At 47.5% G+C, this 51,665-nt stretch overlaps 4 protein-coding genes and 1 long non-coding RNA gene across 10 annotated transcripts; 3 read left to right on the top strand and 2 right to left on the bottom strand.

The window, feature by feature from the left end:
* Nucleotides 1-3,769: 3,769 nt before the first annotated feature.
* LOC129676840 (uncharacterized) lies at nt 3,770-12,429 on the bottom strand. Of its 2 annotated transcripts, none has more exons than XR_008720133.1 (3): nt 11,896-12,429; nt 7,895-8,059; nt 3,770-4,184 (listed from the first exon to the last, which is right to left on the bottom strand). It is a non-coding gene; the product is annotated as an uncharacterized LOC129676840 (long non-coding RNA). The 2 variants fall into 2 exon arrangements; XR_008720134.1 differs by having other exon boundaries at nt 12,053-12,426.
* A 40-nt stretch (nt 12,430-12,469) lies between these two features.
* LOC129676826 (myeloid zinc finger 1-like) lies at nt 12,470-24,608 on the top strand. The gene is made up of 6 exons (XM_055607345.1): nt 12,470-12,758; nt 13,944-14,376; nt 14,760-14,943; nt 15,355-15,425; nt 15,536-15,656; nt 23,005-24,608. Exons 1-6 carry the CDS (start codon nt 12,574-12,576, stop codon nt 24,441-24,443), a joined length of 2,433 nt encoding a protein of 810 aa, XP_055463320.1. The 5' UTR covers nt 12,470-12,573; the 3' UTR covers nt 24,444-24,608.
* A 5,632-nt stretch (nt 24,609-30,240) lies between these two features.
* On the top strand, nt 30,241-32,980 carry Ube2m (ubiquitin conjugating enzyme E2 M). The gene is made up of 6 exons (XM_055607373.1): nt 30,241-30,428; nt 31,397-31,491; nt 31,577-31,615; nt 31,707-31,810; nt 32,317-32,380; nt 32,466-32,980. Exons 1-6 carry the CDS (start codon nt 30,320-30,322, stop codon nt 32,604-32,606), a joined length of 552 nt encoding a protein of 183 aa, XP_055463348.1. The 5' UTR covers nt 30,241-30,319; the 3' UTR covers nt 32,607-32,980.
* A 482-nt stretch (nt 32,981-33,462) lies between these two features.
* Chmp2a (charged multivesicular body protein 2A) lies at nt 33,463-36,068 on the top strand. Of its 5 annotated transcripts, none has more exons than XM_055607367.1 (6): nt 33,463-33,547; nt 34,093-34,306; nt 35,283-35,462; nt 35,537-35,667; nt 35,743-35,804; nt 35,880-36,068. In XM_055607367.1, exons 2-6 carry the CDS (start codon nt 34,139-34,141, stop codon nt 36,005-36,007), a joined length of 669 nt encoding a protein of 222 aa, XP_055463342.1. In that variant the 5' UTR covers nt 33,463-33,547; nt 34,093-34,138; the 3' UTR covers nt 36,008-36,068. The 5 variants fall into 5 exon arrangements, with proteins under 5 accessions (XP_055463342.1, XP_055463344.1, XP_055463345.1 ...); XM_055607369.1 differs by having other exon boundaries at nt 33,542-33,656; XM_055607370.1 differs by having other exon boundaries at nt 33,547-33,697.
* Nucleotides 36,069-36,682: 614 nt separating this feature from the next.
* Trim28 (tripartite motif containing 28) lies at nt 36,683-43,573 on the bottom strand. Its single transcript, XM_055607344.1, has 17 exons — nt 42,625-43,573; nt 42,231-42,343; nt 41,890-42,022; nt 39,798-39,933; nt 39,587-39,703; nt 39,401-39,515; nt 39,123-39,269; nt 38,909-39,023; nt 38,720-38,826; nt 38,588-38,624; nt 38,457-38,502; nt 38,116-38,368; nt 37,710-38,029; nt 37,506-37,629; nt 37,331-37,417; nt 37,113-37,250; nt 36,683-37,028 (listed from the first exon to the last, which is right to left on the bottom strand). Exons 1-17 carry the CDS (start codon nt 42,959-42,961, stop codon nt 36,855-36,857), a joined length of 2,499 nt encoding a protein of 832 aa, XP_055463319.1. The 5' UTR covers nt 42,962-43,573; the 3' UTR covers nt 36,683-36,854.
* Nucleotides 43,574-51,665: the final 8,092 nt, after the last annotated feature.

The following is a 51,665-nucleotide window of genomic DNA, read 5'->3' on the forward strand; positions in this document are numbered from 1 at the left end:
AGGAATGGGTTGTAGTTTACAGTAAAGAAGGAGGAGGATAAGTCTTCATTAGGGACAGTGTCTTTATCAGTGTTCTGTGTTTCTGAAGAGACACCATAACCAAATTAACTCATAAAAGAAAGCACTACCACAAAAGCTTACAGGAATGACACTGTCTCAGTAGCTAAGAACTTCACACCCTGATTCACAGCCAATGGGAGAGGGAGAGATACAGAGAGTATTCTGGGCCTGGCATGGGCTCTTGAAATCTCAAAGCCCACTCCCCGAGACACACAAGGCCACACATCTCTCTCTCTCTCTCTCTCTCTCTCTCTCTCTCTCTCTTTTTTTTAGACTACACCTCTTAATCCTTCCCAGCAGAGTCACAAACTGGGGACCAAGCATTCAAATACCTGAGCCTATGGAGACCATGCTCATCAAAACCATCACAGGCAGAATAAGGAGAGTAGGTTGTTTTCTCTAGATAAGCCATTTTTTGAGACTATAGGGGGATAGATAGGTCTATTCTCTGTATTTATAATTACCAGGTGTCTGGGGTTAGGGTCAGCTGCATTCCTTTTACAACTTTCAGAAACTGTACAAATAGCTGATTTTCTGAAACTTTGAGCCTAGTTTAGAGTCTCGTGGGTTTGTTGTTTTTGGAGGAAAGATAGAAGGGATTTCTTTTTGTATGTGACTGATCCAAAAAATACTTCAAAAAAAAATTAAACCCAGTAACTACAGCTCAGATAAAATTTCCTGATTGTGCTAGGTGTGGTGATACACACCTTTAACTCCAATACTTGAGGCAGAGGTAGTCAGATCTCTGTGAGTTTGAGGCCCACATGGTCTACAAAGCAAGCTCAAGGATAGCCAAGCTAGTATAGAGAAACCTTGTCTTGAAAACAAAACAAAAACAAAAACAGAATACATTTTCCTGGTTAACAATATGTCTTGTTTACTGTTATACACCACCGTGTCTCTGTCTGTCTTTGGCTGGCTGGCTCTCTCTCTCTCTCTCTCTCTCTCTCTCTCTCACACACACACACACACACACACACACACAATGTCTTGTGCTTGGGGTCAAGTCAGAGTCTGAGTGTTCTTTCCCTGGACATTTTACCCTACAACTGGTACTCCTGGACTCTGCCCTATTCCATTACTGGTGTTAGTATGTATGTTTCTGTGGTGCTGGTAATGGACTCATTGCTGATTTTAAGTTAGTTTGTTGTTGTTGGGGGAAGGTCTTTGTTTTGGAAGGTGTTTGTTTGTTTTCAAGGAGGCTCTCCTGTAGCCCAGACTGGCCTTGAACTCATTGTCTTCCTCACTCTCTTCTTCTGAGGACTGGAATTACAGGCTTGTGCCACAGTACACTTGACTATTGATTTTTATTGTTATCAGTATTAGTAGTCCATAGGTATGTTTGTGTGTGTGTGCATATGTGTGTGTACCTGTGTGTGTTCATGCATGTGTGTATGCATGTCAGTGAGTTCATACATACTCATGTATGTATCTGAGTGAAGGTGCACATGTGTACAGTACGGCAGATTAAAATCTTCCATTTTGGAGGGAAGCTCTTTAAGACACAGGATGTTAGAAAAGAGGCAAAACAACAGGATGTTCTAAAGAGAGTTGAAATAGTTCATCCTGTAGGAAAGCTTCTTAAGCTCAGGAAGTAAACAAAGGCTTCAGGAAGTCCCTAAAACTGACCAGATGCCTAGACCCCTTTTCCTCAAGCATACATAAGCTACAAGCATATATAAGCTATAAAAGCTACAGAGAGACTTTCAGACCAGCTGAGCATCCTGGAAGAAGCTGGAACCTGCTAAGCTACTTACAGAGGACACTCTCCAACCTGTTGAGATGCTTGCAGTCTGGGCTGGGAGCTCTAGGTTTCCAATTTTGTGTTGGGGTAAGCTTTGGTGATGCAGCTGTTTTTTAGTTCCTCACCCATATCCCTGTAAGTAACCCCGATAAAACTCATTGGTTCACCAAATTTGATTTTGGTTGTATCCTAATTTGGTCTGTCATTGGCTCCCTATCTGAGGTTAATAGTATTATGTTGCAGTAGTAGGTTAGTCCATGTTTTTCTAGGAATAATGTCACTTAACAACATGCCACAGCAGCCACATGGACATCTGAGGCTGAGTTTAAAGGAGAGGTGATGATTTGGTAGTGGAAATTTCAAAATAGCTGTGTTGCTAGTTCTGTTAATATAAGATAATCCTCTGAAAGGTGGAAACCTCAATGGAGAAAATGCCTCAAGACTGAGCTGTAAATTACATGATTTCCTTGTTTTTAATTGGCAAGTAGTATTCCAATGTGTAAATGTACCATAATTTCTGTATCCATTCCTCTTCTGAGGGACATCTGGATTGTTTCCAGATTCTGGCTATTACAAATAAAGCTGCTGCAAATATTTTGAGTAAATTTTTCCTTGTTGTATACTTGCACATATTTAGTATATATGCCTAGGAGTGGTATAGCTGGATCTTAAGGTAGCACTGTTCCTAATTTTCTAAGAAAGTGCCAGATTGATTTCCAAAGTGGTTGTACAAGGTTCCATTCCCACTAGCAATGGAGGAGAGTCCCTCTTTCTCCACATCCTCTCCAGCAAAGATCATCCTGAGTGAGGTGACCCAGAACCAGGAAGACACACATGGTATATACTCACTTATAAGTGGATATTAGTCATGTAATATAGAATAAACATGACTAAAATCTATACTCCTAAAAAAGCTAAACAAGGAGGACCCTAGGGTAGTTGTTCAATCCTCACTCAGAAAGCAAATGGGATAGACATCATAATCTAATCGGGAGAAAACCGGGGACCCTGAAAGACTCTACCCAGCAGGGTATGGAAGCAGATGCTGAGACTCATAGACAAACTTTGGGCAGAGTGCAGGGAATCTTATGAAAGAAAGAGGCGATAGAAAGACCTGGAGAGGGTAGGAGCTCCACAAGGAGACCAACAGAACCAAAAAATCTGGGCCCAGAGGTCTTTGGAAAGACCAATACTCCATCCAAGAGCCATGCATGGAGATAACCTAGACCCCTTGCTCAGATATAGCCCATGGCAGCTTAGTCTCCAAGTGGGTTCCCTAGTAAGAGCAGGGACTGCCTCTGACATGAACTCACTGGCAGGCTCTTTGATCACCTCCCCCTGGGGGGAGCATAGCTGTACCAGGCCACAGAGGAAGACAATGCAGCCAGTCCTGATGAGACCTGATAGGCTAGGGTCAGATGGAAGGGAAGGAGGACCTCCCCTACAGTGAGCTAGGGAAGGGGCATGGGAGAAGAGGGAGGGAAGATGGGATTGGGAGAGGATAAGGGAGGGGGCTACAGCTGGGATACAAAATGAATAAATTGTAATAATCAAAAACTAAATAAAAGAGAAAAAATTTATGAATGTTTTAAATTATCATTTATTACAATTTATACAGTTTAAGAAAAAAATTAAAAGCAAAAAAGATCTGTAGAAGGCAGGTGTGGTGGATGGCACACACCTGTGATCCCGGCACTTAGGGAGGCAGAGGCAGGTGGTTCTCTGAGTGTTTGAGGCTGGTCTGGTCTACAAAGCAAGTCCAGGACAGCCAAGGCTACTCAGAGAAACCTGTCTTGAGGAAGTCAAGTGGAGTAAGCTAGTAAGCAGGATTTCTCCTTGGCTCCTGCATCAGCTCTTGCCTATAATAACAGACAGTGATGAAACTTCCTGGGGAGATGCAGCATACACATCTACTCAACCCAGATGGGAAGCCCAAGATACAACAAAGTACAAAGTTCAGCTTGGTGAACCATGAGTTTTATTGGGGTTTACTTACAGGAATATGGGTGAGGAGTAACTTACAGGATCAGAAATTACTCAAAGACAGCTGTGTCACCAAAGCCCATTCCAGCATGGATGACTGCTCACAAAGCTGGGAACCTGGAACACACTGCACAGCCTGAAGGTAGTTCAACATGGTGGAGAGTGTACTTTCCTGTGTCTTGCTGGTCCAGACTTCTTCCAGCTGGTCCAGTCTCAGAGCCTTCTTTGAAACTCAGTTTGTCTGAGAGTTTTCTTTAAAGCCCAGCTTCCTTCTTCTGAGAGGAACTCTTAGCTTTTATTGTTTACTCTGATGGAGAAGGACCCAATTAATCTGGTCAGTTTAAGGGACTTCTTGAAGGTATTTTGAGTTGTTTACATTCTTGCTTCAAGAGTTTCCCTATAGGATAAAATGTTTCAAACCAGAGGAAAGTATTACACACAACACCAGGTTTGAACATACATACATACATACATACACACACACACACACACACACACACACACACACACACACACCATGGTTTGAATTCCTGAGCTGAGTTCCTTCAATGATAATCAGTGTTGTTGAAATGTAATCCAAATTAACCCTTTCCTCACCCATTTGCTTTTGATAATGGTGTTACATCACAGTAATAATCATGCTAAGACTATAGCATACCAGATTCTGGCTGCTTTGGGCTAGTTAAGAACTGGAAACAAAGCAGAGCAGAAATATTTTTAAAACAAACCAGTCTTGGGGTTGTATGGAGCTTAGTGGTTTGTTGGTATAATGTTCTTTTGAAATGTATACACCTTACCCTTGTTCATTCAAATGCTGATCCCCTCCTCCCCCCGTTTCAATCCGGATATTGCATTGTGATACTTATTCTAAGCATCCTGTCTCAACTGTGTGTAAACAGGCCAAAATAAAGCAACTAGCCACAATGTAGAGCAAGGGGAGGAGCCAGAGGACAGGAAATGAGTGGGAGGAGAGAGGGTGAGGCAGAGCTGAGAGAGAAGAGCTGGAGGAGAGATCTTGGAACGACATGGAGAGATGGACTGGACCTAATATATCACTAAAAGCAAGTATAATGTGGGAAATCTAAATGTTAGGAAACTATGAGGGCTTGGAGGTTTGGGATGGAGTAACTATTGCCCAGCATTGTGTTCTAGGTTAACTAAATAAACCCAGTCTCTGTGGTTTATTTAACCAAACCCAGTGGTGATTTGGTTATACAGCTGTTTAGGATTAACAGCAAACATTACTAAAAGATAATTATTAGTAAATATTAATCATCATTTACAACAGTGGTTAAAGAGCACTTGCTGCTCTTCCAGAAGACCTAGATAAAGTTCACACCCCCCATGTCAAGCTGCTCACTACCACCTACCGGTAGCTTCAGTTCCAAAGTGTAATGAGTACAATGTGAGACCCCAATTAAAACTGAAGTTCCATTTGAGACCCCACTACAGTGTGACATAGGATCTGAGCTTATGCCAAGACAGGCTTCAGTCTCTTGTTAAAAAATAAATAAATATGGAGTGTTATGCCCAGTCCATGAGACCCCACAAAGACCACCAGGAATCAACTCCAGGGCAAATACATGAGGGTTTATTTAATACTAGCTCAAGCCTGGGTTGCAGCAACCTCCTCAGTGAAGAGGAGGACTGCAGTGGCGCTGTCTAGGGGAACAAGGTTTTTAAAGGGAAAAATCACATGTGGTGGGTTACATGATTGGGTAAGGGAAATTGACTTTTGAAATAAATGGTTTACTTTAGGTGCCAAGACCATAAACAGTTCTAGCCTGGCCATCTGGGTCGATTTCTTAGCAACTGTATCTCTAGTGGGCAGGAAAAGAATGCAGTAAAGCTAGTTCCTCTCCCCAGGTGGCTGGACATGTATCTACCTGGCTGGTCTTTGTTCACACTTGTTCTTTAACCTTTAAAACAATACTCCAAAATATTATTTAATTATTTGGTCTCTCAGAAGAAGGCCTAAGTTCCCATTTCCCAGAATAGATCAGCATTTACTGGAAAAACCACAAAAAAATGGGCAGCTAATCAAAGGATGCCTGACCCTCTGCCGGACCATCTGGCAGGAAAATAAGGTTGCTTAACTGTCAGGTTAGAAATAGCCTGTTTTATGATAATGATTGCTGACCAGTCCAAAAGTTGCCCAAGTTTTGAATGCCCCAATTATACTAACGATTACCTAACCCACCCTGAAATTCCATCTGAGTACCTACAAAAGAAGAATTTGAGCTCAATTCATTCAACATTTTGCTTTGCATAGGCGAAGTCCCCAGTGCACTGGACTTCTGCAGAATGTTTGTATACTATTTGAGTCTGTGGTGTTTTCTTCTGTGAGTTCTGGACCCTAACAATAGTAAAAATGCTTTTTAGACATTTAAAAACAGCTTAGTCAGGAACCCCGCTACACCCACGGCTGCACCTGATAACCAGAACCCAGTGATATCACTCACTCAAGACAGCCAGACAGTCCTAGAACCCTATGACACCCACTTGACAGTATATAAGCAGCAAACAAAAGCAATGCTCTGCAAACCACCTTGATCTCCCCTGCAGCTGCAGAGTCTCCCCCAGTATCCTGCTGCTAGAATCAGAGACTTCGTTTAGAGACTGGACCTTACCTTCAACTAAGATACATCATTGCACAGGTGAACAGCCTTTAGAGTGTGAACTTTGTGTGATGACCTTCAGCATAATAAAATGTAACTTTTGTTATACTAACTACAAGGAATTCCATGCCTTTTTCTTGAAAGGATCTGTATGGGCTCAGGATCCCAAGACCAAATTCTCAGAACATAGGAAATTTATTTGCACCAGAGGGACAAAAGACAGGAAATAAGACACAAAAACAGGAGATAGAGGCCTAGGGAGAAGGGAAAAGGAATGAGACGGGAGCAGAAGTGTTTGTCCTGGAGGGGAGACAAAGAATTTCCTCTGGATAGAAAGTAGACAGCCATTACCCATAGGCAAATGGGGAAAGGCCATGTTAGGATAAGATGTTTACTTTTAAGTGGGTATGTTAATTAGGTGAGCCAAAGGGGGTGTTAATTGCTTGATTTCAATACTTTGATTGCTGAATATTGGTAGTAAGCCTCAAGAGGAGAAAGTGGCCAAATAAGGGAATAGACCTTAGTGGCTAACTTCAGGAATGTAATCTTTACAGCTTTTAGCAAGGCAAAGGAAACTGAGAAGAGCAAAGCCTGTCAGAGCCATGTTTGCCATGTTCAGGCTGGCTAGAGTCTCTTCACTTCTGACCTGTGTGGAAACATTCACATATGTGATGCTTATAAACAGAACAGGTACATACAGATCAGTCACATACACACACACAAAAAAAAAAAAATCTTATTTTTAAAAATGAAGTCTTGGGCTCTGCCCTGCAGACAATCAATGAAGATGCTGAGACTTATGGGCAACCTTTGGACAGAGTGCAGGGAAGCTTAGGAAAGAAGTGGGAAACAGTAATATCTGGAGAGGAAAGGAATTCCACAAGGAGAGCAACAGAACCAAAAAATCTGAGCACAGGGGTCTTTCCTGAGACTGATACTCCAACCAAGGACTATGCATGGAGATAACCTAAGACCCCTGCACAGATGTAGCCCATCGCAGTTTAGTATCCAAGTGGGTTTCATTGTAATAGGAACAGGGACTGCCTCTGACATGAACTGATTGGCCTGCTCTTTAATTACCTCCCCCTGGGGGGAAAGCAGCATTACCAGGCCACAGAAGAGGACAAGGCAGCCACTCTTGATGAGACCTAATTGACTAGGATCAGAAGGAAGGAAAAGAAGACCTCCCCTATCAGTGGACTTGGGGAGGGGCATGCATGCAGAGGGTGGAGGAAGGGAGGGATTGGGACAGGAGGAGGGAGGGAACCACAGGGGGGATACAAAGTGAATAAAGTGTAATTAATAAAGAATTTTTAAAAAAATGAAGTCTTGGCCAGGAATGGTGGCAAATGGCTTTAATTTGAGCACTGGGGTAGCAGAGGCAGATGGGTTGCTGTGAGTTTGAGACTAGATTGGATCACACAGAGAGTTCCAGGCCAAGCAGAGATGTATATTAAGATTCTGTTTCTGAGAGGGGGGAAAGTCTTACCAGAAAAGGAGTTGAAAGTTGTGGATAACTTAACCCCTTTAAAGAGAGGCCCAACAAGCCAGGTGTGGTAGTGCATGACAAATCCTAGAACTTTGGAGGCACATCCTTGTGAATTTGAAGCCAGCATGATCTACAAAGTGAGTTCCAGGGCTGCATAGTGAGACCCTGTCAGAGAGAGAAAAAGAGAGAGAGAGAACAATTTTCACTGGGACAATAAGAAAGAGAGCATCTCAGAAAACAGCCAGATACCACCCATCTCTGATCTCTGGCTCAAAGGTGGAAAGGGTGAACCTTTCTGTTGAGAAAGGAACTCCCTAGTTAAACAGAGCTACAACCTTGAAAAATGTTTCCCCAGTATTCAGACTACTCAGCTGCCCCAATGCTTAAAGGTTGCTACAATCATGATCTAAGAGGATCAAGGGACCTGCTCTAGATGGACCAGACACATAATACTGGTTTTGCAAACATGTAGACTGTAGGTAATGAAGCTCATCACCAGCTTTTGAAAGATAGCTTGGTAGTCCAGGCAATGGATAGGTAGGGTAAGAGTCCCTACATGCAGCCTTTGAGAGAATCACAGGGGTTTTTGTTTGTTAGATTTATTTATTATTTATGGAGTATTCTGCTTGCATGCCAGAAGAGGGCACCAGATCTCACTATAAATAGTTATGAGCCACCATATGGTTACTGGGAATTGAACTCGGGACCTTTGGAAGAACAGCCAGTGTTCTTTTTTTTTTTTTTTTTAAGATTTATTTATTATTTATACAACATTCTGCCTGCACGCCAGATCTTACTATAGATAGTTCTGAGCCACCATGTGGTTGACTGGGAATTGAACTCAGGACCTTCAGAAGAACAGCCAGTGTTCTTAAACTCTGAGCCATCCCTCCAGCACAATCACAGGGTTTCTAATTCAAGAAACAGGTCCCTGTGTCTGAAAAATATGGCTCAGTGGTTAAGAGTACTTGTTGCTCTTGCAGAAGACCTAGGTTTAATTCCTAGCACTCACATGGTGTTTCATAACTATCCATCATTGCAGTTCCAGGCAATAAAAAACCTTCTGATCTCTGATGTCCTCTTATTGTTAGCATATAGGCACCCTGCTACTGGGTTGCTTAGTAACCTATGATGTCATGATGTGTCGCCCACCAGATGTGTGGCAGGCACAGTTTTCAGCTGCACATGTACAAGCTATAAAAGAACCAACCTGCCACTTTGTCTCTTTCTTACTCTCCTCTCTTCCTCTCTCCACCTCAATTTCTTTCCTGGGGGACCCACACCAAGTCTCTTTCTCTCCTTTTCTTCTCTATATCTCCACCTCCATCCAATAAATCTCTTTCATATAATATCTGTTGTGTGTGTGTGGCATCATTTTTAAATAAATACTAACCCTTATCACCTCTTAAGGCCTCAGGCACTGAAGGTTGCATATATGTACATGCAGATAAAACTCTCATACACATTAAATAAAATAAATACATCCAAAAAAAAGGGACTATAAGTACTGTTAAAAAAGAAAGAAGCCAGAACTGAAGGCTACTATTATTGGGAAGTAGTTTGTTGTATTGGTCACCAGGCTTTAAAGCCAAAGTCTAGAGCCCCAAATGCTATAGAGTTGAGGCTTTCAGACATTTTGTCTCCCATACAGCTCTACATACGTTTTAATTGGATGTTTTTAACTACTAGGTAGTTAATGAGTGGCTAGAATGAGAAGAGAGGGAGAAGAGAGAACTTATAGGAGAGACATAGTTTGCATGTCCACAGGGAGGTGTGGGTGTTCTGAGTTATGCTGCTGGAAAATTGATCTAAGAAATGAGAGGGACTACAGGATGAATTTAGGCTTCTCAACATCAAGGGGATCAGTCTCTCAAGGACTGAACTCTGACAACTTCCTAGAAACTTTTTTTATTATTACACTAATGGCACTTTTAGCAAGTAAATTTCCTCATACCAAAACCTAGTATCTGAACTAGATGTTATCTTGAAAGACCCATTACCTAAGCAATTATCAGCCATATGAAACTTTCTCTGGTTTGCCAGACATATCTCTGGACTAAATTATGCAAAGGATCCGAGAAGCCTTCAAAAGAACAACCCCATAAAATCTCAGGTAACAATCACTGACAAAAGGCTACTTCAAAGCTTAGGTGCCATCATTCCATATTCATGAATATCCATATTCATATTTAGGTGCCATTCATCCATATTCATTCCATATCCATACAATGGTTCTGGCTGAAATTCTGCTACATGAGGGCACTGACCAATCTACATGTACATTCGTAAACACTGACTAAGCCACAATGCTCTTTTGCAATTTTCTTCCTCGTAGCCCTTGGGAGACTCCTCCTCCTACCACAAGAGGGCTGTGTGTTGTGCTCTAAGAATGAAGACCCCAAGATGTTGGAGATGGCAGGGACATAGTACGTGGTATGTCTGCTGAGAAAAGACACAGGCAGTAAAGGGAGACAGTGTGAGAAAGGGGTTATCTGGCTGCAAAGAGTAAGGCCTTAGGTGTAGGGGCTGCCCAGGATCACTGAAGCTCAATCAAACCACTGGAGTATGCTGGACATGATGCTACAAGATTTTTTTCTTGTCAGGTTCCAGCCTCACTCTGGTTCACTGCTCCAGTGCTTTCTCCTATTCCTCCTTTTGGAATGTTAATGTTTACTACCCAACAACTGGGAGGTAAAAGCAAAATGATCAAATGTTCAATTTAGAAAGAGCCATATGTAACAAATAGTACTATCAAGTCCTCTTACTTGAGGACTTGTTATTCATCATGAGGACAGAAAGCTGGAGGTCTACCTAGGCCATCCAAGACACTATCAAAAACAAGACTGCGCACAGTGGCCATGGCACAAGACTTTAATCCCATCATTCAGGAGGCAAGAACAGAGGGATCTTTAAATATGAGGTCACTCTGTTTACATAGAGAGGGCCAGGACAAGACAGTGAAACCCTGTCTAAAATAGTAGATAGATAGATAGATAGATAGATAGATAGATAGATAGATAGACAGACAGACAAGAACCACGACCCTAGAAGACATGTGTCAAAAATTTTTATGCTTCAAGGAAACCAGAAAGGTAGCAAAGGTGGTTCCACGAAGATTCAATGAATGAATCTGAAATAAAACAAAAGGTTGGATGTAAGGATACAGAACTAATTCATGTGATGTGCTGGGCAGAACTCATTTGCAACCCAACTGTTTCAAGTAAATCAATTTCTGCCAGAATAGTGTATGGCCTTCAACTGAGAGAACCGGGCCTGCCTGACCCCCTTCCCAAAAGTCACCAGTCCCAGGAACTAGGCCATAAGTCACCAATTCCAGGAAGAAGACAATAAAATTTTCTATCCAAGGAATAGCCTGGAGGTAACCACAAGAATGGGAAGGTATCTTATCTCAGGGTGGGGCATCTGTGCTGGGCAGTCCACCCACCTGGTAGTAGAACTTTCAAGGCACAGAAATTCCTAACCTTCCTGAGGTCTATAGATAGCTTGCTCAATGATAGTTAACCACAATCACTTTGCCCTTGCTGAATGTTACCCAATTGTGTAACTGTTAAGCTGTAATTTCCCAAACTCACTGTAACCCTTTAAAAACCCTCCTCCCCTTGAGCTCTACACTCTACACCGCTGCCTTAATGACAGTGTGGGCCCAAGTTCGAGCGTTTGTTTTGGAATCAGCTCCTTCGTGGTCTTTGGGGTCGTCGAGACATGAGCGTAACACAACCAAAGATAACGGGGGGAGGGGGGATTGCTATGTTTAAGTATTCAGGTGTCTCAAAATGAGTTTGGTAAATGACACTAGGAAACTAGAGGACTCCAGATCATCTTTCTGCTGTATCGTCAAATTTTCTGTTTGTTTTCTCTCAAAATGTCTCCCACACACATACATCCAACTGTCTCTTTTTGTTGCCATCTTTCTCTCAGTTTTTGAAATTTATCAGTCCATCTTAATTTATCTCTAATTTCCGTCTTTTCCTCCTGCTTACCTTTGTACTCGGATGGGTCCCAAGAGTCTCGATGTCTCACTTTCCTAACCCAATCCCTTTCTGCTTCCTCTCGCTATTTTTTTTTTTTTTTGACATGATCTCAGGTCCTAATTCTGACTTTAATGAATGAAACCCGCCCTTTCATTCAGAACTATACCTCTGTGTGCGTTCACTGATATTCGCTGTCTCTCTTCGCATCCAGTCTTCGCCCTCGCAATTTTCGGGCAGCTCTCCTCCTCTGTGTACTGGTATCTCTGCCTTCCTCCATAGCTATCTCTGGGTATTTGTGTCCCTGTTCCCTCCCCATGCTCTCACCACACAACCGAACTGCCTTTCCTAAATCAGGTAGTCCGGTCGTTACCTAGGATAGCACCAGTCTTGTCCCCTGATTACCATGGAACCACGCTGAAACCCACCCACCGCGCAAAAGTACAAAAGAAGTCTGATGGTGCGGCGCTTGCACACACGGAGTGCCCTCCCGACTACGACTCCCAAAAAGCATCTAGCTGAATCTTTTGCCCAACAGCTCAGGAGGTAGCGGAGGGGGCGACCCTCCGGACCGGGGTTGCCATGGAGACGGAGAGGCTGATGGCGTCCTAGTGAGAGCGGTGATTGGTGCAGAACCCTGCAAATCCCTGGGAAGGCCCGTAGTGAATTGACAAAAATGTGGTGGAGGGCATGCGCTGTCTTGCAAGGCGGTGCTGCCATCCGTTGCCCCCCGAGAGGATTGTGCACGTCGACAGTGTCCTGATGCCTGGATTCGAGACAGGCAGAGTGGGAAGAAACGGCCAGGAGTGCGACCTGATCCTTGCGACTACAGCAATCTCCTGGGGACGGGAAGAAGGGTACAAAGGAAGGCAAAGGTGGGGGAAGGGCAGGAGGGCTTGAAGCTGCGCGCGGAGCAGTCTGGGAAATGTAGTCTAGTATGAATGAAGCGAACGGGAATGTGCACGTTTAGGAGCGCGCAGCCTTCCTCGAACCACTGAAGAAAGGCTGGGAGTCCCTTCACTGGGAAGCCTTGGGATTTGACGGATAGAGGAGTGGGTTCTGGGAGGCAAACCCGTAGCGCTGGCAGGAGCCCGGAACTCCCTGCCGGCCAGCCCTATGCTGGCGTCATCGTTGCCATGGCGACCGGACATTACTTGCTTAGTGGTTGTTCCAAGTTACTCTCTAGGTTTATTGACTTGGCACTCTGAGGAAAGGAGGTGTAATCCATAGACATCAAGCTAACGCTTGATGTCACCCCAATACTAAATTCAGATTTTCACAAAGTCCCAGATGCAGAAAGTATCTGGGGAGAGGAAATCAGCCCTATTTGCAGGTCAGAAACTGCAGTTCACATAGGCACAGAGAAATCAGTCTCTTGGCCCTTCTTTGCAGCCTCTTGGTCCAGTGATTTGGAGGCCTTTGAGGGTCCTCAGAATTCCCCCGGTCACCTCCCAACCCCAACTAAATCAGAGAGCTGAAGAAATGGATCATTGCTAGATATAATAAATTAGCTTCTAGTGTTGGAGAGGAGTGGAAAGATATTTGCCTGAGAGAAGTTGAGATGGGGGATCAAGTGGAGTAGGGCTGTCCTTCTGGGGTGACTACACTGGGAGGGGAATGGTGGGGTGTGAGAGAAGGGCCAAGTCTGAGACTGGGTAGAAAACATTAAGGGACTGTTAATTGGGAGTCTGGGAGGAGCCAGCAGTGGTATACTGATGCCCAGATGCAAGTAGTGAGGCAGCTTCTGGGATGAGGCCGCTGCTAAAGGAATAGGATTTAGGGAAGAGAAATGTCTCTAAGCCTAAGGAGCAACATGTATTTAGAACACGGTAAGCTACCAGACACTTATAGGCCCAGCTGGAGAGGTCAGCAAAGCAAGTGGCTCAGAGTTCCCGCTGGTCTCTGGGTTGTGGCTGACCTGTCAGTGCCTGTTCCCTTACATGTCCTCTGCATGGAGAAGGTCCCAGGATCAAACAATACAGCATGCAGTAGGCGCTCAGTAAGCATTCATTGCCCCCATCTGTCACTATTCCAGATGCCTCATACTATTCTTTCCCTAGGGGCAGACATTGGCCTCAAAGACCTGATCTGGCACTCCTGATGAGACCCACTGTGCTGGGCTCCCCAGGTCGTGCACCCCCAGAAAATGAGCCCGTCCTGGTGAAGCTGGAGGATGCTGAGGAGGAGGGAGAGGACACTCTGTGGGACCCAGGCCCTGAGGCTGCGCGTCTACGCTTTCGGTGCTTCCGTTATGAGAAGGCAATAGGTCCTCAGGAAGCTCTGGCCCAGCTCCGAGAGCTGTGTTACCAGTGGCTACGCCCAGAGGTACACTCCAAGGAACAGATGCTAGAACTCTTGGTGTTGGAGCAGTTCCTAGGTGCACTGCCCCCTGAGATCCAGACTCGTGTGCGAGGGCAGTGGCCAGGCAGCCCTGAGGAGGCTGCTGCCTTGCTTGACAGGCTTCAATGGGAGCTGGACGGACCTCGGAAATGGGTGAGTCAGTAGCTGGGTGGAAAGTCAGGGCTAGAGCACTATCAAGGTTTGCCTCCCTCTGGGAATGCCATGCCCAGTCATGGCATTGGTCCTTGGTCATACAGCAGTGGCTACCTATAACAGGAATCCTTTGTGAAGCTGCTCAGGACAGGGGCCCATACCTGCATTACCTGTCATCCCCTAAGCTAGATGAGACAACCCCCTGTGCCAGCAAACAGTCCTTTTGTTTTCTGCTCAGGTTCAAGAAAGGGAAAAAGGGAAGCTTAGGACTTAGAAGGACCTAGTCAGTATGGGTTGACCAGGAGGTCCTACAGTGGAGTGGGTTCCCTAGACCATGGTTTGTTCCTAGTCCCATTCTCTCCTTGGTCTCTGCATCTCCCTAGGTCACAGTCCAGGTGCAGGGCAAAGAGGTCCTATCAGAAAAGATGGAACCCTCCAGCTTCCAGCCTCTACCTCACATTAAGCTTCAGGCTCCAGAGCCTCGGGCTGAGACTCCCCCTGGGGCCATGCAAGAATTGCTGCTGGACCTTCAAATGAAAGAGGAGACAGAAGTGATGGAGAATTCAGGTGAGAGCAGGCAAAGTGGACAGGGCCTGAAGCCTATTTGGGCAAGACTGATTACACTCCACTGAGCCAGAGCCTGCTAGATGAAATAGTTTCAGTGTGCCTCTGCCCTTCCTCTCCCCCGTATCCCTGACCACCACAGCTCCGTTTCCACAGATTTCCACAAGCATCATGGGACAGACTGCCTTGGGACCCACAGAGATACAGATTACAAACCAGTGTTTGTCTCATCTGTCTGCCTTTCAGAAAACCCTATTTGACGCTATTCCCACTGGGCCCTCAGCTGTCCTGTCTTGTCCTTTCCAGCCTTGAGATTGTGCCCCATATCTCCCTCAGGTCTGGAACCCAGCACCTAGCACCATTAAGAAGGGTGGGAAATTTCTTGTGGTGCCTAACCCCACTTTTTCTCCCCAGAGCTCCTGGAGTCTGGGCTTCTTCCTGCTGCCCAAGAGGCTGCAGCCACCCTCCTACCTAAGAAGGCCCAGGTGGGTCCTACACAGAATGTGAGTGACCTTCTGCCCTATAATGGGTGGGTGTTAGATAGGTCCTCTGAGCCCAGCCAGGCAAAGTCCAACAGTGACCACTGTGGTTTCAGGGCCATGAGACAGTACTGGACCAGACCTCTCCTCACAGCAACACTGAGCCTGATGTGTCCCCATGGAGCGAGGACCCTGTGGCCCTGTGGCATGAGGAAATAGGGGGCATCTTTTCACCAGGTTAGTAAATGGAATCAATGAGATTGAGCCCTCCTCATGTTCCACTACATTCATGAATTCTTATCCCTACTTAAGATAGTCCAGTCACGGCAATTGACTGCTTTAGCATTCTGTGCCACTCAGCCTTTGGCTCTTCCTGACTTTGCCCTATGTCATAATACCTTCCTGAAAACAGACCTTTCATTCTCCACAACCCCTCCCAGTCATGGCATTCTGCATGGAATCCAGACTCTGCTTGGATACTAGAGCAGAGATGTTGGGATCTGGCAAAGAGACCTTAATAGTAAACAAGGCATGAGTAGTTCTGACACAGCACAGGTAACTGCTGAGGACAGAGGTGGACCCCGCCCAGTCACATTGGCTCTGCTCTTTCTTGATTTACTTCCTAATTCAGGTGTATCACCCTGTGAGTTCTGGGATGGGAAGTAAAACTCTGAGTGGTTTATAGATCTGAAATACATTTTTCTAGCCCTTGTTAGTTTATTCTTCCATCCTGGGTTTGGAATTCAGGGATTGTGCATGCTAGGCAAGCATACTATCACTGAGCCACACCCATGCTTCCCACTGATTATGGACAAGAATTCTGTACTGAGCCATGCCTCCAGCCTCTCACTGGTGGATTCTAGGCATTAGTCCCACCACTGAGCCTTGCCTTAGCTCCTCCTTGGCAGTTTTTCCTCTGAGCTATACCCCAGTCCCAGACTGTTCTGTTGGACTCATCTGCAAGATTTTTTTTTCTTTTTAACTACTACTGTTGATGAATCCTCTCTATCTGAAATTCATATATTTTACTAGTAGGGAATTTTTTTATAGATGGTTGTGAGCAACCATGAGGTTGCTGGGAATTGAACACAGGACCTCTAGAAGAGCAGCCAGTGCTCCTACCCTCTGAGCACGGAAAGTTTCTTTCGAGCATGGTGTGATGGTGTAAACCAAGGCTCTTGGCCTCTGGGATGGTCCTTTAATGTCATCACTCTCATTTTCCACCCTCTTTGTTTGTGTGTGAGTCTGAGCAGGTGTATGTGTGTACGTATGTAGAGTTCAGATGACAGATGGCAGGAGTCACTTTTGTCTTTCCGTCATGTGGATACTCAGGATACAACTCAGGCCATCAGCCTTGGCAGCACACTGAGGCAGAAAAGAGCATCCAGCACAAGTGCCTACTGCCTCAGCATTCACCTGTCTTGACCACTGCCACCTCGGCCTTCACCTGTCTTGACCAGCCCTGCTCGTGTTGGGCAGGGGCCACTTTGCAGCGCTTAGGCCCGCTTCCCTTGTCCTCCACAGTGCCAGCCTCTCAGCTCTGTTGCAGGCACACTGGCAGTAGTGCTTCAGGCCCCTGGCTGCTTCCTCCTCCAGCTGTTCTTGCTGTAAGCACCATACCTCTTGCTTTCAAGCATCAATTCATCTTCACTCCATGACCCCTGTCATGCCTTAGCTGCTTGCCTCATCCTCCAACTGTGCCATTTGTGGTCGCCAGAGTTTTGGTTATTGGTTATTGGAGGTCGCCAGTTTTGGTTACTGTTTAGTGTTGAGACAGGGTCTACTATATCCTAGGCTGGCATGAAACTCAATATGTAGCTGAGCTTGATCTCAAACAACTAATCCTCATGCTTCTACTTCCCACATGCTGAAGATTATAGGAACAGAATACCTTTCCTGGTTTATGCAGTGTTGTGGATAGAACCAAGGGCTTCATGCATGCCACAAGCATCTTACCAGCTGACACACATCCCCAGCCCTCTTAGTTATTTGGTGGTTGTGGTGACAGTGGTGATAGTGTTTGAACCCCGGGCTTTTGCACATGCTAACTCTACTATTAGAACTCTACTCCCAGAGATCTTTTTAGTGATTCATTATGATACTATTTTAAATGTTAATGCCATGCCAGGGACAGCACTGGAAGGCTAGTGGCATGCAGATACAAATGAATCCAATAAAATCACAAGGCAGAAATAGTTTGATACACTGTAGTACATCAGCAAGCAAGACAGTAAAGAGAACCTGTCTCCATAGAGCCATTCTACAGGGCTGCTTTGGGTAGCAGTGAGTCTTCATGTGCAAGTCAAGCAACATCTCAGTGTCCTAGAGCTTTGGAATAACTGCATTTGGGATGGATCCTGGCTAACAACAGCCTAGCCTAGAGACAATCATGGTTTGTTTTATCCTGAGTAAGAAATGGCTCAACAGGACCACCCATCCTAAACCATTTTGCAGCTGGGGCTTGCCCTACATAGTTAGCAGGTAATAGTCCTGCTCATATGTAGAAGCTGCCTTGCCCTAAACCCAGCTGCCATGGGGCAAAAGCAAGCTTGTTTCACAAAGTTGAACCAGCTCAGAGCAGTACCCAGAATTAATGCATTCACATGGTAGAAACTCTGAACAGTGTACAAAGAGTACACAGTGCAGTGCCCCATCTGTGCCCAATAGCCAACATGACAAGATCTGTCCATGCCTTCAGAAAGAATCTGAGTACAAAGGAGCAGACAGAATATAATCATGCATAACAGTGTATTGGTCAGCCCAGACCACAAACAACAATTACTGCCAAAGCTGGATATGGGTCTATACACCTAACACTTGGGAGGCAGATGCAGATGGTAGGGAGAAACTGGAGGTTTGCCATGTTATCAGGGCCAGCTTGGACTACAGTGTAAGATCCTGTCTCAAAAGTTAGGGCTAGCAAGATGACGCAAGCAGTGCTACTAAGCCTGACAACCTGAGTTTACTCTCTGGGACCCACATGGTGGAATGAGAAAATCACTTCCCACAGGTTGTCTTCTGACCTCCATATATGCATCATGGCATGCATGTGGCCACATATACACATGCAACAAAAAAAAAAAAAAAAAAAAAAAAATTGGTTTTAATGTAAAAAGCCACTTGACAACACCTTTCTCAAGAGTTTTCCCTTTACTTAAGCGACACATACCTGGACAGCCAGGTCATGCTCAGTAGCCTTTTATAAACACAAGTAGACCCAGTCTAGGATACATAGTAAAACGCTGTTTCAAAAGCACACAGCAAGCAAGAAATGGTGGCCCTGGAGAGGCAAAGGCTACCAGACTTTTTGTAAATTTAAATCCAGCCTGATCTACATAGCAGGCTCTATGTAGCCAGGGCTACATAGTAAGATGTTTTTGTTTTAAGCCAAAAAACAAAAAGCAGAAAGATGTTTTTTATGGGACTGGAGAAATAGCTCAGTGATTAAAAGTAAAGGTTACTCTTCCAGAGGACTTAGGTTTGATTCCCAGCACTTACATGGTGGCTCAAAACCCAAAGGATCTGGCTGGCCATTACAGGCACTGTACACATGGTACAAAGACATATATACAGTCAAAACATCCATACATACATAAAATAAAATAATTTTAAATACAAGTTTTTTATTGTTGTTTGGATTTTTTAAGTTTTTTTGGTTTGGTTTCTTTGGGGTTTTTGTTGTTGTGGGGTTTTTTGTTTTGTTTGGTTGGTTGGGTTTTTTTTTTTTAATATTTTATTTATTATGTATACAGTGTTCTATCTGCATGTACACCTGAATGCCAGAAGAGGGCACCAGATCTCTTTATAGATGGTTGTGAGCCATGTGGTTGCTGGGAATTGAACTCAGAACCTCTGGAAGAGCAGCCAGTGCTCTTACCTCTGAGCCATCTCTCCAGCCCTGTTTGGTTGGTTTTTGGTTGAGTCATTGTTTTTCTCTATGTATCCAGGGAGTCTTGATTCCATTTATATTCAAAGCTGACATCAAATTTATCTCAGTCTTTCTGCCTCAAACACCACAAAGTACTGGGATTATAGGCATGTACCACCATGCACTGGTCAGAAAAGTTTAAAAAGAAGAAAATGTTTTAGGGGCTAGAGAAATCACTCCTCAGATAAGAGGGCACAGTCCTTCTGCAGAGAATCCAGATTGGGTTCCTAGCACCCAGGTCAGGCAACTCACAACCCCCTGTAACTCCAGTTCCAAGAGCCCTGATGCTTTCTTCTGAGCTCTGAGGTCACTGCACTCACAAGCATATAAACATATACATATGTACATAATTTAAAATAAAAATGCTGGGACACAGTGCTACACACCTTTAATCTCAGTTCAGGTGCATGGAAGCAGGAGGAGCATTGTAAATTCAAGGCTAGACTTGCTTACATAATGAGTTCCAGGCTAGCCAGAGCTATACAGACCCTGTCTCAAATAAAAAGTGTTTTAAAACTAACAGCCTTTGAGCTGGAAAGTGCGGGTGCCTCACAACCAACTCTAACTCCAATTCTGGTGGCCTAGCACCCTCCTTGGCCTCCTTTGGCCCCAAGCATGCATGTGGTACACAGTCATACATGTAAGCAAAACATATTTTTGAGACCAGGTTTCTCTGGGTAGCCTTGGCTATCCTAGACTCGTCTGTAGACCAAGCTGGCCAGGAACTCACAGAGATTCGCCTGCTTCTGCCTCACAGGATGCTGGGATTACAGGAGTGTGCCATCATGCCTGGCTTAAAATTTTTTTTCTTAAAAAGTTTTATTTATTTATTATGTATACAATGTTGTGCCTGCATGCCAGAAGAGGGTACCAGATCTCATTATAGATGGTTGAGAACCACCATGTAGTTGCTGAGAATTGAACTCAGGACCTCTGGAATTACAGCTGGTGCTCTTAACCTCTGAGCCATCTCTCTAGCCCCTTAAAAATTTTTCTTAATGAGCAATCCAGGCATAGTGACACATACTGTTAGTCCCAGCAATTGAAGGCAGAGGCAAACTCTGTGAGTTTGAGGACAGCTGGTCTGCAGAGTGAGTCTCAAAACAGCCAGGGATACATAGTGAGACTGTCTCAAAAAAAAAAAAAAAAAAACACAAGTAAATAAATAAATATGAACAATCCTTGCTTGGTGAGGTGACTCACCAGAAACCCCCATGATGAAAAGAAAAAACTCTGTAGGTTGTCCTCTGACCTACACAAGTGCACTACAGCATAAGCACACGCACAGCAATAAATAATAGTTTTTAACTATATCTTTTAAGAAAAAAATAAAAAGGGAGCTGGAGAGATGACTCAGTGGTTAAGAGCACTGGCTGCTCTTCCAGAGGTCCTGAGTTCAATTCCCAGCAACCACATGGTGGCTCACAACCATCTATAATGAGATCTGGTGCCCTCTTCTGGCATGCATTTATAGATAATAAATAAATTTTTAAAAGAAAAAAACAATAAACAATAGGTTTTAAACATATACTTTAAGAAAAAAAATTGGGGCTAGAAAGAGAGGGAGCTTAGTGGTTAAGAGTGTTTACTACCTTTCAAACCCATATTAGAAGGTTCACAGTGTCCTGTAACTCCAGTTCCAGGGGATCTGGCCTTCTAGGGCACCTGCATACACATGGTGACACAAATTCATGCAATCATACATACATACACTTAATAGTTACAAAAAAAAAAAAAAAAAGTTCTCATGAATGCCCAAATGACCTTAATCCTGTTTTCATGCCATATGGTTGGCAAAGAATAGGGATCGCCACAGATCTTCAGACAGTTCTGCAGGCTCCTGGCTCACTGTGATCAATCCTCTGTCCATAGCCCTTGTGGATTGCTTTCCATTACATACTGGAAAGCCCTGTTCATTAGTCATTAACACAAGAGGAACACAACTACTAAATAGGAATACCTGAAAGTGTAATTCCTGGGACAGTGTGGAATACTGCTGTTTTAGTTTTTGTGGGGTTGTTTTGGTTTTTTGTTTTCAAAATAGTAGCTCATATAACCCAGCTGGCCTTGAACTTGATTTGTAGCAGATAACAACTTTGAAATTCTATCTTCATCCCCCAGATTCTGAGATTGAAAGTACTTACCATCCATGCCCAGTTCATTTGCTATATTGATTGAATTTTCCAACACACCCTGTGTTGTGCCAGCAATACACACAAACACTTAAAGATTATGAAAGTGGGGCTGGAGAGATGGCTCAGCGGCTAAGAGTACTGGCTCTTCTTCCAGAGGACCAGGAGTTCAATTCCCAGCACCCACATTACAGCTCACAACCGTCTGTAATTCCAGTTCCAGGAGATCCAACACTCTCACAGACAGACAGACATGCAGACTACAGATAAAACACCAATGTACATATTTTTTTTATTATAGAAGCAGGATTAGAGAGAGAGAGAGCTTAGCAGTTAAAAGCACCCTGACTTCTCATGCAATTCCCAGAATCCACATGTCAGCATTCAACCATCTCCAGTGCAAGGAAATCCAACCTCCTCTTAAGGTCTTAACAGGCACTGAAGCCACAATGGTCGCAGATGATGCAGAGACATACATGCAGCCGAAAACACTTATACATGAAAAAAAATCATAAAAAAGAAAAGAATGTGAAAACAGAGTGGGGGATGTGGCTCAATGATAGAATATTTGCCTCCCACATGAGACCTCCTAGGTTCAAGTCCCACCTCTGGAAAAATAAATAAATAACAAGAATCTCAGACACAATGTGTCAATTCAGCCCCTGTGACTTTTTCTAAGCAGGGACTGGCATATTCTATGGAGTTTAAACAGTCAGATACGTTTTTTTTATCTTGGTCACATTCTTCCACGATGTAGCTGTCTGGTCACACTGTTGCTTTACTGAAGCTCTGTAGTAAATTAGCCCCTTAGTCTCTGGAGAGTTGTTAGGTCTGCTTTTGATTCTGGTTTCTTTTGGTGCATTCTAATTTATCTTACTTCCCTTTGATGCCTCATGGATTTTCTGTCACCCATTTTGTCTCCAACCCCAGTTGTCTTGATGGACAGCTCATTCCCTGATAAACCTCTTACACTGGAAGCTCACTCTGTAGTCCATCGTGCCTGAGGCTTGCACCTTTGAAGGCTCACTCTGTAGCAAGGACATACTTCTAGTGGACAGCTCCCATGTTGAGCATATTTAGCCCCTGCTCATCTCATCACCAACCCCAAAGCCTACATTAGAATCCCCTTGCCTGGGTCATCTCAAGTGTGGCAAGTCTAAACCGGAGACGTAAGAACTGCATTCACACACACACTGCTTCCTGTTGAAGTCACCTCTGGCTTTTATCGAATCCACATTCTTTGCATTTTCTAAGACCCTCATTGGCTAAACAGGGCCCCACTGTTACCCCAGAAAGAGGTGTTTTTCACACCAATGATTTAAGTCAAATCAGGAAAGCCTTTACACATACCTTAATGTTTTCTTCACTCAGGACCTTGCCCACCTCGGGAAAACCTGTTCAGATAGAACTGCCACAATCCTGTCTGCCTCACTGGCCAGTTCCAGGCCTGTAGTTCAGTCTCCCAGAGTTCCGTGGGTAGGACAGAAAGGCAGAGTCTCATAAGAGAATGGGTCCCCTTGTACAGGATTTTTGCTGCAGATGGACAGCACTGCCACAGAGCCAGATGCGATGAGCCCCCACCTCCAGGTCCCCTGGGATCTGGACATGGCTAACCTCTCTGGACAGATGCAGTCCCCTACCCGAGAAGGTGGCTTCGCCCATGCCCTCCAACTCCACAGCGACCAGAGAGGTGAACAGGAGCCTGCCTTCGAGGACCCCTGCCCCGGTATGGGTCCAGCTTTGGTAGCGACTCACTGGCATGCCCCAAGGGGCCGGAGTCGGGGCTGCCGCCCTAGCACAGGGACCAGAGGGATTCAAGGCAGCCGCTGCGACTTGTGTGGCAAGGTGTTCAGCCAGCGAAGCAATCTGCTGCGGCACCAGAAGATCCATACAGGTGAGCGACCGTTTGTGTGTGTCGAGTGTGGCCGCAGCTTCAGCCGCAGCTCTCACCTGCTGCGCCACCAGCTCACGCATACTGAGGAGCGGCCTTTCGTGTGCTGCGACTGTGGCCAGCGCTTCAAGCGCAGCGCGCGCCTGGAGGAGCACCGGCGCGTGCACACGGGTAAGCAGCCGTTCCTCTGCATGGAGTGCGGCCAGAGCTTTCGACAGCGTTCCAACTTACTGCAGCACCAGCGCACTCATGGTGACTCATCGTCGGGTCCAAGGCCACCCACCCTGACCCTCCCAGGAACCCCCGAGCCCCTGGGCCCCTTCCCGTGCAGTGAGTGTTGTGAGAGCTTCCCACGACGCGCCGTGCTGCTCGAGCACCAGGCGGTGCACACCGGGGACAAGTCCTTTGGTTGCGTGGAGTGCGGAGAGCGCTTCGGGCGCCGCTCTGTGCTGCTGCAGCATCGGCGCGTGCACAGCGGCGAACGGCCCTTCGCCTGTGCCGACTGCGGCCAGAGCTTCCGGCAGCGCTCCAACCTCACCCAGCACTGGCGCATCCACACCGGCGAGCGGCCCTTCGCCTGCGCCGAGTGTGGCAAGTCCTTCCGCCAGCGGCCCACACTCACGCAGCACCTACGTGTGCACACAGGCGAGAAGCCCTTCGCCTGCCCCGAGTGCGGCCAGCGCTTCAGCCAGCGACTCAAGCTCACGCGCCACCAGAGGAGCCACACGGGCGAGAAGCCCTACCACTGCTCTGAGTGCGGCCTCGGCTTCACGCAGGTGTCCCGGCTCACCGAGCATCAGCGCATCCACACCGGTGAGCGGCCCTTCGCCTGCTCCGAGTGCGGCCAGAGCTTCCGGCAGCATGCAAACCTTACCCAGCACCGGCGCATCCACTCGGGCGAGCGGCCCTACGAGTGTCCCGAGTGTGGCAAGGCCTTCCGCCAGCGGCCCACGCTCACACAGCACCTGCGCACTCACCGGCCTGAAAAGCCCTTCGCTTGCCAGGACTGTGGCCACCGGTTCCACCAGAGCACCAAGCTCATCCAGCACCAACGCGTGCACAGCACCGAGTAGATCAAAACATCTCACAGGATTGTTGTGAGGCTGGCGTATTGGGCCCACCTAGAGTCTGGTCTTCAGTAGGTGCTCAATAAATAGATGTTGCCTCCCCGACTGTCCGGTTCCTCTGCTGTTTCCCTGCTGGCATAGCCTCTGCACACACGGCCTCCTGGCAGGCTATGCACCCCCTTCCACAACAGCACCACACTTTAGCATTATAGCACTGCTTTCATGTGGGATATATTCTGGCTTATACAGAGGGGGTGCCCAGCTGCCAGAGCCCACCAGCAGAGCCGAACAGTTCCTGAGTGGGGAGTGAGGACTGAATTAGAGCCAAGTCACACTACACAAAGGATCAGTTCGAGAGGGCTGTCAGTAAGCCTGCAGCGTGAGTTTATTCCACAATTCCTTTTTCATAGGCAAAGCAGAAACAAGCCACATCAATACAAAAAGAAGTTCGTGGAACTGCCAAATTTTTCTAAAACTATTTCTCTATAGCAGATATGGTCCAAAGTCACACAAACAAGTTTTAAGGAACTTGGCGAAACTTTTCTCTGAAGGCCAGGGTGAAAACATGTTTTCCAATAAAAAACAAGGCAGCTTGACAAACAAGCAGCTCTCCACACCCAGCTTCAGATGGGGCAGAGTAGCCACACTCACAAAGGAGGAAAGGGTTCTCTGTATCTGCCATGGTAATAATTCAGGGTCTAATCAAAACAGAGGTCCACCAACTACATAACTGATGGGTGACTGAAAAAGGTAATCCAGCTGGGTGTGTTGGTACACACCTGTAACCCCAGCACTCAGGAGGATGAGACAGGAGGATTGCAGAAGGTTTGAGTCCAATCTGGGCTTCACCATAGCTGATATTTAAAAAAGCATAAACTTAGTGGCATATACCTGTAACCTCAGCAGTTGGGAGGCAGAGGCAAGAGTAATGCCGTAAGTTCAACAGGCAAGCCTACATAACAAGTTCCTGGACAGTAAGAGTTACATAGTAAGAAACTATTAAAAAAAAAAAAAAGCCAAAATACAAATGTGGTGGTATGATGTCACAGACTTGTAATCATTCCAGCTATTCAGGATGCTGAAGCAGGTGAACTGCTAGTTAGTTCAAGGTCTGCTTGAACTACAGACAGACCTGTCTCAATATAAACAGATAGGGTTATGGCAGGGTGGGGGGATGTAGTGGGATAACTCTGTAATATGGCCATTTGTCATCAAGCCTGATGACCTCAGCTTGATCCCTGGAACCCACATGTTGGAAGGAGATGACCATTTCCTAAAAGTTGTCCTCTGACCTCCACAATTTCTGTGTGTATGTGTGTTCTCAGGGTTATTTTTGCACATGTATATACACAAGGAAATAAATGGACAAAAAAAACTTTTAAAAGGGGGGGTCCAGGAGCTGGAGAGATGGCTCAGTGGTTAAGAGCACTGTCTGTTCTTCCAAAGGACCTAAGTTCAATTCCCAGCACCCACATGGCAGCTCACAACTGTTTGTAACCTCAGTTCCAAGGGATTTGACACCTTCACACTAATTCACATAAAATAAAATTAAGAGGGGGGGGGCACAGCTAGGAATGTAGTTTATTGATAGGCTATTTGCCTAGTATTCACCAGACCTTGGGATCCATGCTTTGTGTTCCTCATCCCCCAATTAGGTTTTAAGGACCATTTTTATGAGTTGGAAAGAAAAACAAGTGAGGAAAGTTATAAATCTTGGTTAGTAACTGAGAGGAAGGAAATGGACAGGAAAGAGAGGGTGAAAACCATTCCATTGGAGTCAGGGTCCCAGAGAGCAAAGATTCAGTAATGGTTGTCAGCAATCCACTGGATGGGAGCAGAGGGCTTTGGTTATCATCAAACAGAGTAGGAATGTCCAGAGTATCATGGCAGGTACACTGCAGGATCCAAAGAGAAAGAGAAAAACAAAAGTTATGTTTTTTGAGTCATAACTCAGAAAAGTGGGCAGGCTTAACAGTGAAGATCTACAAACAACTTCCTAGTGCTTGAAATCTTTAAAGTGGCTGAACTGTAAAGGAGGTGGGACTTGGGAGAAGCCATTTGGGAGCTTTGATCATTCTGTCCCAACGTGATTGAGAATCCTGAGGAAAGGCCTTTCAGGGCCTTCTCTTCAGGGCACTGGGCTCTGGGGTGATGTATAGACTACTACTAGAAGAGCCTCAGCTGACAGGTGAAGACTGCTGTCCCCTGGAGGAAGGCCACCCTTCCCAGCCCCTGAAGCACCTTGTTTCTCAGAGCAGCAGGATTAGAAGCCTCAGTGCAGTCTCTGCCCTATGGTGATACCCAGGTCTGGAGCCCAGAGGCAAGAACTTAAGTAATATCTAAGCCTTTGTTTGGAGATAGGATCAGTGTCTTCCCTGGCACTCCCACCACATTCCAGAGCTTGGGAGGACATGAAGAGCATTCAAGCCTCAAAAGGAATTGCCTACCTCTCAAGCTCTCCATCTTGCTCTGAGCCAACACTATCAGTTCCCATGACATCATTTGTGCCCAAATCCGCTGTCCAGTCACTTTCATCCTAACAGCAATCCACCCCCAAACCATGAAACAGTCATCAGGAGGCAAAACTTTCTTCCTAACAGAGGAAGGATGGAGTACCAGGGAATGAACATGAGGTGGCCATGATACATACCAGAGTAGGAAGTTTAAACTAGGTATTTAGCCAGTTCAAGATCTCCCTGTCACCATGAGTGTGCAGCTAACAAAACAAAATGAGTGGGACCCCAATTCAGGCCCAGGACCAATTGCTCTATCCTCTGGAAATTGTTCCTCTCATTCCAACCACAGGCTCCTTCCACCATGGCACTATACATAGTGCTACATGGGTCTCCCTCATACTGGGGAATCTTCAGGAGTGCATTCAGCAGGAAGTCACAAGAAATACAGCTGAGAGCAGTTTACATGATCCTGGATACTTCAGGCCTGGTGCCCCATGACATTGCCTCCTTTGCAATGACCATCTTTCCTTTCATCTTCTTGGCTGTGATTCTGACACAGTTTTTCCCCCACCCATGGGTTACTGGGGTGCAAGTTGTCAAAGGTGCCACATTTAACATGACTCAGCATGGGCCCTAAACCCCAGCTAAGGTCTTTCTCTGGGTAGGTGTCATCTGACTGGCTCTGGCCTGGGTGTCTCCAGGAATACCATTTTAAGGTGTGTGTGTCCAAGCTGCTTCTGTGTGTATAGTTTTACTGTTCCTGCCACACTGTCTTGACATCTTGCTAAGTAGACAAGGTAAAACAAGGCAGTGGCTAATCCTGTGTGAAAGAATGAGAGGGGTTCCAGCCCCAATGACAGTCTCTTGTTCCCTCCATCAACAGTGTGGGACAAAGACATGGCTCCATGAGGCCACCCTTAGCAGACTATGGAATACCCCTAATCTTATAGAGATCTAGACTCAAGACAAACCAAGATTCATGCCTCCAACGCAGAAAAGAATTTCAGCATGAAGAAAAGCTGGAGATTTTATTAAAGATATGGGATCCTTAAGGGAGAGCCTCAATTGTCTTAGCATTAGCTGTAATACCTTTTTGGTGGCCCTCAAGTTACATTTCGAAGCATTGCTAAGAAACCTTTTTCCTCTTTTGAAAAGATTGGAGGGTGGCTCCAGAGATGCCTTAGATGGAATAATCGAGTAAGGTAAAACCAGAAGCTACTGGAATTGTATACATTTAGTACACCACATTCTTTCCCTGTAAATGGAATTTCTGGTAAGATTCCTAGAAATTTTCCTAGGTTTACAGCTGAAAAAGACTGTAAAGGACTTCAAGCAACTATTAATTGCACTGGCATTCTTGTTTCTCCCCAGGAGGTGGGGGGCAATTTCAACCAGACTTCAGGGTCAGAGGCTCTATTCCTTTTTCCAGTCCCCATAATTTTCAGTGTTGTTCTCTCCTGCCTCACAGACCACCAAAGATCCTGAACCAAGATAAGCAGAATTTAGAACCCTAGGGGTAGTAAAAGAACACAGGCAAGGCAAGGGTTACCACACTGCCAGTAGAACTGCAGGGCTAGAAAGAGTAGCCCAGCCCCATCTAGCCCCCAGCTATGGGACTTTGGAAGGGCCAGGTATGGAGGGATATACCTGTAATCACAGTACTCAGGAAACTGAGGCAACAGGAATAATATTAACTCAAGATCAGCCTGGACAACATGCTGAGTTTGGGCTATAGAAATGGATCCTGTCTGGAAGAAGATAAAGCCCAAAAGCAGCAGCTATACAAAAATAATAAGCATAGAGCAGAGTAGCTGAGAAAACAGTACTGGATAGTTCTGGAGTGATTTGTCTGGGTCTCAGATTGGGTGGGCTAGCCTTAAAAGATCAGGATGATGAGGGCACTGCCAGCAAGGCTGTACTAAGTTCCAAATGCAGGACCGTGAGCCATGCTGTGTGGCACCAGCGCTCTGTCAGATGGCAAAGAGCCTTTATTTATTTAAGAACAGCTTTTATAAAGGAGAGGATTTCGGCCAAGTTTTTCAGGCTGTGACCAGACAAGCAGCAGACACACTTAACAGCGACTGTGGCTGCTTGCTGGTTTCCTAGATGACAGCCAGAAGTCACTGGCCCATCCTGAGCTATTTCCTTCCACCTCCCAAGCGCCCTACTGTGACTGCATGCGAGCTGACGCAACACGAGTTCATGGAGAGGCACAATACCAGTCCTGCTTCCATAAGCCCTATAGCCACGTCCATCTTGAACTGTAAAACTGTGCTCACCCTCTGTTGCACAGTAGATATCTATTTTAAAGAACAATGTGTTGCTAGGATGTCCCTGAATGCCCGGGCTCAAGGGAATCTGATACATCAGCCTCCTGAGTTTTGTTGTTGTTGTTGTTTAGCCTCCCGAGTTTTAAAGTTAGTTTACATCAATCCAAATCTGGGTTTGCGATGGGATTAAGCGAGTTTGTCTCTGCACCCTTAGACAACGTCCTTTATAACATCCATACTCTGCCTTTGCTGAGCCCTCAGAGAGCAACTCTAGCCCGGTCCCGCAGTGCTCCGCATAAGCGCAATACTGATGGAACCACCGAGAGCCAAAACGGCCACCACCCGCCTCGTTTAAAAATGGTTGCAAGCGCAGCTTCCTACTCTACATCCCAGGAAGTATCCGCTGGATCTCCGAAGAGTTACCTCCACAAACGGAAATACCCGAGCTCAACCGAAGAAGACCGAACCCCAAACTGCAACGAGGAGCAACTTGGGGGAGGGGGGCTCCAATGGTTGCGCAGGCGTAGAGCACAGCCGACAGGAAGAACCGAAGTGGGCTGGCGGCGGAAAGCGCCGAAGGCAATACAGCGCAGCCAGGACAGGAAAAACCGAAGTGAGCAGGCGGCGGAAAGTGCCGAAGCGGCAGGGCGCCCGAGGTCGTTGTGGACTTCTGCGTCGAAGACGCGCCTGCCGCGGAAGCTGAGCCTCCACCGGTACCCGGTCGCGGAAAGTGCGGCTGCTGCCTCCTCCTTCCACCTCAACGTAGCCTCCTAGCAGAGGAAGCAAATAAGCGGGAAAGCGGCGGACGGGTAAAGGCCGGCGTCAGCAGCCGCAGCGGGGCCTCGCAAGACCCAAGCGGAAGAAGGGGAGGAGGGCGCGGGGGCTGTAGCAGGGGCGGGGCCGAGGATCGCCGAGTCTTCCCGAGCGCCTCCGAACAAATCCGAGGCGCTAAGCCAGGCCAGAACCGGACTACGGGAGCCGAGGCGGGCCGTGCGGTGGGCGCGGAGCAGCGCGGCAGGCCGGGCGGGCGGCGGTGGCAGCGGAGGAGGCCGCGGTAGCGGGTCCCAGGAGCGGAAGCGGCGCAGGCGGCGGCGGGGGGCCGGGTGGCCGGGGTCCCGGGCCCCGCGGCGGCTGCGGCGGCGGCGGCGGCGGCAGGATGATCAAGCTGTTCTCGCTGAAGCAGCAGAAGAAGGAGGAGGAGTCGGCCGGCGGCACCAAGGGCAGCAGCAAGAAGGCGTCGGCGGCGCAGCTCCGGATCCAGAAGGGTAGGTCGGGACCCCGCGTTCGTGGTCAGGGACTGGGGTGTGAAAATGCGGCCGCTGAGGTTTTGTATCGGGGGTCAGGGTTCGAGGGTTGTGATGCGGGACGGGGGGTGCGGTCACTAGGGAGGGTCAGAGATTAGGGCCGAGTATAAGCGTTGGGATACTAAGGTCCTGGAGTGTTAGTGACCCGGAATCTGTTAGGGGAGGGAGTAGTTTTGAGAGTCAGACTGGAACTTTGCTTTGGGGTGATGGGTCGTGAAGGTTGTGAGTCGGGGAAAACTAGGAGACGGTTTAGTGTATTATACTGGGGAGTCTTAGCCCAGAACTCAGGTCTAGGGGGTCAGGCAAAGCAGTTTTGAGTTTGAGATGAAGGAGTGAACTGGTAAGGGGACCAGGTCAGGTGACAGGAATTAAAGAGTAAGAATGAGGATCAATTTAAGCTACCATGCTGGAAATCTCAAGGGTCAGGTGGGAACTGGGGCTTGGAATAATCCGGAGAGAGGAAGGACAATGGAGGCTAGATAGTTGATGAGAAGGGATGATTTTAGTGTTTGGAGATCATGGTCCTTGAATTGGGGTGGACAGGTAATGTCCACAGTAGTGAGTAGAGATGACGAGTAAAGAGTCAGGTTTATTTAGGATGCCTAGGGACTCTTGGAAGCCAGTATTTTAGGAGTAGATGTTCTTGGTGACTATGTTGTAGGAGCTTGTGGTAGGGGGTTTAGGAAGGTAAGAGTTTGCCCTTTCCCAAGAGAGGGGCATGCAGTTATAAATGAAGATGCTTGTATGTGGGATACTGTGTATCCAGAAGAGTCCATGTAGAGACTGAAAAGTGAGTATGTAGAACAGACTGAGCTATTGGTGTGAAGCACACTACACAGCAGAGCTCTACAGGGCCAAAAGAAGGCCTCTGTGGCTCTGCTAGCATATGCCCAGACCTTTCTCTCCTCCCCTCTGCTGCCCAAACCTAGACATTAACGAGCTGAACCTGCCCAAGACGTGTGACATCAGCTTCTCAGACCCAGACGACCTTCTCAACTTCAAGCTGGTTATCTGTCCTGATGAGGTAAAACATGGCAGAGTTCATAGGAGCAGACCAGGAGTAGCCCGATAAGAATAGGATCTTAATATGTTCTTCCTTTCCTCTTCAGGGCTTCTACAAGAGTGGCAAGTTTGTATTCAGTTTTAAGGTGAGTCTCAAGTGGGCAAAGGTGACTCTGTGGAGAAGACTGAGGCACAACCAAACACCTACCCATCTCATTTCTCTTTTTCTGGAGCCAGGTGGGACAGGGTTACCCACATGACCCTCCCAAGGTGAAGTGTGAGACAATGGTTTATCATCCCAACATTGACCTAGAGGGCAACGTCTGCCTCAACATCCTCAGGTGAGGGCACTGCTTTCTGTTTCCTGTCGAGGGCCTGCCTTCCGGGCATCCTCTCGGCCTTTTGTGGATGCATACCCACCCTGTCCTTCCTTCCCGTTTATGGTCAGTCTGTGTTTCTCTGTCTTCATTTCCAAGTTGTTTTCCTAATAGCCTGATCTTGGCTTTTTCCATGGCCTGCCCTTTTCCATACCGCGCCCGCCCCCTTTTCTTTTCTTTTCTTTTCTTTTCTTTTTTTTTTTTTTTTTTTTTTTGAGATTGAGACAAGGTTTCTTGTGTAGACTTGGCTGTCCTGGAACTCACTTTGTAGACCAGGCTAGCCTCAAACTCAGAGATCCGCCTGCTCTGCTTCCCATGTGCTGTGGTTAAAAGCATGCACCACCATCACCCAGCTCTTCCCCCTTTCTCACTCCACAGTGTTAATGGACATCATATAGTCCTGACCTGGGGACTCTGTAGCAGCCTCCCACTCAGCAGCCCCTGATAACTTTGATGCTCTCTATCCACAGAGAGGACTGGAAGCCAGTCCTTACGATAAACTCCATAATTTATGGCCTGCAGTATCTCTTCTTGGTAAGTAGGGATAAGCATTTGAGGCTGAGGGTTTGATGGCCATCTGCCTCTCTTGCTTGTTGACTTCTACTTGTACTGGCCACAGGAGCCCAACCCCGAGGACCCACTGAACAAGGAAGCTGCTGAGGTCCTGCAGAACAACCGGCGGCTGTTTGAACAAAACGTGCAGCGCTCCATGAGAGGTGGTTACATCGGGTCCACCTACTTCGAGCGCTGCCTTAAATAGGTTTAGCAATTATCCATCCCTGCCAGGGTTACCAGCCCAGGCATCCCCTGCAAATATTTATTGGGGGCCCGGGTAGGGTGTGGGGGATAGCCTTGGCCCCTGCCTAGGCCTTGCCTCTCCTTCCTGTCACCTGCCCCTAGTTATTTTTTTTTCTTGACCACCACATGATTATGGTCGGTACTGCCTCCTCCGACCTGCTCAGCAATGGGAAATGAATTGGCTTGTTTAGCAACCCCCCTCCTGCTGGGTGCTGTCCAACCCCCCACTTTTGTCTGTGGGGTAAGTGGACAATGGGCTTGGGTCTCTGGGCCCGAGCAACCCACCCCACCACCACTGGAGGTCCCACCAGGCTATTAAAGGGGAATGTTACTGCATGGCCTCTGCCTCTTCCTTCTGTGGGGTGGGAGGGAGAAGTGAAATCCACCAGCGACTACGATGAAGATAAGTGTGTGGCCTTGGGATGAGGAGTAAGCAATGAAGAATCGGCTAATTTCAGTTCGCAGCCCCTACACCAACATAAGGGAACATAAGTCATTCTCCAGGCTTGCCCCTTTATGCCATGTGTGGGCCCGCCGATTTGGTTCCTGTCAGGCACTTGTTAAGATTACATGGATGAGCCACCCAAAGATGGGTGGAGTTTGGGCCTTACAGAATGAATAGCCAGTGGTGCTGTACTCCTGCTAGGAGCCTCAGAGGCTTAGTTGGGCGGGACTTGAAGTTTCCGCAGAGATGTGGGACGTTTTGCGCATGCGCTTGGTGGCTGGATGTGCGCGTGCGTCCTGCCATTTCCCAGCATTCCGGGAGAGGGTGGGTTAGTGACGTCAGGCCGTTTAGCCGGAAACGGCGGAGGCAGCAGAGGGGTTGTCGTTGGTTGAGTCTCCAGGCTTCGGAAAGAAAGGGGCGTGACCCGGAAGCGGAAGCTCGTCGTTCTCTCTACTCCGGTGAGTGGTTCCCGCAAAGCTCCAGGTCTCGTTTGGGCGGCAGCGTAGGAGGGCTTCTCGGTTGGGTCCTCGGATGCCGCGTAGTCCGCCTGACCCTTCTCTCATCGAGGTCTCCACCTCTGCCTGCCCTCGGTGTTTCTGTCACGTCGTGTGTGTATAGAGTGCCACTTCTATCCCGGCAAGCCAGGTTCCCTCGGCATTCAGATCCATTGCCCCACTTTAGGGCCCACCTTCCACCCTGTTACGTTTCAGAACTTCCTCCATCCTATCCTCCCGTGTTGGTGGGCCGTTACTAACCTCTCCTCAGTACTCTCTTGGGTTGGCTTGCCTACTCAGGTCTGGGTCCCTGAAATAATCCAGAACCACACCCTTAAGTCTTTGCCTTTGAAAGCAAAGCAGTTTCCAGTAGAGTGTGTGCCTGAGTCAGGAAAGTGTATTACTGGTTTTGGCCGGCTAATCCTTTTTGACTACTCTTGTTTTCGGACCCTATCTATTTACATGACCCTGTTTCTGTCTTTTGCTGTCTTGGGCCCTGCACGCTACAGCTAGGTCTAAAGTCTGTCCCAGGCCTGCTTGTGGAGTCCCAGGATCATGGACCTGTTGTTTGGGCGCCGGAAGACTCCAGAGGAACTGCTTCGACAAAATCAGAGGGCTCTGAACCGAGCCATGAGGGAGCTGGACAGGGAGCGGCAGAAGCTAGAAACCCAGGAAAAGAAAATTATTGCAGACATCAAAAAGATGGCAAAGCAAGGCCAGATGGTAAGTGCCAAGTTGTTTCTCAGTTTGGGGTGTCAGGGAGGACCCCTTCACAGTACATGAGTAAGCCTACAGAAAAGCTGGCCATTGTGCAGGCAACAGCAAACTGAGAGAACAAGAGCACTGAGGAGTGGACTTGGACCAGACACTCGGAATTCTAGGCTGCAGTGAGTTGGGATGAACAGGCAAGAGTTAAGAAGCCTTGTCAAAAAGGCCAGTGAGACAGCACACACTGGGAGGCAGAGGCAGGATTCCTGTGCGTTCGAGGCCTGCCTGATCTACAAGGTCTACAAGTTCAGTACAGCCAGGACTACGCAAGTAAACCTTGTCTCTAAAAGTTGATGAAAAAAAAAAAAAAAAAAAAAGACAGTTGGTATTTCTTGTGGTATGCCAGCAACATAGAAGCTGGACCTCGGATAGGCTTGTACATTTCTGGATATAGCATGAGGCAAACAGGTTTTGGTCATATGGAAGAGTTGGAGTGTTTTGTTCAGTGAGATTAGACTCCAGAATTTTGTGCGTATTAGGCAACACAGCAATGTCCCTGGCCCAAGGCAGATTATTGGCGTAGTCTAGGAGTCAAGACTGAGGGGGAAAAGTCATGGATGTCCAAGAAGTGAGGGATAAGGACTGCACCTAGTACCTTCCTGCACTTCAGCACTAGGTTAAGAAGCATGAACTGCATGCAAACTAGAAAGAAAAGTGTCAGCAACATAGTTTAAAGCAAGAGTTTAGCTTTCATGAATGTTTAAATTTTACACTACAGAGTAAATTTTACCAAAGGGGGCTGAGGGGTGGGGGGAAAACGATGCAGGGGACCATGCCTGTAGTTCCGGCATTAGGCAGGCTACAGAGTGATATCCCTGAGAAGGGTGAGATTTGAGAAGTGATCATTTGGTTTAACTTTCGTGAGAATACCACAGCAGGAATAAAGCATAACCTCAAAGGTTCCTCCTTTATTCTCTTGTCCACTGTGTAGGATGCTGTTCGGATCATGGCAAAAGACCTGGTGCGTACCCGGCGATATGTGCGCAAGTTTGTGTTGATGCGTGCCAACATCCAGGCTGTGTCCCTCAAGATACAGACTCTAAAATCCAACAACTCAATGGCACAAGCCATGAAGGGCGTTACTAAGGCTATGGGCACCATGAACAGACAGGTTTGTTCCTCCCAATCCACCTTCCTATTCCAGTTGACCTTCCAGCAGTTCATTCACCCTCCCCCTTCTTCCAGCTTAAATTACCCCAGATTCAGAAGATCATGATGGAGTTTGAACGGCAAGCAGAGATCATGGACATGAAGGAAGAAATGATGAATGATGCCATTGATGATGCAATGGGTGATGAGGAAGATGAAGAGGAGAGGTATGGGAAATAAGGCAGGGAGAATTTACCAGGTCCCTTACCCATCTACAGCCTTCATGAGTTCTTCTTTCCTAGTGATGCTGTTGTGTCCCAGGTGCTGGATGAGCTCGGACTGAGCCTCACAGATGAGCTGTCAAGTGAGTGTTCCAAACCCATCTATTTCCCTACCCAAAGCCCAGCCACAGCCCTTTGACCATCAACTCTCTCTGCAGACCTTCCCTCCACCGGTGGCTCACTCAGTGTGGCTGCTGGTGGAAAGAAAGCAGAGGCCGCAGCCTCAGCCCTAGCTGATGCAGATGCAGACCTGGAAGAGAGGCTCAAGAACCTTCGCAGGGACTGAACAACTCCCCTCCTGGACTCTTCACCCTGTCCCCTCTGTAATAAAGAAACTTGGACACAAATTTCCCAAGACTGTGAGATTCTCCCCCATGTAACTGATGAATTTCCTAAGCTTGTGAATTGTGGTAATGGGGACCCAAAGGCAAAGCTGATACTGCTTACCACAAAGAGCTTTGAGAACCAATTATGCGTGGGCCCCAGGGCTACCAATTGGTATGTGAGTACTTAGGCCATCCAGGCAATGCAGACCTACATCTACCACACTCAATGAGGTGTCCTGTGATTTAAGGTGGTGCCCAATTTCTGGTCAAAGTAAGACTCAGTTGGCAATTAGTTAAATCATCATTGTAACAAATATAAAACTTTGGTTAGTCCCAGTACTCAAAGAGGCAGTCCAACCTGGTTTTAAAAAATTACAGGACAGCCAGACCCATCTGAAAATGTACAAAAACCTTGGAAATCTCAGCACACAACCTACTCTGATTGCAAGCTCGTGAGTAGCTTCAGGTCCAGATTTGCTGTCTGGCCACTGGGAGGCACATGGTACAATACAAGAGGCTTCAATCCAAGTTTCAAATCTTCCACCCTGCCAAAGAGGTTAAGTCCCCTGTGGAAGTTTGCTTGTGAAACAGTAAATATTAGGCCTCAGAAATACAGTCCCCAAACAGGTGAGGCATGAGCGACTCAGTGAAGTTTTTATTAAATCCACAGAAGTAAAAACCATTTTGTGAGGAGGGACTGAGGGAAGGGGCCAGCAAGAGCAGGAGTCAGGCCACCAGAAGGAGGAATGGGTATGGGGTGAGGACAGAGACCAGGGCTGGACTGTGCTGTCTACAAGAGCCCCAGCTTCAGGGGCCATCACCAGGGCCAGACAGCTCCTGAGAACTTAGGCCAGCACTGGGAAGGTTTAGCGGTGGCGGTTCTACCAGCACAGCAGAAAACTTGGTGTCACCAAAGGCATCGTTCATGCGCGTCTCAAAGAAGCGCTGCAGACCGATGATGGACTGCACATCCGCCTTGTCCTGGGCCAATTAGAAGTACACCAGTGAGTGGATCCTGGCTTTTCTTCCCCCTGCCACCCTCCCTACTTCCTTCTGTGGGCTCACCTCCGTCAGTTTGTTGAACTGTTTAAACATGCGGCCCACATCTTGGGCAAACTCCTGGGGGGAACTATAAGGGGGTGACAGCTTCTCTTGGAGGCGAGCACGAATCAGGGTAAGGTCTAGGGTACCACCAGGCTGCTCCTACAGGGAAACAAAGCATTTTTTAGGAGGGCATTTACCACCTCTAGGCCCTCCAACCTCTCCTCTGTTCTGGGACTCACCATGGAAAATGTAGAGTCAGTAGCCAGCTGGTGCAAGGGGCGGCAGGGTTCATGGCAGAACAGGGCCAGCAGGACACGCTCACATTTCTAGACAGTACAAGAGATGGCAGAATTGTAGCATGGAGAAGGGTTTAAGGCACTGGGGCCACCCAACACCTGTGCATTCAGCCCTCACCCGCTGGCTGGCTGGCGAGAGCTTAGCTACCACACCGGTGCTATCTGTTCCATCCAAGCTAAGGCTTCCATCTTCCTCCTTTAGGTCAGGGAGCACATGGCAGAGTGAGCAGCTCCATTCCTCCCTAGGGTGAAGAGTAGGAAATGTAAAACATGACAACTAGCCCTCCACAATCTATCTGATCTTGCCCAGACTCACACATACCCTGGAACATCCTGCAGGGCTGGGAGGTGGCAATCTGGGTGGAAGCAGAACTCGCACTGGTTGCACATGACCAGGTCACCTGACTTCTGGCAGACACGGCAGATAGTGGCACTGTCATCCAAAATACCTGGCCCAACTACTGGGGCTGAGGTACCCTCAGGAGCCACCACCTCCAGGCCTGAACTGGTACTGCCACTAGGTGAAGCCAGACGAGGTCCCTCTGCACCAGGGCCTTCAGCCAGAGCCATCAACACAGGCTTGGTCTCAGGACCCTCAGTGGCAACAGGAGGGGCTCCAATAGCAGCTTCTGTCTCTTCTTCCTGTAAGAGAGTTTTGAGTGTTAGTATCCAAATCTGGGGTGACAAGTTTCACTCAATCATCCTGTATGTAATTAAGTCAGGCTCACCTTGACAATGGCCATGCCAGGCAGCGGTGGAACACCAGGGGCTCCTGGTGGCACAGTCCCAGCCTGACCAGCAGCTGCAGCGGCAGCACCACGCTCAATAACAATCAGATTGTAGTCCTCAGTGGTGCTTCCAGGAAAGACCTTGAAGACTGGTGGCTGGCTATCGGCAGTGAGATCCAGATCCAGGCGTTCAAGGCTCACACGTGGCACCTTTCTCATGAGGCCACTTACCTCCCCCTCACCAGAGCGGGACCTGTTAGCGGACCTTGTCATGAGCTCCCATGCATCCCTACCACACCAATACTGTACCCACTGCTACTCCAACAGGCTATCACACTTACCGCTTCATGCCTGACACATGTGGCTCTGCACTTGGGTACGGATCATCTGCTCAGAAGACAAAAGAGTTGGCAGCATAGACAGATACAGGGTACTCACCAAGTCCTTCCAATTCCCTAGGCAAACTACTCACCTGACCCAAAGCCATAGCCCTCCTGTACTTCCATGGGCTAGAGACGGAACAGAATGTGTTATCAGTGGGGCAAATAACCCATGAGACCCTAATGCCCTCCTTCCCTTTCCCCAGTTCCTCTCCCCAGATCACCTGACTGCTGCCAGGACCTTGCTTGCTTAGGGGCCCTGGAGCTCTTGGAGGAGCCATGGGCCCAGGACCTGTGGAGTTTGTACCAGGACGCTCAGCCACAATCTTGCCTGAAAAGAGAATCCTCATTTGGTACAAAACTGCCTAGAAAGCTCCCCAGGTCAAATAAAAGCAAAGAACTAAACAACCTACCAAAAGCCTCAGCACTCTTGGTCCAGGCATTGAGATCCCACTGAAACTTCATCTCACCATGAGGCTCCACAGGATCCACAATCATTTTGAGGGCACGATGCAGCTGGAAATAGATCTAATGGGGCAAAAACGTTGCATATGAGCACACTTAGCAACTTACAGGTCCCAGGGTGCTGAGGGGCCACCCAGCTGAAAAAAGCCCACCACTACACACCAGTTTCTTAGAAAGCAAGAGGGCTGTATTGTTATCACTCTCCAGAGCCCAAGAGGCAAAGCGCAAAATGTGCTCCTGGTGCTTCTGGATTTTGGTCATGGTCCAGTGCTGGCGCTCCAGGCGCTCCTGCTGCCCCTCAGTCACCTTCTGCAGGTCAAGGAAAACAGTGTCACCAAGGAAGGTAGGGAGTACTAAGATCCTTCTCTACCCTGGATGGTGTCATGTCAGCTGCCAGCAGCAGAGGTTGACCAACACCTTTCCAATAGTGTAATGTTTACCTGAGCATCATTGACCAGAACCCGGCCCCGCTTATTTAGCTCCTTCATGATCTGCAGAATGGCCATCTTGACGTCAACCTGTACACGCTTCTGCACATCAGACACCTGGCGGATCCTAATGGACAAGACAAGTAAGGCCAGGAAACCTTACCCTGGAACCCTAATAGCCCTGGTACCTGCACTTACGAGCTGCGAACCTCCTTGGTGTTTTTTTGCAGTGTGGCATGTTTGTCCCCAAGACGTTTCACCAAAGAAGCCAAGAGTTTACGTTGGTTTCTCACTGCATCTTCCAAGAACTGGTACCTGAGACCACACACACACACAAAAGTGAGCCTGCACGCTAAACTTAAACTTGCAAACAGTCCCATCCACCTACCCACTATGCCCTGAGACTCACTGATGGTCCTTGTGGGCGTTGAGCTGGCAGTCCCGGCAGGTGAGAGTGTCACAGCTCTCACAAAACAGCACAAGGGGTTCATGCTTGTGTACATTACAATAGACTGTTCGTTCACCATCTCGAGTCTTAGCAGGCCCTGGGAAACAGGAATCATGCTCTTAGCCATCTCAAACCCAAGCAGCAGACAACACCCATGTGACCCCATTTCCAGCTTGTCCCATAACCTTGACCCATCTACTGAGAAGGCCTTGATCCCAGATGACCACACAAACATTTATAAGGAATAAATACAACGTTGTGAAGAATCACTTTATTTCCTGGTTATCTTCCTGCCTGCCAAAAAACCATCCCCAAATAACCAAGGTTCTGATAGTTCCAGAACTCCCTATTTAAAAAAAAAAAAAAAGAGCTAAGGCCAGGCGATGGTGGCAAGCACCTTTAATCCCAGCACTCAGGAAAGCAAAGGTAGATAGGTCTACAACATTGAGTCCAGGACTGCCAGGGCTACACAGAGAAATCCTGTATTAAAAAACAAAACAAAATAACCTAATTACAGTATCAGCACCCAAGACACTGTAAGGCAAGCTTGAATTACACATAGTGCATTCTAAGCCAGACTTGTCCCTATAGTAAGATTTCCTGGTGAGTGTTGGGGGGGGAGGTGTGAAGAGACCTGAGGTGGACAGTTCTGGATTTAAGACCAACCTGGTTTACAGTGTTACAGGCCAGGCAGAACTATATAATGTGCTAGGCTCCACAAAGAGATCTCTGACAGGGTTTGATGGTACACACCTTTAACCCAGGGCTTAGAAGGCAGAGGCAGGTGGATTGCTGTGATTAGGCCAGCCTGGTCTACAAAGGACAGCCAATGCTTCACTGAGAAACCCTGTCTGGGAAAACCATTAAAAAAAAAAAAACAAAAAACAAAAACAGAAAGAGGCCTCTGGTACAGCATAACTTTAATCCCAGCACTTGAGAGGTAGACATAAATGTGAAGACCAGCTTGGTCCACACAGTGAATTAAAGGGCAGGATCATATAGAGACCTTGCCTCAAAAAACAAAAACTGGGCATGGGGCACAAGCCTTTAACCCCAGCACTAGGGAGGCAAATGTGACATAAGGCCAGCCAGTTCTATAAGGTTCTAGGAAATGAAACACCATCTTTAAAAATCAAAACAAAAGGCAGGACTGAGCAGGCATACTAACTAGCAAGTGTGTATTTTAGTCCCAGCACTCAGGAGGCAGAAGCAGGCAGATTTCTGTATGAGGCCTGCATGGTTCCATAAAATGAGCCAGGCCAGCCAGGGTTTACATGGGGGGGGGGGGGGGGGCCACATGACTTCCTAAAGACAGCCTGGGCTACAATAAGAGCATCTCACAAAATCTGAAAGTAATCAGTCTCCTCTCCAATGCTAATCCAATCCAGGCTGTACTAACCAAGCCCAAACTATGTACAATGGAAAGAGAGCACAATCCAATCAGGCCTTGGCTTACTTAATGTCACCAGTCACTGCTGCTCCTTACCTGTCCTGTAACTGGTTCAAGGCAGATAGAACTGGGAGATCCCCTTCCTACCCCTCTGACTTCAAGACTCCTCTCAGGCACTACCTTCCACTACCACCTGTCCTCTGGGGTGGGAAGGCCTCCATACACCACTGCATCAAAAAGCTGCCTCTAAAAGGAATCTGGACCAAACCCAGACCTCTTCCATATCATAAAATCCTAAAAATGTTTAACTGACCATAAGCCTTAATGAAGAGAGGATGCTTAAGGCTCGCTGCTCAGTCACATCCACCAGCTGCATATGCTAAGGTGTCCACCAAACCACACTCTGCCCAGAGGCTCCCAGATGACCTCAGTTCAATCCTGAATACTATTGGTGGCATACTTAAGAAATCCTACAAAACCACTACCTGTGGCCTTTCCATTCCCACCTTGATCCCCAAAGTTTGTGGACCTGAAGGTAGGCACTTTAGAGTTGTGCGTTAGCTCTCTGAAAACCACTCAGTCCCATGCAGGAAGCATGCATTCTGGGCAACCAAGGGAAGACACAGAAGGGCAGCTCCAACAGCCTCCAAATCTTCCACATACCTGTGGAGCGCACAGTGTGATCCTTGGTGTACTTCACCCGCTGGTGGGCCTCCACACATGTCTCACAAAGTGGCTCAGAGCACTCCACACAGTAGCTGGTGGCTGGGGCATTATCTTCACAGCTAGTGCAGCACTGTGAAAGAAAGGCAGGGTTAGAACAGGCAGAACTAACCAGCAGATCCGCATCTACTTCCCAGAAAATACAAGCTAAAATTCACATCGCATTGAAATCTGTTCTGCCATCCCAGAGACAGATCGTATCCTGAACCAACTAGTGCTGGTATTAGGCTCTGGAAAAGGACATGCCCCACCTCGATCCCCAGATGACCCACAACACACACCTGGTTAGCATCCTGGGAATCAGAAGAAGCCTTGCTGCCACTATCACGCATAAAATAATTCTCCACGATGTCTTTGGAGTAGCACTGCTGCTTGCATACTGGACAATCCACCACTACCGGGACAAAAATGAGTGAAAATACTGCACGCTCACCTAAGCTGTGCCTCCCACTCAAACGCTGAACCAGACCAGGACGTTATTTCCCACCATCTCCTCTCAGACTCCGCATCTCGATGTCCAGACCAGGCAACGCGAGTTGCACTGAGGCGAAGGACCGGTTCCCCTCTTAAACCACTAGGCCTAACCCTACCCGGGGCTCCCATACTCTTGCACAGGCGCAGTCCCGAGCACAGACTGCGAGGAGGGGGAGGGGCACCTGGCCACCCAGTACTCACTAGCGCCGTCGGCCGCCGCGCCGCCATCCCCCGAATTATTCGCTGCGGCTGGCGCGGCGGGGCCCAGGCAGGCACTACAGGCAGAGTGTAGGCAGGGCAGCAGCCGCGGATCCCGCTCAGGCAGAAGGCGCTCGCGACACACGCCGCAGTGCTCCAGAAGCTCCTGCGCCTCGCCACCACCCCCCGCGGGGGACGACGCGGATGCCGAGGCCGCCGAGGCTGAAGGGGCGGCGGGGCGCTTCTCGCCGCCCGTCGGGCCGTCGCCCGACCCTGGGCTGCCAGAGGCCGCTGAGGCTACCGAGGCAGCCGCCGCCGAAGCCGCCGCCGAGGCCGCCATTCACACGCTGCCGGGGCAGATGGGGGGGGCCACCCAGGGGAGGAGGGGCGCTGAGTCTGCTGCGCAGGCGCACAAGTGCGCTCGCCGCCAACGGCCGGGCAGCCGCCGCTGCCGAGAGGCCGAGCGCCGCCACGCGTCTCCTGGGCCGACGCCCGCCGCGCCCCAGGCGCCGCCTAGATGCGGCCAAGCCGCTTGGCTACCGGCCTCTCTGCAGACGACGGCACCACCAGCGCGGCCTTCTCCTTTGCTGCTGAGACTCGCGCCGCAAGACTTGCTAACAACCTCCCGACCGCGCGCCGCTCGCAGAAAGAGCCGCGGCCTGGAGGCGGGACAGAAATATCTGGCGCCGACGCCGCCGCGCACGCGCGCTGGGCACCGCAGCTCGGGGGCGGGGCCCACGCAGATTACGCACGCGCCAATGCCCTTCCTTCCACTCTCGGCCGACCCTTCGGGGTCTGCGTGGCAATACCGCGAGTGCGGAATCCACCGGCAGAATACGTGCGTGAAGTCCCCCAGGCTCGCCGCACGGTGCGCCGAGGCTGACCCACAGAGAGCTCCAGCCACGGGTGGTGCGGAGCCGCACCTCGAGCCCCACCTCCTCAGCAGGCGTGGCGACGTCTGCAGCTACAGCCTTTCCTACAGCCAGGGAGGAGGGGCGGGACAATGCGGAGTGGGCAGGGCCACGGTGGAGCAATGAGACTGAGCCCAGGTGGAGGGGGTGAGGGGTCTTTAGCAGGAAGGAAGTTCCCGCCGGAACGCGGAGGCGGTCTTAATCCAAACTTTTTGTTAAACTGGGGAAGCAGAAAATTGTCCAAATCGAACCGGAGGTCACAGAAAGGTACTCAGAAGCCATTCTATAAAACTCTACCCAGTTCTTAGAAAGCCCCTTCTTGTGTTAGTCATCTGCTATACTGATTTTGATGGCTTTTTTTTTCCTTTGGAAGGTAGGCTGAACATTTAACGCGGAGGAATAAAAGTTGGATCTGAGTGCTGAATCTTATCTGAGGGAGAAACGACTTAGAGAGAGATTCTGAGGAGAGGATCAGGATCTAGGATGAAAAATCTGATCTAAGGATTAAGGGCGGGTAGGAGTTTCATCTCAGAAGCAGGATCAGTATGGAGAAGGCAACCTGTACTCCTTTCCCATTTCACTCCGGTGCCGAGCTTTGCAGTGCTCTGGGAACTGTCGGTCTCCTGTCTGAGTCTGGGCTATAGTGGGTTGCCCGCAGGCAGCTCCAGGGTTCTCTACAGCAGAAGGCTACCACTTTCGCTCGGGACCAGGTGTTCCCCACGTGGCAGCAGGGAGGCCAGTAGTGTCCCGCCACTGCTCCGGGTGTGGCCTTTGTTCCCAATCAGGCCGGGGGCCCAGGGCTTTGTCCCCGCCCCAGTCTTTGTTCCTCAACAGCTCAGTGCTCACCCTTCCGTCGGGCCACGCCTCCACCAGACCCAGCCTTTGGACTCTCACTTCCTACCTCTGAAAATGAGGGTATAATCTGGAGGCTGGCAAAGCACGCATCGGGGAAAGTGCTGGCGTCGTGTAGAAATATTTGCGGAATATTTTCACGGCCCCACCGATTGCTAGTCCCCAAAGTCACCAATATAGGTAGCCTGTGAACCAAGGCTACCTAGACCCCTGGAACAGACATTAGGGTGCCTGAGACACAAGGTCAAAGCAAATACCTAACAGGGACCGGGAGTGTGGATGAGTGGCAGAACGCTTGCTTGCCTTACTTGTCTGGAGCCCCAGGTTGCATCCCCTCACTGCACCAGAACCAGGACAGTGGGTGAGAGAGAGCGGCGGAGGCCAACGAGAAGGCTCATGAGCAGAGGCGCTTGCCACCAAAACCTGACCACATCAAGACCCAAAAACTGGAAGGAAAGAACCAGCTCCCTCAGGTTGTCCTGACTTCATGCTCCCTCTGAGGCTCACATGTGCCCACTCATGTGTTCATTCACTACACACACACACAAAGCAAATTCAGTTTATTTTTTGTTGCTTTTGGTTTGTTTGTTTGTTCTTCAAGACAGGGTTTCTTTGTGTAACAGCCCTTGGCTGTCCTGGAATTCACTCTGTAGACCCAGCTGGCCAACTCAGAGATCCATGTGCCTCTGCCTCCTGAGTGCTGGGATTAAAGGCTTGCATCACCACGCCGGTCACAACTTAAAGAGATATTGGTAGAAAGTACTGAAGTAACTATCCAGACACTGTCTCCAAAGAGGGAAGATGGAGGTAGGTAGAAACAGGTGCTAAGACACCCCACCCCAGGCAGGACAGACACTGCAATGGCAGGTGCACAGCACTGCAGAGGCAGACATAGTACCGTCAGGTTGGGGTACACAGTCTGCCACAACAAACAAAACAAAAACAAAAATAAACATTGCTAATTTACACCTGGGACGGGGTTGGAGAGAGGCTTAAGAGTTTAAGAGCACTAGTTGCTCTTGCAGAGAGCAAGGTTGATCCCAGCATCCACATGGTGGCAAACAATCATCTGTAACTCCATAGTTCCAGGATATATGATGTCCTCCTCTGACCAAGCACACATGTAGATAGGCAAAACACCCATACACATGAAACAAATTTTTTTAAATCTAAAAAATTAATGAATAAATAAACATCAAAACAGGTGTGTTGGCAGAGTCCCAGCACTTAGGAGGCAAAGGCAGATGTCCCTGTGAGTTCAAGGTCAATCTGGTCTACATAGCCAAGTTTAAAAACAGCCAGAACTGCAGGATAGAGAACCCCTCAAGACAGAACAAAAATGTACAGTAGGGCCTCCAGTCCACTCCCAGAGGCCCACTGTCCCCAGTAAAAAAGATTTGGATATCTTGTGGTGGAAAGATAGTTTAAAGGTTAAAAATTAGCAGGGCAGTGGTGATACTTGCCTTTAATCCCAGCACTTGGGAGCCTGAGGCAGGTGGACGTCTAAATTCAAGGCCAGCCTGATCTACAGAGAGAGTTCCAGGACACCCAGAGCTACACAGAGAAATCCTGTCTGAAAAAAAAAAAAAAAAAAAAAAGGAAGGAAGAAAAGAAGGAAAGAAAAAGAATCCATAGAAACTGGACTGTAGAGATGGCTCAGCCTCATTGGAGACCACTCAAAAAGCAGAAGGAAAGAAAATAGCTCCATAAAGTTGTCCTCTGACCTCCATGTGAACACTGATCTATATACATATATATGTATATATGCACACACACACACATATATATATATATATATATCAACATCCCTGCTAATAAATAAATGTGTCTTTAAAATGCACCCACAAAAAGAGACTTGCCCACTATCTTAGTTAGGCATTCTATTGCTGTGACAAAACACCACAACAAAATTAACTTAGGAAGAAAAATGTTTATTTCATTTTACAGCTTGTTCTCCATCAGCCAGAGAAGTCGTGCCAGGAAACTCAAGCCAGGAACTAATGCAGAGGCCATGGAAGAGTGCTGCATACTGGCTCCCCATGACTTGTTCAACTTTTTTTTTTTTTTTTTTTTTTTTTTTTTTTTTTTTTTTGAGACAGGGTTTTTCTGTGTAGCCTTAGCTGTCCAGGACTCTTCTTAGACCAGGCTGTCCTCAGAGTGCTGGCATTAAAGGTGTGCCCCAGTCTGCCCCACCATGCCCTGCCTTTCTTTCCTTGTTTTGTTTGTTTATTTTATTTTATTTTATTTTATTTATTTATTTTTTTTTTTTGGTGGTTTTGTTTTTGTTTTTTGAGATAGAGTTTCCATGTGTAGCCCTGACTGTCCTGGACTTGCTTTGTAGACCAGGCTAGTTTCCAACTAAGAGATATGCCTGCCCCTCCCTCTTTTTTGTTTTTGTTTTTCGAGCCAGGGTGTCTCTTGTAGTCCTGGCTGCCCTGGACCTGCTTTGTAGATCAGGCTGGCCTTGAACTCATAGAGATCCGCCTGCCTCTAGCTCCTTCATTCAGGGATTAAAGGTGTGAGACACCACATCTGGATCAACTTGCTTTTTCAAATACCCTGTGACCACCTGCCCAGTAACAGTACCACCCACCTGCTCTCTCCCACATCAATCACTAATTTTTTTATTAAGATGTATTTAGTGTATTAAGTATACAATATTCTGCCCACATGTATACCTGAACGCCAGAAGAGGGCACCAGATCTCATTATACAGTTTTGTGAACCATGATATAGTTACTGGGAATTGAACTCAGGACCTCTGGAAGAGCAAGCAGTGCTCTTAACCTCTGAGCCATCTCTCCAGCCAATCACTAATTTTTAAACCACCCCACAGGCTGGCCAGCACATTGCTCACCTTTAATTCCAACACTTACCAAGCAGAGGCAGACAGATCTCTGTGAGGTCAAGGCCAGCAGAGTCTACACACTATTTTCCAGGATAGCCAGGGCTACATAATAAAGAGATCCTGTCTCAAGAATAAAACAATGCTTTTCTACAGGCCAGTGTGATGGAGGCAGCTCCTTAACTGAGGGTCTCTCTTCCCAAATTACTGAAGCCTGTATAAAGTTGACATGAAAACTAGTCTGCACAGCCATTCAATTCACCAACTGACACAATGAATCCATAATTTCTATCCACTCACTAAATTAGGAAACTAGAGTGCCAGGTGTGGTGGTGCATATCTTTAATCCCAGTACTCAGGAAGGAAGCAAGGCCAGGACAGCCAAGGGAAAAAAAAGAATAAGAAGAAGGAAAGAAAGAACAAAAACTAGAGAGAAGGCTAGATTTGGAATAGAGTGTCTGTCTAGCAGGACAAGGCCTAGGGTTCTATGCCCACTGCTGGACATGGGCACACACACCTGTAATCCCAGCACTCAGGAGACTAAGGGAGAAGAACCTTGAGCTACACATTGCATTTCAGACAATTCTGAGCTACATAGTGAGATATTACCTCCCAAGAAACTTGGGACATTGAGGCTGGAGGATCAGCAATTTAAGTTCATCCTCAATTGGAGACGAACCTTATCTAAAAACAAACAAACAAAAAAACATATCTGTAATGCTAGCACTTGGGGCAGCGGGAGAATGAGGTAGGAGGATAGCTCCCAAGTTCAAGTCAGTCTAAACTGCAGATGAATTTCCAGGCCAGCCTGGTTAGAGTGAGACCCTAGGGAGAAAAGGTAAAGCAAATAGAGTGCTGGGGCTGAGGTAAGCTCAATTGATGCCTAGTACTAAACAAGAGAGAGAGAAAGAAGGAAGGAAGGAAGGAAGGAAGGAAGGAAGGAAGGAAGGAAGGAAGGAAGGAAGGAAAGGAAGGAAAGGAAGAAAGGTAGAAAGAAATGACTTAGCCAGAAAAAAAATATATCTTTCTGTCATCACATGAGACTTGTTACCTTGTACTCAAACTCAGAGAACTTGGCATCAATTTTGCCCTCCCAGAGGGAACAGAATCTCAGGGACACATGGCACTGCAGCTTGCTTACAGAACACTGCCTGATCATTAGATGCTAAAATGTAAAAAAAAAAAAAAAAAAAAAAAAACAGCCTCTTTCAATAAATTGCAGTGAAATCTCTGAGCAACAAACAATTATCTGCTTTGCTTAGTTTACTCAAGGAGACACCTAGGGGTGTGTAGTGTCAGTGCCTGGGGATACCTGATAGGAGGAAGATCAGGCCAGCACCTGCCTACATTAGGGCACAGATTGGATGTGATGGGTTTTAGCCAACATCTGTTGAGGGCCTATAAGCCAAGAGCACATAGCCTGAAGCTCAGCGAGTTTTAAGTTGACATTTATGTATTTATCTTGTGTGTGTAGGTACTGTGTGTAGGTCAGAAGACAACTTGCAAGTCCTGGGGATCAAACTCAGGTAATCAGGCTAGCCTATTGGACCTACCTACTGAGCCTACCTACTGAGCCATCTCACCAGGCTATTTGTTTGATTGTTTGTTTTAATGTATATTGGTATTGCATGTATGAGGGCATCATGGATCCCTGGAACAGGAGTTACAGAGAGCTGTGAACTGCATGTGAGTACTGGGAATTGAACCCTGGTCCTCTGGAAGAGCAGTCAGTACTCTTAACTGCTGAGCTTGACAGCCCTTGTTTTGTTTTGTTTTTCGAGATGGGGTTTCTCTGTAGCCTTGGGTGTTCTGGACTCTCTTTGTAGAACAGGCCTCTACTTCCTGAGTGCTAGGATCAAAGGCATGGACTACCACTTGGCTCCCCTGTTTGTTTTTTAATAAATATATAGTTCATTTTTATTTTATGTACATTGCTGATTTGCCTGCATGTATGTCTGTGTGAGAGTGTCAGAAGGTCTGGAACTGGAGTTACAGTGAGCTGCCATGTCAGTGCTGGGAACTGAACTCTTGTCTTTTAAAAGAGGAGCCATGCTCTTAACAACTGAGCCATGTCTCCAGCCCATCTGTTTGTTTTTGAGATTGGGTTCCATATATCCTAGGATGGCCTGGAACGTTCTGTTTAGCTGAGGGTGATTTTCAATTTCTGATCTTCCTACTTGCACTTGGTTTTGTTTGTTGGTTTGGTTTTGGTCTTGGTTTTGGTTTTTCGAGACAGGATTGTGTAGTCCTGCTGTTCTGAAACTCACTCTGTAAACCAGACTGGGCTTGAACTCATAGATCCACCTACCTCTGCCTCCTAAATGCTGGGATTAAAGGTGTGAACCACCATTCCCAGCTTTTCTTCCTTTTTCTAAGTGCTGGGGTAACAGCATGGGCCATCACACTGCTTTTCAGTAAGTCTTCAGGTATATATGATTTTTTGTCCTTTGGACCTATAGAGATATGGCAGGCAAGGAGAGAGGCAGATAGGTACTATGAGGAGCCAGGTAACAAAACGGTGCATGTTCTACATAAGTCAGGATCTACCATCCTCCATCAGTCTTCACGGAGGCCATAAGTCTCTGTAGCCTGCTGTCAGATCAGTGGCTTGGGAGCTGCGGGTGGACACAAACTACACAAAGGAGTTCCAGCTAGAAGTTCTAAAGCCAGACTGTGGTAATGACTGCAATGTAGTGAATATAAATTCACTGAAAAATACTGAAAGTGTGTCCTGAATAGCACACATCTTGAACCCGAGGCATATCTCTGTGAATTCAAGACCAGCCTAGTCTAAAGAAAAAGTTATAGAACAGCCAGTCTAAATAGACCCAGTCTAAAACAAAGAACTAGAAAACGCAAGCAAGTATGGTGCAATGCATCTGTAATCTTAGCCTATTGGGGGGTGGGGAGAAGGAAGAACGATCAGGTTCAAAGCTAGTCTCCCCTATCATAGTCAGCAGAAGGCCAGCTTGGGCTACATAAAATCACATTTCAAAAAGCAGAACAAGGGCTGGAGAGGTGGCTCAGAGACACTGTCTGCTCTTCCGAAGGTCCTGAGTTCAATTCCCCGCAACCGTTGGGTCGCTCACAACCATTTATAATGAGATCTGGTGACTTCTTCTGGCATGCAGGTGTACATGCAGATAGAACTCTCAAAAATTTAAAAAAAAATGTTTTAAAAAAGTGATCAAAAAGCAAAAAGCAGAACAAATTTGATGTGGTTGAGCACATCTTTAATTCTAGCACCAGAAAGAGAGAGGCAGGAGAATCTCTGTAAGTTTGAAGCCAGTCTGTATACCTGGGTCCTTGTCTTTTTATTTTGTTTTTGTTGTTTTTGTTTTTCCAGATGGGGTTCTTTGTGTGTAGCCCTAGCTGTCCTGGAACTCACTCTGTAGACCAGGCTAGCCTCCAATTCACAAAGATTCACCTCTCAAATGCTGAGATTAAAGGAATGTGCCACTACCACCCAGCCCTGAGTTCCTGTCTAAAAGAAAAGCCTAAGTGGTTAAAGGCATCTTCTGCTGAACTTGATGAGCTGAGTTGAGTACCAGAATCCATATATAGCAGAGAGAACCAAATCCCAAAAAGAATCTTTTCATCTCTCCACAGACACTCAATGGCATGGCATGAGTGATTTATCACACACAGCAAATAAATGTGATATATATACATACACACACACACACACACACATGTATATGGCTATTTTGTGTACCCACTTGCATGTTGAATGCCCAAGGAGGCCAGAAGAAGCCATCTCTCCAGCCCTGGTCGAAAATACTTTTAAAAATATTCAAGAGTAGCCAAGTGTGGTGGTATGAGCCTGTAATCCTAGCACTCTGGGAGGCAGAGGCAAGCAGATCTCTGTGAAGGTCAGCCTGGTCTTCAAAGTGAGTCCATGACAGCCAAGGCTACACAGAGAAATTCTGTCTGAGAAAATAAAAATGAAGACTAGTCTGGGCAGTAGTGGCTCATGCCTTTAATCCCAGCTCTTGGGAAGCAGAGGCAGGGGGACCTCTGAGTTTAAGGCCTGCATGGTCTACAAAGCGAGTTCCAGAACAGCCATGGCTACACAGAACCCTGTCTAGAAAAACAAACAAATAAATAAAAATTCAAGACTAGGGATGTGGCTCAGATGGTATAGAACATGAACTAAGTGTCTTAGTTTCTGGAGCGATGGCTCAGTGGGTAAGAATACCGGCTGCTCTTCCAGAAGACCAGGGTTCAATTCCCAGCACCTGCAGAGCAGTTTCCCTGTCTGTAACTCCAGTGCCAGGGGATCTTATGCCCTCTTCTGATCTCCACAGGCACCAAGCATGTGTGCAGTACACAAACATACAGGCAGGCAAATACTCATACACACATACCTATATATTTGATATTTGAAGGCTGGCTTTCAAGGACCTGGTCCAGGCTGGCTTTGAACTCACAGGGAC

This window comes from Psammomys obesus, unplaced genomic scaffold (assembly GCF_907164565.1).
Source record: "Psammomys obesus unplaced genomic scaffold, mPsaObe1.curated_primary_1811, whole genome shotgun sequence".
In the NCBI taxonomy this organism is placed as follows: domain Eukaryota; kingdom Metazoa; phylum Chordata; class Mammalia; order Rodentia; family Muridae; genus Psammomys; species Psammomys obesus.

Excerpts from the sequence above, each read along its gene's own strand:
- LOC129676826 (XM_055607345.1), top strand. The coding sequence starts at position 12,574 with ATGCGCTGTCTTGCAAGGCGGTGCTGCCATCCGTTGCCCCCCGAGAGG. Across the intron at positions 12,759-13,943 it reads GGGTACAAAGGAAGGCAAAG|GGGCAGACATTGGCCTCAAA; the intron begins GTGGGGGAAGGG and ends TTCTTTCCCTAG. Across the intron at positions 14,377-14,759 it reads TGGACGGACCTCGGAAATGG|GTCACAGTCCAGGTGCAGGG; the intron begins GTGAGTCAGTAG and ends GCATCTCCCTAG.
- Ube2m (XM_055607373.1), top strand. The coding sequence starts at position 30,320 with ATGATCAAGCTGTTCTCGCTGAAGCAGCAGAAGAAGGAGGAGGAGTCG. Across the intron at positions 30,429-31,396 it reads GCAGCTCCGGATCCAGAAGG|ACATTAACGAGCTGAACCTG; the intron begins GTAGGTCGGGAC and ends GCCCAAACCTAG. Across the intron at positions 31,616-31,706 it reads AGTTTGTATTCAGTTTTAAG|GTGGGACAGGGTTACCCACA; the intron begins GTGAGTCTCAAG and ends TTCTGGAGCCAG.
- Chmp2a (XM_055607367.1), top strand. The coding sequence starts at position 34,139 with ATGGACCTGTTGTTTGGGCGCCGGAAGACTCCAGAGGAACTGCTTCGA. Across the intron at positions 34,307-35,282 it reads TGGCAAAGCAAGGCCAGATG|GATGCTGTTCGGATCATGGC; the intron begins GTAAGTGCCAAG and ends TCCACTGTGTAG. Across the intron at positions 35,668-35,742 it reads GAGGAAGATGAAGAGGAGAG|TGATGCTGTTGTGTCCCAGG; the intron begins GTATGGGAAATA and ends CTTCTTTCCTAG.
- Trim28 (XM_055607344.1), bottom strand. The coding sequence starts at position 42,961 with ATGGCGGCCTCGGCGGCGGCTTCGGCGGCGGCTGCCTCGGTAGCCTCA. Across the intron at positions 38,503-38,587 it reads GGGCTATGGCTTTGGGTCAG|ATGATCCGTACCCAAGTGCA; the intron begins GTGAGTAGTTTG and ends TCTTCTGAGCAG. Across the intron at positions 37,630-37,709 it reads GCCCTGCAGGATGTTCCAGG|GGAGGAATGGAGCTGCTCAC; the intron begins GTATGTGTGAGT and ends TCTTCACCCTAG.